The 65228-nt window shown below is 40.5% G+C and overlaps 1 protein-coding gene across 1 annotated transcript; it reads right to left on the bottom strand.

Moving 5' to 3' along the window:
• Positions 1-4766: 4766 nt before the first annotated feature.
• On the bottom strand, positions 4767-62727 carry LMNB1 (lamin B1). The gene is made up of 11 exons (XM_053566086.1): positions 62020-62727; positions 37524-37680; positions 36756-36881; positions 33613-33783; positions 32095-32220; positions 19426-19646; positions 18452-18677; positions 16684-16788; positions 13648-13767; positions 7943-8050; positions 4767-5562 (listed from the first exon to the last, which is right to left on the bottom strand). The coding sequence occupies exons 1-11, from the start codon at positions 62376-62378 to the stop codon at positions 5521-5523; spliced, it is 1761 nt and encodes a 586-aa protein (XP_053422061.1). The 5' UTR covers positions 62379-62727; the 3' UTR covers positions 4767-5520.
• Positions 62728-65228: the final 2501 nt, after the last annotated feature.

Below are 65228 nucleotides of genomic sequence, written 5' to 3'. Positions count from 1 at the left end.
TAGGAAGAGAAAAGCAAGTTGCCTGGGACTCCGTTCGGGAAACCAGATAAGAAACAAGTCATCTGGTGGCGCCCGTGGCTCGGTGAGTAGGGCGCCAGGCACATACTCCCAGGCTGGCAGGTTCGAGCCCAGCCCGGGCCTGCTAAAACAGTGATGACAACTGCAACAACAACAACAAAATAATAAGATAGCTGGGCATTGTGGCAGGTGCCTGTAGCCCCTGCTATTTGGGAGGGTGAAGCAGGAGAATCACTTGAGCCCAAGAGTTTGAGATTGCTGTGAGCTGTGACACCACAGCACTCTAACCAAGGTGACAGCTTGAGGCTCTGTCTCAAAAAAATGAAAAAGAAAGAAACAAGTCATCTGAAGATCTCGCCCAGCCACTGTGCCAGAAACCAAATTCTCTGCCAGGACGAAACAGACATTCGGGACCTTCTGGTCACAAGTGTACATTTCTTGCTAAACTTAAGTCACGGGACTCAGGGAGGGGATGTGGGACTACCTGGACGTTCTTAGCAGACACACCAGGCAGCCTGAGACTGATCAGACTGCGTCACCAAAACACTGAGGAAACAAAGACTTAGATTAGACAGGAAGGTCTGCCCCCGAAGACAGGTGCACAGAGGAATGCAGAGAACTAGCATATGCTCCAGTGGCAGAGGATGGGGGGCTCATGGTAAGCAAGCAGGTCACAAAATGAGGCATAAATAGCAAGTGAGAATCTATTTCAAGGAAAGGAAGTCAAGTACTTAAGAACACGGCAGACAAATGCAGAGAAATCTTAAAGTCCCAGACAGCAGCTCACTTGGAGTAGCACACAGCCAAGAAAGTAGTAAAACCACAAAATGGAACAGGAGCTGCATCTCTCTCAGAGCACACTTGGCTGGCATTTAAACCCAGAATCCCAATTCAGACTAGTGGAGGAAGTACGCACACAACAAATCTGGGAAATACGTGTTTTATTGTTATAAAGTAATTAAGCTACTGAACAGGCTGTCTCCTTAAATGGACAGGTGCATTTTGTCTCTGGAGAAATGTCAGCAGAGGACAGGATTTGCTGTGCTGTTAAAGATGGAAGAAAACACATCTTTCATGAAGTGAGGGGTAGGAGGTAGGAAGTGAGGTGACTCTACTCTGGGTCTGAGGCCCTGCTCCGGGGCAAACTGGCTCCTGGTCTACCTCTAGGACCCTCCAAACTAGCAAAGCAGCATCCACTCCCAGTAGTCTTCCCATTCACATGTTAATGTGGAGCTCCCCTCCCCAAAAACCTGAAACGTGCTGTGAGTTTTATTGTGTATTTTGACTGATTTTCTCATTCTCCACAATTTGGTTCCAAATGTCCCTTCAGTAAGGAGTAAACTCCTTTCTTTGAGTTTTTCTTTGGGCAGGCAGGAAAAGACGGTCATTCCCAATTTCAGAATTCTGGGGTTTGCCGTGCAATTATCGCAGATACCAAAACCTTGCTGCAGGGACTCAAAAGTTTGGGCCCTAGGGAACATTCCCCTTGGGCGGCACCTCCTAAAATTCAAATCCATGTTGCTACTTCATGCAATAGAACTTATAAGGAAAAAACCCTGCGTTTTAGGTAGAAGCCAGTGATCCAGAAGGTATGGATTATTTAAAGATTCTTTTCAATTTCTCTCACTTTAACATGTGTTTTGTTAAGGGGGGCATTCGAATAAATTGCTTTGTAATTTAAGATGCGATGAAAAGAATGGTGGGTGAGAGATTGAAACCAAATGGAGTATGTTTTAGGATAAACACATCTCTTAGCAACAAACACAGAGACACATACACGTATGACTATGGAATAAACTGGCCTGGACAACCCTCTCCATCACCACAATATTGATAAAAAAAACAACTAAATTTTGGTTTATAACCAAACTTAAATGAAAGAACAAGAAATGCCCAGGTGCCACAAAAAGAACTCAAAATCGGGAATGTACGCCTCAGGCGCTGGGAGCCAGGCCCAGGAAACATGGCTTTGGGTCCAGGCAAGAGAGACGACTTAGAACTGAGAATGGGGCACACAGAACACAGCCTGCAAGTGCTCCCTGCACCCGCACACTGCCAGGACACTGGCCAGCCAGGGCAAAGACAGCCTACTGCCAGAGCTCCAGGGCAGCAGGAGGAAGTTACCCGGGAAAAACTTGCAAGCACAGCACTAGATTTATACCACCCAAGGTGAGACCATGACCAGAATTGGTCCAAGTCTATATACGATCACTGCAACTCTGGCACACTGAACCCCCAAATTCCTATGTAGCAGCAATACAATCAAAACCCTGGTGCATGGGTTACTCACAAAATAAACAGCACTTGCTGAAGATGTGGCCATAATCCTAAAATCTCCATAAGGAAGCAAACTACCATTTGGGGAAGTCAACAGATGCAGCTAACAGAAATATTAGCATCCCCCCAAACCCAAGAAAATAGAATAGTAAATATGACTTAAATGATTTTTTTTAGAAATAGACATCATAATGAAAAATGAATATGAAAAAGGAAAAGGCAAATTTGGAAAAGACTCAAACACTTACTTTTCAGAAATGAAAAGTAAAGTCGATGAAATTAGAAACTCAGTGGCTGGGATAAACAACAGATTAGTGCTAAGAACGGAATTAGTGAGAGAAATACAAAGGATTTCTTAAGAATATAGCACAGAGGGGCGGCGCCTGTTGCTCAAGGAGTAGGGCCCCGGTCCCATATGCCAGAGGTGGCGGGTTCAAACCCAGCCCCGGCCAAAAATCACAAAAAAAAAAAAAAAAAAAAGAATATAGCACAGAGAAATCTGAAACATACAAAACAGTGTCGGTTCAATAGAAGTTTAAATGAAATCCCAGAGGGAAAAAACAGAATGGGAATGAGGTAATATTCAACAAAATAAGAACATCTAAGATTTCTTAGAACACAGTTGAGACCTCAACAAGAGGGATGAAAATAAACCTGTTATCTAAATATAGTGGGGAAATTAGAATTTCAAAGATAAAACAAGGTGAGAAAATGAACTCAGGCTTGTTATTATATATAATATAGTCAAATAATCCAAAAATTTATATATATATACACACACACACATATGTATATATATTTGCTGCGTGCATGAACCTCCACTGATGGAGAAAAATACTTAATAACAGCAGCATGTCCCAACTCTCCGGCTCCCCATATTCTGTGAGAATGGGCCTGGGTACAGCTCAGTTTCAAGTTTGTTAGTCTAAACAAACTCAACAATCATCACCACACACCCAGGGGCACCAAGCTTTATGTTAATTGAGTCCTATATTTTTAGTGAAATTTCATGCAAGTATATACTATTCTACTGTACAACTGTCAATTTTTCTTAATATTCAATTAATTAAAGTGATGATTGCCTAATTTATCCAGTAATGAAACACCTAGAGTGTATTTTGATGGCAAGAACCCCATCTTGTGGCAAAACATTTCACAACCAAGTCTGGCTATATAGTGTATTGCCGTTCTCACTCAGAAGATGAATCTGTGCTGAGAAGTTATCATTTTATCTGCTTCCCCAGACAGAATTCCTGACCCAGCATTTATCTTGTGTCTGCGATGGCACCAAAGCATACAGTAAATCTGTGAGCACAGTAATTCTGGGGCTTTGTGAGTTATTTTCATGTGAAAGCTGATAGGCTTTGCACAGCTTGCTGCAGGAGTATTTTAAGAGAAAAGCAAACACTAACTCTGGATTACCTTCTGAAATATTATCATCTGTTCATTTTAGGGAGAGTTCGGATGTTCTTTCTATTAAGATGAACTCATTTAGCTAAAGCAACCACAAGTCAAAAACAAGGACAACAGATGACACTCTAATTATCACCAAAATAAGAAAGCCGCTGCACGCAGCACACTTGTATATGTGCATCCTTCATATGTTACTCTCCTAAAAGGTGGCTTTTAATTAATTTCTCCTCCTTACTATTTTTATTTACTTACTTATTTGCTTCTTTAGAGACAGAGTCTCACTCTGTCACCCAGGCTAAGTGCTATATGGTCAGTGCTATGGTGAAATAGCTCAAAGCAACCTCAAATACCTGGGTTCAAGTGATCCTCCTACCTCAGCCTCCCAGTAGCTGGGATTACATGTGCCTAACACAATGCCCAGCTATTTTTCTAATTTTAGTAGAGACAGGGTCCCTTTGTTGTTCAGGCTGGTATTGAACTCCTGAGTTCCTAGAGCAATCCTCCCACCTCGGTCTTTTGGAGTGCTAGTGTTACAGGTATGAGTCACCACACCCAACTTCCCTCTTTTAAAAGGCAGTAAAACTAGATTCTAAAATATTCTCTCCATTTTTCCTTTAATAGCAACATCTTGTCACACTGTCTCTACCTGGTTTTCCTGAAGACACCTTGTTTTAATAAACTAAAAAGTGTAAAAAGCTCTGAGCATGATGTCTGGCTCAAAAACATTAGCTATTATTGTTGTTTTTATTATTGTTATTAGTGTTGTTAATGATAAGAATACTGAATGACCTCATAGTTTGTGTTTATCTCCCTCAACTGGTAAAGCCTTAAAAATAAATACAGTTCAAACAGGCAGATTATTTTTTATCAAAAATAAAACAGAAAGAATACTTTTCTCCTCAAAATCTGTTTTGTTTTTGTTTGGTTTGCAGTTTTTGGCCAGGGCTGGGTTTGAGCCCACCACCTCCCAGCATATGGGGCCGGCACCCTACTCCTTTGAGCCATAGGCGCTGCCCCTCAAACTCTGTTTTTGAAGCATTCAAAAGGACCAACACGTTAATATTAAAACAGCTTTTTATTTGTTAATGTCACATAAGAAATTTAAGCAAGTTACACTATCTTAAAAACTCAACTAATGCATTTTAATAGCGAACCCTTCCCCCCCACCTCCCTCCCATAACTGACCTCATGAATTAGAATCTAAAAGAAGTTACCATAAAACAAAGTTTTGCGGAATCCTTCATCCAGAGTGCTTACATGATGATTAGGTTAATATTGCCTTCTTTAAAAAGTTCTTGTCTATGTAAAAAAAATTTGTAACCTTGATTGCTTATTATAAAAACATTCAGTACAAAAGTTCAATATATTGAAAAATGCCCCCCCACAGCACCATTTTATATATAATGGAGAATAATCAAGAGCAGATTGCTAATCTAGATGCAGCAATCTTCCAATCACGCGAAGACACAGTGGTTTATTACCCTCCCCTCCCTTCTCATAAGAAATTAAAAAAAAAACAAAACAAAACTATACATACACAAAAAAAAGGTCAAGGAATTTGAGGAACCCTTTCTAAACAGTACACAGTTAATTCAGTGTCAATAATTCACATCTTGCAACAACCTGTATGGATGATTTCTTTTACAAAACTTTCAGTGTCAAAAAGGAAATTAAGGCCATCAGATTCGCAGCTTAAAAATTCACATAAAGGAAATATAAAAATATTCTGTGCTTCTGAGAAGGCTCTGCACTGTATATAGGTAAGGATTACCATACTTCTTTGTTTTGAGGAAGACAGTTGATTTGAGAAGTTTACATAATTGCACAACTTCTATTGGATGCTCTTGAGGCTCCCTAATAAGGAAAACAGAAGAACAAATTAGCACTAAAGAAATGGATCAGTGTTCTAAAATTAGACAAAATCTTTTAACTATAGGGATTCTGTAAATCCATACTAACTTCAAATGGACCCCTATCATTGCTCACTTATCCTTTTTAACCTTCTCTTATGAACTTCTTCCCTAGAATACTCCAACCAACTCCAGAACCATGATTTTTAACTCTGGCTGCACATTCAGATCCTGAGAAATTAAAAAACAAACAAACAAAAAACTGTGTTCTAGATCCCTAAACCAATTAGTGAGAATTCATTTAACTGGAGAAGGATGTTTATATATAATTTTTAAGTAATTTTAATATGTGGCTGAAGTTGATAACTTAGGAAAGGGAGGTCAGTGAACTCCATTTCGAACAACCACATCAAAGAATATGGCTTGCTAGATCCGGAATTTCCACATTCAGAGGCATTTGCCAAATGTGAAGTCAAAATGGCTCCCCTATCCATATCTTTAATTCCTTAAAACTTCACAATGTGAACTGTGACTCACCACTGCTTGAACTAAAACTAACTTCTTGGATGGAGGTCACCAAAAAAACTTTTAATCAATTCAAAAGGCCATTGAATTCATCCTCAAACATAAGTCAAAACAGCTGCTCTGCCCTTCCATCTTCCTCTGCTAAATCTCGACATCATTTTCTATGATCACATAAGCTAAAAACCTCACACATCTTTGATATCTTTTTTCTTCTCTCACCCTGATGTTAATCATTAAGCATTAATAGTTTTATATATTCCTTTAGTGTCTCTACTTCAACTTTACTCTCTGACATAAATCCTAGAAAAACAACTGGACGAACAGATACACTTGGTGCTTAAGTCTTGACACATCCTCTCTAGTGACTAAAGATCCCCATAAATGCTTTGCCACTCCTCCCATCAAGACTACCCTCACCTTGAATCTGGGTTGCGAATGTGCTAGCAAGGACACTGTGCCAGTTCTGGCCTGGCCTGTAAGAGACTTGGAACTCTCCACTTTGCCTGTTAGCCCACTGCCATGTTGTAACATAGCTAGGGCTAACCTACTCAATTATGACAAGCCGCATGGAAAGAGACCTGGACAAGATTCCACACGTAGCCAGATTCCTGGTTGAACACAACGGAGTTCAGTCTCCACCACGCAGAGCAAAAGAATGGCTGAGCTGAGCTCAGCCAAGCTCACTGTTTCAAGACACTGTTTTGGGGTAGTCTGTTAATGTAGCTCTGGCTAATTCAAGTACCCCCAGAACACCATCATTTTACTTCTCTCTAATACCCAAACAACTTCTCATCCTTCAGAATACTGGACACTTCCCAGAGGTCTCAACTATTCTCCAGTGGACCAGAGCACCTTCTTTAGTGTCTGAACTGTCATGCGCTGAGCTGCCTGTCTGGCACTTTTACATATCTCTTCTATTGTTATTTTACTTCTAGTCATTAATGATGGTACCCCACATGGAAACAGACCTGGAGGATATTATGATTGTCTCTCATTAAGGGCAGATTTGGATCTTGTGCTTGTTTCTTGTTAAAGCCAAGTGTAAAGTATCCGTTCTTAAACGTTCCTCCAAAATACATGAGAAACTATCCAGGTAAAAAATTCACTCTACCTCATATAACCCCTTCCAACCTTAGGAGCTAAACACATAAAAGAATGTTTATTAGAGGACAGGGATTAATGAAACAAAGCAAATTTAAGATTATAAATCTGGAAACATAGAAACAAAGTCTTATCAGGATAAGGGCAGGGATTTTGATTAATGATCAGATTCAAATAGCTTTAGAATATAAATTGATGACTCATTAATTATTAATAATTCCAATTTAATTATAATTAAAACCAAATTTGAAGTTTCTTTATTTCAAGGGCTCTCAGCAGCCCAAGCATCAGATAAAATCTATCCTGCAATTAGACAATTAGGAACTTAATATAGCAAGAATTTCATTTCATACTGAAGTTGAACACTACTTTGTGGGGGTTTTTTTTTGCTTGTTCTAATTAAGTGATGTCTTTTTAATCACAAAACTCTACAAAGTAAATAAATGTGGGGGTATGTAGTCTAATCCATATCTACCTATTTATTAGCATACATATGTTCTGCCATAATTCACTGCATGCATTAAGAAACAAAACGTAACAATGAAATTTGATAGAATGATTTAAAAAAGAAAGTAAAAGGGACAGACTAACCTATTTTTCTAGTACTGTAAGGTATTACCTTGAATTCACCTTTGGGAAGTACAAACCCTAGTTGGTACACAAATGCTCTGGTTCAAGTAACAGGGGGAAAAAGCAAACCACACTATTGGTTTTTCACATAATTCTGTTAAAACGAACATATTAAAATAAAGTAATACCTGCTGGTGGAAAAGTTCTTCCTCAGCAACCACTCCAACTGCTTCTTCCTCCTCCTCTTCCTCTTCAGGTATGGTTGTTTTAAAGACTGTACTTCTTTGAGCAACCTCCTAAAAAGCAATAGTAATTTGACTTTAAGTTAAAAGCCATACTTAAAAATCACAAACGGGGCCAGTGTGTAGCTCATACCAGTAATCTTAGCACTCTGGGAGACGGAAGGACAGCTTTAACTTGGGAGTTCCAGACAAGCCTGAGTGAGACCAGAGTGAGCAAAAGCAATAAATACCCCATGAAAATAGAAAAATTAGCCAGGTATAGTAGCACATGCCTATAGTCCCAGCACTCCTATTTATTATTATTTTTTTTTAAATCATTCCATCAGTAACTTTTGCTGCTGAACTGGAATTTCAGCATAATTAGTAGCAATTCTTAAACCTCCAACATTCCCTGTAGAGGAGGCTACAGGTGTCCAATTTGAAATACCTGCTAAGAAGCTTCCACTGCTTTTTTATACCTTTCTAAGGATTCTGTAAATGATTTAGCATACTAAATTATCTATAAAACTCAATATGAATTCAACTGAAAGACTGTAGCTCCAAGCAAAGAGAAGGTGCTAAATAAATGCTGAACAAAATGAAGCTGGAAGCCACTGTTGTGACCCCAGGGACTATGGTGACAAAAAGAACTACCTGGTAAGTGAGATGAAAAGACAAGCTCCTTTCATTCCTGCAACTGGTTCCTCTTGAATGAAATAGAATCAAGACAGATGAGCACCATGTACAAGTAACATATTAGTTCCAATGCATTCTGTACAGAAATAGGTCTATCATTCAGTACAGGAATGTAATGTTTTAAATCGCCTTGGTCTAGGAGATTGTAGCATTTAAAACAGAAAAAAAAAAAAAAAAAATCTCAAACAGCTTCCAGTGGGCCGGGCATGACAGCTCATGCCCATAATCCTAGCACTCTGGGAGGCAGAGGTGGGAGGATCCCTTGAGCTCAGGAGTTTGAAACCAGCCTTAGCAAAACAAGACCAATCTCAACTAAAAATAGAAGAACTAGCCAGATGTCACAGCGAGTGCCCAGCTATTGAGGAGGCTGCGGCAGGACGATCACTTGAGCCCACAAATTTGAGGCTGCTGTGATGATACTACCATGGCGTTCTACCCAGGACTACTGAATGAGGCTCTGTCTAAAAAAAAGCTTTGAGTGTACCCAGCTTTTCTCAGCTCATCTTAAAATGAGAAAAAAGGAGTCAAAGAAAATGAGAAGCTTCTCAGCTTCTTCCTATATTCCAGCTTCTAGCAGCTCATAGCAGTGCATGAATTACATACGCGGACACTGGCTCCTAAGGTCTATGATGTAACTTAAGACAATTATCCTTAATAAGAAGCTTAGAAAACAGCAACTCACCCAAATTCATTAATTATAAATTATTTCAACATAACTTCTAATAAAGGCCTGCTGTTAGGCACTTTTCATTTGAAAACATTTAAATAACCAATTAATCTCATGTAGAAAGCTTGTGTGGAAAATTAGAGAGCATTTAAATAATGTCTAAAACTCTAGGCAGGAAGTAATGAAACAAACAATTTAGAACCAAAAAGTTATTGGGAAGTTTAGACCCAGGACATTATTAATCAAGATAACAGATAAATGCTTTTACCACCCTATCCAAAAAGTCCTCTCAGCAAGGTCCCCAACCCTCATTAAGTATCCTGACAGGCACACACACACATTCTCAAAGGGCAGGTTTTACTCTCTCTCTAAAACACTCTCCTGTCTGCCCTGCTCAAAGCCTTGGGTACTCAAAGGTACACTCATTCATTCAGGATGCTGAAGCCGGCTGGCATCTGCTGACTGTGCTCACTCTGCACAACGCTGTGGGTCACCTCATGCTGAAAGCCTGAAATCAGCCATGGCTGGCCAGTAAGCAAAAGAAATTGCAAAGGCTACAAACCAGGGTGTCATTTTATGGAGGGGGAACCTACTGCTCATACGTAATATATTACATCTCTATACACATAAGTAATCATCAGCACTAACAAAAGTTATGTCTATGTTCTGGAAGGTTTGGAGAATTGCTTTATTTTATTTCCCTCCTAGAAAAGTATCTTATTTTCCATGGTAACATGGCACCTCTTTCCTCACATCTAGGTAAGAGCACACCTGTGTCATGAGCAGCCCTGTGTGATGTAGCTGTGAAGGGAAGGAAGAGGGCTCAGGCTCTAACTCAGTGGTTCCTCAACCTTCCTACTGCTGCGGCTCTTTAATACAGTTCCTGTGGGTTGCGACCCACAGGCTGAGAACCGCAGCTCTAACTCCACCTTCCTGATGCCAGGAACTGGTTTGAGGTGGGCACATGACCCAAGCTGGTACAGTAAGAACGAAGTCCAGGATGTGGACCTCAGAGGGGAAGATGCCCTTTCTCACAAACAGCAAACAGAAATGATGTGTCTCTGGGGGTAGCTGGCAGCTCTCCCACATTCTCAAGGGAGGCAAACTAGGGAGGAAAGACATCAGACTGAGCTTTCAGGACACTGTCTGGGCCACTGGGTAAAATTCTACTCTACTCGAAATTTTTGATCACATGAGCCCAAATAATCTGCATTTTTGCTAAGCCAGTTCAAGTGGGTTTTCCGACAATTCCAATGTTCCAGCAAGAAGAAAACTATATAAAAAATTAAACTGATGCTCAGCAGCCGAAGCACAGTGGTTACGGTGCCAGCCACATACACCAAAGCTGGCGGGTTCAAACCCAGCCCAGGCCAGCTAAACAACAATGACACTTGCAACAAAAAATAGTTGCGTGCTGTGGCAGGCGCCTGTAGTCCTAGCTTCTTGGGAGGCGGAGGCAAGAGAATCACTTAAGCCCAAGAGTTGGAGGTTGCTGTGAGCTGTAATACCCTGGCACTCTACCAAAGGCGACATAGTAAGACTCTGTCTCAAAAAAAAAAAAAAAAATTAAACCGACTTAAGCCAATTAATTACCTACAATCTTATTTAGAAGTGGCCTTTATGGTGGAGTTTATAGCTTGTTGCGAATATAGTCTGATACCTACCAATAAATATAAACAGTCTGATAGAGTTAAATTAATAAAAGCCAGAAGTATTTGTTTAATGGTCGCAGAAATAAGAATTATGTTCATAATACTTTCTCTCCTCATTTCTAACTTACATCACTTAAAACCCAGCCTAGCAAGCAGAAGGAAGTACAAGTTTGTTAAAAGAATGGACAAGCCAACCAACCGACCAAATAATCTATCAGTGTCTGAATCACGAGCACAGCTCAGCTGCAGTTAGCTTTACTGAAATGTCATCAGTGATACTGCCTCAAGACACCCCTTGGCCCGGTATCTGTTAATACTTTGTTTACATCACTGCATTTTATGGGTGTTAACTCTGCAGCTGCATTCCAAATGCCCTCCTGTCAGACTGTTTCTTACTTGCAAGACATTTTCACACAGGAAAAAATGGCGACTAGATTCCATGGCTCACAAAAGCCTCTTTAATCCTCCATATATTCCCTATGACAGTGCTCTTAATCTGAGCAGATCAACAATCTTAACAACGTTTTAAAAGAGAAATAAATTCTGCCAATTTCAGGCGGAGGGGAGGAGCTCCCAGCAGAGGAAGCGCAGTTCATTCCATCAGGCACAGGGGTGGCAGCACCCACGACAGACAGCTGGGTAGGATTCCAGAGATCTGAATCTCTGATCTGAAGCAGGGAGTGAGCAAGGGCTGCAGAGGAGGCAGTGCCAGCGCCTGGAAGTCTGTGAGCTGTGGTAGTAAACCACCTTCCACACTGAGAACTCAGTGGGTATCTGGAGGTGCATTTCCCACACGAACCCAAACCTCACACCATTGTCCTAAGGTGAAAACATCAGATACCACTTTATTTTCAACCTTGGTCTGAGACCAAGGGCACCGCTCAGGCAGCAGACAATGAATCTGTTATGGACAGCAATCTAAATACCGATGTTTACAGTGAGGGATGGATGGGAAGATGGCCAGAACCAGGACTTTCATGCAAACACTCAGACTCCCATAATAAATACTGTTATTACTTTATTTCTCTGAACTTAAGTGACGGTCTGATTAAAAAAAAAAAATTATCCAGCACATACTTATGACTGCATTTTCTGTGTCAGGCACAATACCACCATCATCCAGAACAGACCCTTGCCTCCATTGTGCTTCTTCCAGGACGCAAAGACAACTCACTGTCGAGCGCTGTGCGGGTTAAGCGTAGAGAAGGAACCTCCCGGGGATGCTGAGTTAACCTGCTGACCACTCCCCTCCCTCACAGACACTCCTCTCTTGGTTTTCCTGACACCATCCTCACCGTTTTCCTGCCACCTCACTGGCTGCACCTCCAACCTTCTTTGCTGTAACTTATTCTCTATGTCAACATCTTCCAGGGTTCGATTTTGAACTCCTCTTCTCTGACAAACTCTTTCTAGTCGGCCAATCCTGCCTGTAACTTTAAATACATCTATGCATCTCCTGAACATCTCTAGCCCAGGGTTCAAGCAAATCCCCCAACAGCCTTCTAGCCACCTTCATCTGGACACCTAACTCAAACTTAGTATGGCCAAAAGCGGCCTCGATTCCCTTCCCACCCTTCTTCCCAGCAAGCCTGTGGTTCTTCCTGCAGCTTCCTCAGTAACTGGCACCAGGACCATCAGCTTCCCAAGCTAACAAACCAAGGGCCACTGATTCCCATCTCTCTCTTCTCCCTCACATGGAACCCTCATCAGTACATCCTAACAAGTCTACTTCCAAAACACCTCTTCAGCCAGTGTACTGGCAGTGTACACCCCCTTCTCTGCTCTTAGCCGTCTCAGTCTAAGTTACCTTCTTCACTCGCTTTATCTCTGCCTGGTTCTGTTCCCTACGATCCACACAGCAACATAATTTTTCTTTACTTTGTTTATTCCCTGAGGAAGCTCCATTAACATATTTATGGCAATACCAACAAAGAAAGGACACTCAACTTCCACACAGAGCTTCAGTGATGCTTTGCTTGGCACTTGGGTACAAGTTGGTTAACTAAGGGAAGACAGATAAGGCTGTGCTTTACTAGTTTAAAAGGATGTCTTAGCTGCTTTATCAGGGGGTGGCATCTCTAAGACTAATATTGGTACAGGCTATGTTATGTCTTTACATGGAAGTGGGGGAGGTAAAGTTCTTAGACAAGAATTCTAAGACTGACATGTTGAAAATAAACACAAAAAACAGAAATACAATCCACAATCTCATAACTCAGTTTCATGAACACTTTGTGAGTTAGAAAGGTTAGTAAGATAAGCATTTACTAGATAAATGTACTATGCCAGCTACCGCTTCAAGTATTTCCCAAAGAATCTCATTTACATTGTCTCACTAATACCACTTTTAAATAAGAAAACTAAGAGAGGTGTGTAACTTGTCCAAAGTCACAAAGCCAGTCAGCGTGCAGTGGAAAAAGAAACTGGACACAGAAAAGCTGACTCCAGAGCCTGTGCTAATAATCAGTACTCTATCTATACTCCTGTTTATTCCTAAAATTTAGAGATAGCTTTAGTTCAATTTACTTAGCAGCTTTGGTCTGATTTAAGCAATCAAGTACTTTACATTTCAATTTGATTTTTGAAAAGAAATCATACTTGCGTGGTGAAATTTCAGGGGGAACTAGCATTGTATGGTACTGAATAAATGGCCGTACCTCGCCCTGAGAATTTCTTAAAATAACCTTCACATCTTCACCAGTGCCCCAAGAGTTCTGGTTCTTCCAGATGAGGTCAGTGGGAGGACTGGCTGTGACACCGGCATTTGCAGCCCAAATCTGGAAAAAAGAAAAGACATCAGTCCACCCAGAACCCAGCCCTCCCACACGCCAATGACAACAAGAAGATGGGACTTCAATGCTAGATTCTAAAAGTCTGAGCTTCAGGAGTCTCATGGGCCCACTTCCCCATCTGATAACAAAGATGACACACAGGGCCCGGAAGTGAAGCTGCCACATCACATCCCAGTTCCCCTACACACTAGCTGACCTTGAGCAAGCTACCTTATTTTCATTATCCATAAATAGGACAGAATTGGTACCTGCGAGACGTGGGTTGTTGTGAAGAGCAAGTGATTACCCACATACAGGGGCTGGCTCGCCCAACAAACGGCAAGCAGCCTTGGCTTTCTATTATTCCTCCCGTGTTAGAGAGCCCCAACTCCCCCGGTAGTGCTCCCTGATGCTTACGGCAGGAATTAAGGAAAACTTCTGTCGCAGACGGCTCATCTAGAATACTCTTATGGAAACTGCCTATGTCTCCAACTAGAGACAGAATATCTGCAAGTACACACTCTAAAGCAATAACAGAAATGGCTAAATCATCCACTGTTCTAACAGGGAAAATGTAACTGCTACTAAAATAGGCCAAAAGAAATAATTACATTTCCCTTTTCATCCTGGAAATTCTGCCTCATTTTTTATGTATCTGTCAGCAGAAAAGAATGGGTAAAGTGGCGTAAACTTAACAACCTGAAAATCTGGGTTTGAACCCTGAACAAATTGCTATACTCTCTGAGCATCAGTGTCCTCAGCTGCAGGGATACTCCTGTCATGATCTTTTACAAGGAACATATGAAAATAGATGTGGATAGAAAAGTTGGTAATCCATGAACTGTTACGCAATATAAAAGACTTCATGACTGCAAAAAGGAGGCTGGAGATGGCAAAGGCAGTACATCCGAAACGAAGACAGTAATTTAGGAAATTACTGATGTGGAGAGAGCCCTTACACTTTAGATGATGACTGAAGCTTCTGGATCTTCGATCAGCGTTACAAATAAAAAGGGGCATTTACTAGAATGAAACTGAAAAAAAGAATTGGGTCTGGGCCAGTTTTCAGGTCATGTGAAATGCTAGTGTTTTTCTAATTCTAAGCAACACGTCTCACTAGTCTATGCGAAATCATATTGTTGGTTTAGTGTTAATAATAACAAAATGTCTCTAACCTTGCTGGATCATTTAACCTAAAGTGAATATGCCCAATAGCCGTCTTGTTCAATACGGCAATGATATGTGGCTTTTGAGCACTTCAAATGTGGCTAGTCTGAATTGAAATGTATTGTAAGGATAAAATACACACTAGTTTCACAGACCCTATTTAGGAAAAAAGAATCTAAAACACCTAATATTTTTTATATTGATTGCATGTTAAATATGCATTCAGTAATTATATTTTGAATATAATGGGTTAAATAAAATACATTTCTAAAATTAATTTCAAATCTTCCTTTTTTACTTTCTTTTTATGTGGCTATGAGAAAATTTTAAATTACCCATGTGGTTCTCATACTTCTCTTCTAGAGGTTTAAATTGATCTTTGCTTCTGCCTCTGCAATTTTACAGAAAGATCACTTATCACTATTGCATTCTAAACAGCTTCTTATTGCATTTAATGCTAGCTACTGAAAAAATGCATTACATTATTTTATGATAATTCAGTTCTCCACTAGATCTATAGAATCTATCTATTAGTCCCTGAGGTGGTATTCCCCCATGGAAAAAGTAGATGGCTGGCATCATGGGTCCACATCTCTTTAGAGACAGAAAGCACACTCAAATCTGAATCTTCTGAATTAAAACATCAGGCTCTTTTACCACATTATGCCACTCCCAGAAGACATATAATAGGACTGAGCAATTTTCTCTGAGTATAATAATTACTAAAGAGAAGAAGGGATAGTGTAGTTAAGACAGTTGATCCCATTTTTACCCATTATTACAGAAATAACATCTGGTATTTTTTCACAAAGTGGTGTCAAGCTCTCCAAATACATTTTTTTAAGGGAAGTACTAACTCACAGTTTGAGCCATTGATCGTAAATATTAAGTAAGGTTTGTATCAATCCTAAAATTATAAAAATATTTGAAACATGCTTGGTATTTTTTAAAAGAATCCAGAAAAGGAAGGAGACAGTTACCTGTACGTTCTTTAGGGATGAAAATAATGACTTCTACAAAATCTATATCAAAATTTATATATTTTATTCTATGTTCAATCTACTTACTAAGCAATAGCAAAGGACTCTTTCGTTTGTTCAATGGAGCATATACTTCTCTAAAATGAGCTAGTCAGATTTTAGTAACATTGAAGACGTAGTATCTCAGAAAATAACAATACAAGGTCATTTAGAAATCAAGATAGACTCAGAATGCCACTTAATTTACCCTTTCCTGAGCTAGAACCTTAGATACTATGCAAAAGCACACAGTACTCTTCCTCAATTACGATGTTTCAAGCAGTGATTCTTTATAAGGATGACTATCATCTAAAGACTTTAGTTCAAAATACAGGCCTGTACCCCAAACCCAAGGATAGCTGAGATAAGTGAGGTGGGTCTTGATATCAAATCAAACACTACCCAGATGATTATGAAGTTTACCCAAGGCTGGAGATTACTGTTGAAGGCATATGCCAGTGTTAACTTAACTATTCTTTGTGTCAAACAATATCTTTTAAATGACACAGGGCTACAAGTATCACTCAAAAGATAGCTATTTTGTATCTACTGGAATAAATAAGATAAAAAGGATTCAAAATCAATTTTTTCACCACTTTTAAGAGGACAGAATTTTAAAGCAATTATAATGCCCTAACAATGTAAAAATTGCTTTAATCCCCATTTCTAAAATGTTCTCTTTCAGTCAGAAAGTTAGACAATGAAGTTAAGTTAAATGAGGACTAATTTCACTTACTGTAACAGTCTGGCCTGCCTTCAGCACATATCTGGAGGTATATTTGTAACTGACTGATGTGTCTCCTATTTTTCTGATCATCTCCCATCCTCCCATTGGTTGATCCTGTTCATAGAGCAAAATAAAAAAAGTTACTTCAATTATAAAGGAAGTCGTAGAATAATCTAGTAACTGAATCCAGGCTGATGAACAAGACCACTTCCTGGTCATCATCTCATGTTTCATATTTTCCTGCTATAAAAAGAAAACATGATTTAATGAGTAAGATACTTAATTTTAAAGATGACAAAACTAGAAAAATGGGTATGAACCAAATTAAAGGTCATATTCACTGCTAGATCAGGTGGGTCTTTCAAATTTGTTAACATATCCAACTGTCATTATCGCAATTATAAACATGTAGCATATGATTACTCTAAGCTTTTGAAATATAAACACATAAACTTAGAAACAGAAGGAAGAAAATCTGTCCTGTTCCTTGTCCATCTGTCTCATTTCTGGCCACATTGAGCTGTTACACCTTAAGGCATACAGGGCTCAAAAAAATGGGTTAATGTTACAATGAGCCAGTCCTAGGGAGAGTTATCAACTTTAGCCCCCAACCTCCCTGAATTCTAAGAAAATGTGCAGGATATTACAGCAATTAGCTATACTAATTTATATCTATCTTGAACTCAAAGACAAGAATAAACCAGGCATTGAGTCAGCTACAGAATCACTTCATACTTGGCTACTACGCCTTTTAAAAACAAAGGAGCAATAAAGAATACTCTGTTCATTAGCTTTTAAAGGGTTGTGACCTACAGACCTTATAGCCTGTTCTCTGCAGTATCAAAATTGCTAGTGCTCCTTTGCTCATTCAAATTATGTATTCATTCACAAGCAAGATACTTTGTTTTGTTTTCTTTTTGGTGAAACAGGGTCTCAGGATGTTGCCCAGGCTGGCCTTTAGCTTCTGGGCTCTAGGGATCTTCCCAACTCAGCCTCCCACATAGCTGGGACTATATGCTTGTACCACCACGCCCAGCTACATGCAAGATAGTTTTAATAACTTTGGTAAGAAAAGGAGAGACTATCACAACAACTTTTGGTAGACCCTGAAAATGTGCTTTGGGAAGTGACATCCACCCCCCGACCATGCCTTCCTCACACCCTTTCACAGCCCCAGTTCCATAATGCCCAGCCAGGGAGGACCATCCCTGCTGAGCTCCTGAAAGGCCCAGCCCCAAACTTTAGAAATCTCCGCTATGAATATTTTATGTTTTCTTTTCTTTCAGATTATTTCAAGACAGGGCTTGATATCATTCTTGATACAAGTTAAATCATTAACATTCATTCATTCATTTATTTGCAGAGAAAAATATTCCCTTAATATATCTGAGTCTGGGCTTGTATTTTTTTTCCTAAAGGATTTATAAAGTCAACAGCTATAAAAGAACATCCACCATTTTCATCCAATCACACTAACTTTTCACTAATCTGGCTAGGGCAGGAAGTAGTAGTAATTTATTCTTGGAAAGACCAGTGTGACAAAATGAACAAGCATCAAAAACAGCTTTGGAACTGGGAAGAAGAGTGAATGAAGAAAATCTTTAAACCACAAAAACACTACCTCTTCCTCCTCCTCCTTTTTTTACTTATTTCATAAATTGAAATAAACAAGAGAGTGAAAATCTTTACCCCACAAAAACTTAATGAATCCAAACAAAAACTATTACAAGGGCAAGACAGCCCAGCAATCTGTAAAAATTAGTGTTTATTTTTTCACCTGCTCAGAAGTGTTCTTCAAGCGGATGAATTTCCCATCGACATCTATCTCCTCGATGCAAACGTTCCCAGTGGCGGAGGCGGAGTGAGAGATGCTCACGCTACTACTGGCTTCTGATTCCTCTACATCCACTCTCTTCCGCTTTCCTCTGGTTGTCCGCACACTGCGACTTGAGGATGCTCGGGATACTGTCACACGGGAAGAAGGGCTCGGAGAGAGCTTCAACCTACACAGGAAAAACAAAACATGCCATTTATGAAACACATATGCCCTTAACTTAAAAAAAAAAAAAAGATCATAATATCCTACACCTGCATATGCATTTCTAAAGCAAAACACGACTTACAATTTGTTAGATAAAGCCAATGTACTTCTTAACTAGAATAAACTTCTTTGTACTGGGGTGCCCACCATCAATTTTCTTCTTAAAAAAAGTAATAATGTGAATATCTTACTACCTTAAGAGAGAGCTAATACAACAATAACGCAAGAGGTTGGGAAACAGATCCCATCTACCAGCATCTGACCACACCACTATAATTTCTAGTGTACTTTTCTCTTTTCGTACATGTATTTTCTCATGATCACAATGTATGTAATATTAAAATTGATTGGCTTTTTATCCTAATCAGCCAGTTTCTCTTTGGAACTTTTTTCTGAGGTGCCCAATTATCTGCTAACCATATTTGAAATATAAATATAAAATTCCTTTCAGCAAATTTGGCATTTTGCGACATATGAAATTACCAAAACATTGAAAAATATCAAAGGAAAGATTTCATCCCCACGCAAAGGCACCACTTAATAATGACAATAATAGTAAACTAAGACTGCTTGAGCACCGTTTTCTATTCTGAAATAGAAACCACCTCTACACTAGGTATTAAAAGAAATGCCAGAGAAAATATTTAAAGTTGCCTTAATGGTTTAAAAAAGGGGGCAAAAAGCAGGCCATAAGGTAGGGTGACCCTTACCTCTCTTCTTCACCTTCTAAGAGCTTCCTATAAGCGCTGATTTCCATGTCCAGGGCCAACTTCACATCAAGAAGTTGTTCATAGTCATTCAGCTGTTGCTGCATCTGATCCCTGATTTCTGCCATCTCTCTCTCTTTGTCAGACAGCAGGCGACGAGAGTTGTCTCTTTCTTTAGCAAGCAGGTCCTCTAACTCTTGAATCCTTTCCAAGCATGCTCTAGACTGAAGATTTAAGGAAACACATTTTCTTTCTAAGAACATTCTAACATTATCACAAGGCAGCTATTTTAAGCCATTTCTTGAACTGGAAAACAAATAAAGCCCTATGGAATCTCTAACTCATCAGAATTCAAGTGATTTTAAGATAATAAAACCCTGGGCAGCTCCTGTGGCTCAAAAGAATAGGGCGCCGAACCCATATGCCAGAAGTAGTGGGTTCAAACCCAGCCCCGGCCAAAAACTGCAAAAAAAAAACAAAAAACAGAAATTAAAACTCTAAAGTCTTCAAATACAAAATACAGACCTTGAGAAAGTATTGACTAACAAAAGATTAAAAAAAGAAATATTACTCAAATATAAGTTGTACAAATCTACATTTTTCTGCATTTGTCCAAATAAATGTAAGCTGTGGTTTTGGTAAAAGTCTGGCTCCCCTACAAAGCCTTTACTTCAAACAGTATAAATTAACTAAAGTAAAGAACTTAAAGAGATACAAAAACTCATTGACAAAAGAAACCTTTCAAAGAGTAGATGAAAGTACGTTTGGGAGCAGCGCTGAGGGACCCAAAGCAAAGGGACTCTGGTGACTGGGGTAAGTGCCGCAGTGTCTACGACTGCTGTGCTGTCTCCTGCTCGATTAGCACGCACAGCACATACAACATAGGGCAACTCGTAAAATATTACTGTAGATACAGAAACTTTACCTTTGGTATAAAAAATGTAAAAATCATACATCCTACATCAGAAAGTTCATCTTGGAAACCTTGTAGCTCACGGGGTAATTATTCTTCCCTGGTTCTCCAGGACAGAATTCATCTCAGTAGCCTCAGGAAATGACAAAGGTAATCAACTCGGGAAGACTGATGCATGGCTTAGGCCCTCAGAATCACAAGTGGCTGCACCAGAGCAGGAGAGAAACAGCACCTAATGTGCAAAAAAGATTACAGATCTGGAAGGCTAGAGGTGAGCAGGAACCACACACTGTCACACAGTACAGCTTGGTGGTAAATTTCTCACAAGAGCACCGCTTCACTATTTTGAGACTTCTTCAGACGTACACTAGTGCTGAAGAAATAAGCAGATGGATGGTAGAAACCAGGTTTCTTACCCTCAGAGAGGAAAGTTACAGATAGGCCAGAAAGGAGACCAAAAACGAATCCTGGGGTACCAGATCTGAGTCAGAGACGTCTGTGTAATCTCATGTGTAGCTTAACATAGAGACCTATGTGGATAGAACAAGTGTAAATGTGTGTATAAATGTGCTGACACACACACACATCTGAGAGGACCCAGAAGTAGTGCCACCCCAAAACCAAGGGGCACTCAGTGCCCAGGTCTAAATTTCTGTATGCCATTCTCCAATAAAAAGAACCAGGGCTCCTCGGAGAAATGAGGATTCTTGGGCTGAGGCAGGGAAAACACAAGACGAAGCCAGAAAGCTATGAAGTCCTTAAAAAACAAAAGGACACAATAGCCAACCTCAAAGAACTCCCAATGGCCAAAGGTGAACCTGAGCCAATGAAATAAATAATGCAGCATTAGATTATAACCCAAAGCATAAAGTGTGCCTGAGTCCACACTGCTATAAACAAATAAACAAGTAAATGAGGAAGAAAACGCAAATCTTTACAGAATGCCAATTACTAAGTGTAAATCCTCTTCTAGGATGTAGAGCTTAATTCCTGCCCTTCACTCTTGAGTGAGCTGAACTTAGTGACTTGCTTCCCAAGAACAGAATACGGAAAGGGAAAAACAGTACCTGTGTTGACGTTAAAGAAACCTGGCAAACACTACCTCTACCAAACATCACCATTGAGGTCATGCAGGCATCCTGTACATGCAACTCCTGATATGATGTGACAAGATGGACACTTAAAACCCACAACCCAAGTCCAATCGTGTGAAAAGCACCACACAAATCTAGATTGAGGACAGTCTAAAGGACACCCAAGGAAGCCTACTTAAGACTCAAGGTCATAAAAAACAAGGAAAGGCTGAGAAACTGCCACAGACCAGAGAGGCATGTGGTACCTTTAAACATAAGGAAAATGTGCTCCAAAGGTTGGCTTACATAGGAAAAATTAACAAACTCATATTACATTTTATATTATACAACAGAACCTTGATAGTTGGTCACCTCCCTACACTGACCATCTCCTTCAGGTGACCTAATTTTCTTTTTTTCTTTCTTTTTTTGTATTTTTTAATTTCAGCTTCGTTGTCTATTCTTCTTCGTTTGAAATACTCTTTTTTTTTTTTTTATTTTTGGCTGGGGCTGGGTTTGAACCCGCCACCGCCGGCATATGGGACTGGGTCCCTACTCCTTGAGCCACAGGCGCCACCCTGAAATACTCTTTTTTGTTGTTCATTTTCTTCTTCCTCTAGCGATGCTTTTTCCGTTGCCTCCCCAGTAGCTGGGATTACGTATGCCCACCACAATATCCAGCTATTTTTGATGTTAGTAGAGACGGGGGTCTTACTCTGGCTCACTGATGCTTATACTGGTCTCGAACCTCTGAGCTCAGGCAATCCACCTGCCTCGGCCTCCCACAGCGCTGGGACTACAGGCATGAGCCACCACACCCAGTGGCTAATTAGGCTAAGTTGACCTAATTTTCATAGAGTGGACAGGCATCCCAGGCACATATCAAATTCCTGGGCTCAAGCTATTCACTTGCCTCAGGCTCAAGAGTAGCTGGGACTACAGGCACCCTCCACAATGCCTGGCTATTTTTTTCTTAAAGAGACGGGGGTCTCACTCTGGCTCAGACTGGTCTCGAACCTCTGAGCTCAAGCAATTCACCCACTTCAGCCTCCCAGAGTGCTAGGATTATAAGCGTGAGCCACTATGCCCGGCATGTATTTTATATTTATATCTCAACACACAGAAATATTTTGTAAAATTCTATAATGAATATTTTGTAAATAAGTGTACACGTAGCTACAATTTCCAATTTCCCTTATATCATGACCTTTGGGACACCCTGTAGAAAAACTGGTGAAATCCAAATAGTCTAGCCTCTACTTCATAGTAATATGCCAATGTCAATTTCTTGTTCTGACAAATGGAGCATGGTAACATACAATGCTAACAATGGGGGGAAACTGAGAAAGAGATCAATGAGAATTATCTGTGCTACATTGCCATCTTTTCCATAAACCAAATCATGTAAACACAAAAAGGTTATTTTTAAAATACTACATTGCCATCTTTTCCATAAACCAAATCATGTAAACATAAAAAGGTTATTTTTAAAATAATCAATCAGGAGTCATTTTGAACTTACTCTAGTCTGGGGGGAGCTGAATTCACAAAGGAAAAAAAATTTTTTTAAAGAAAAAAATAAGTTATCTATCAATTAATTCCATTCCAGAGTAGTATATAATAGTCTAAATTACAAACAGGCCATTTCTCTTAAGAGGAATAATGTAAAGGTAGTTTCTTCACTTTAGATAACTTGTATTTAACTGCATTTGCAAAATATATGCTATGAATGGGGAAATCCTTTTTTCTCCCCATGCTTTTTCTCCAGAAGAAAAAAAGTAATGTAAGTTCCAAATGCCTCTTCAATCTCTTTACTTTATTTCATATGCCAGAGGCAGAAGATAGAATGGGCAACAAGGTAGAATCTAAAGAGTGGAGGAAAGACATAAATTATCCACGACCCAGAGATAATCCATGAGCCCCAGAACTATAAACCCAACAATGTGTTATAGATTTTTTGAGGGAAAATGAAAATCTAGGTAAAAGTTTTAAAGTTAGTCTGAATCACTTTATATGAAATAGAAATATTTAAATTTCTACTTTAAATAGCCACATTTGTGTAGTGAAATATAAGGAACACAATATGAGAAGTTAGACCTACATCTTTCTGATTTTGTCATTTACTACCACATATGAGACTCTTGGCAAGCTGGAACTAACCTAAACCAGTTTCCACATTTGAAAAATGATGAGATCTAATAGTGTTATCTCCAAGATGCTGCCTCTAACTCTGAAATTACTACTTCTAATGGTCTCAGTTTTTAATGCTACTGTTTATAGTATATAATGTAATTGTATTGTATTGGTCTATCATGATTTAGCTGCAGTAAAAGTTTCCAGAGTTTGGATGTTAAAGATGGTCTTGAAGTACTACACTATACAGACTCTTCTCTAAGGCAAGCAGACCCTGACCAACCAGTTGACCTGGCCAAAGCAGAAAGTTAGAAATGCTATAAGCAGAAAGAAGTGTGGGGAAGATGGCTGACTGAAGCCAGCTTTCCACAGAGGCTCCAGTCCAGAAGGAGAGTTAAAGGACAGAAATTTAGCAAGTAACCTGGTGGATTAGAGCTGCACCAAGAGAGAAAGTTGAAGAACACACATCAACCCCGCTGAGGCGAGCTGCGACCCCAAGGATACAAACAAAAGGTACAAAAATCCATCATGAAGCGGACGGGAGTCCCCTCCCTCATGAGAATGGCTCAGAGTGCCCCACAAACAAGAGCAGAGTTCAAAGGTCCTCCCACTACACTCCACGGGAGAGACCCTCTAAAAACTGGACCTACCACCCCTACTAGGGTGCCACAGCGTTCCCCTGCCAGGCATAAAACTGTACAAAACTGTATATATTCTCTACCTGCAACTCTGAGTTCCCAGCAGTCCCCTCCACTCTCACTCTGAGGTCTGGAGACCTGTTCCCCAGGAGTCCAGATTCTTGGGTGATTTCTCGAGAGGTGTGGACAGGGCCTAAACTGCAGCTCTTCAGTGCTGATTCTGGGGTATGGGAGTGAGGAGAAGACAGTCGGCTGAGAGGGAACCACACTGGAACAGCAATGCCTCAAGGCACAGAGCAACAGCTGTCTTTTGGCAACAATAGGGCTCACTCCCGGATATTCTGAAGCCACACCCCCTGTCTCCCTGGGCAACCAGAGAGGCCAGGCATCTACTCAGGTGGCAACCACCACAGAACAGATCTGGGACACGAAAATGCAGGCCCCGGGAGTAAAGGGTTTGGCTGAGGCAGTACGGGCCTGGGTAGAGCGCGGGGGACTAGAAACACACACTCAGAGCTGGGAAGTTCCCAGGGCGGGGCTGACCAAGAGGACCGCTTTACTGAGCCTAAAACCCTAAAATGTACCCAGCCCTAGGGGATCATCAGCATATAGACAAAGGAAGACAGGAGGCTAGAACTGACAGGTAATCGAATACAAACCTGCAGGAACAAAGACAGGGCCTGAGATGCAGCCTCTGGGAACTCAAAACAACTTCTCTTCTGCAGGGGAATTTAGCAGGGACAGAAACAAATTCCCGCAAAGTTGTTCTGTTCTGTTCTATCAGTAACATCAATCAGGGGCGGGGCTGGAACTGAATGAACAGCCCCTAGCCTCCATCAAGCGCCCGAGGTTGGCAGGCCTCACCTCCCCCTGCTAGATAGAGGCAGAGTGCAACCTCCCCCTGCTAGATAGAGGCAGAGTGCAGCGACCTGGCTGAGCAGAAAATAATTTCCTTGTGATTCAGGCAGGTGCAAACCCCTGGAGTAGCTGCTCACTACAGGCAACTGGGTCAAAGCCCTGCAGGACTATCAGTGATTGGGTGTGACAGAGGTGCAAGGTGAGGAAGGAGGCATCAACCTTTCCAGACTGATCTATTTGCTGTATGGCTCCTCCTGACTCCACATAGCACTGGAGGAAGCCATATCTGAGCAGTCACCAGACCCTGTAATCCAGGTGCCAGAGACCATTTAAACTCTCCCACCTGAGACAGGTGCTGACTGAGACAATTAATTTGGACCTTTTGAACTGAGCCAGTCGCCCAAGGACTTTTCAATTCAGGTAGTGTCCTGGGTGTGTGGTTGTAGGAAGGTTTGATTTTCCTTTTCTAATTGTTGCCTGTGGGGGGGGGCGGGGTGACTTAATTGCTGGTATTTCTCCACAACTGAGACTTCAACCCAGAGTAAACTGTTTCACTAGGGTCGAACAGAGACCAGCTGAAAACAAGACAGAATCACTTAGCCCCACCACACCAAACAGGTCCCCAGTTTCTCAGGCCATAGCACTGTACAGGTCCTCGACAAAGCTCCAGGGGAAAAATCAAACGGTGTAAAACAATCAAGGGGCAGAATCAGTGAAAAAACTCTGGTAACATGAATAATCAGAATAGATCAACCCCCCACCAAGGAAAGATATGGCAGATGTAACTGAAGATCCCATTCATAAACAGCTGGCCGAGATGTCAGAAATCGAATCCATAATTTGGATTGCAAACATGATTAATAAAATGGAGGAAAATTTGGAATTAGAAATTCGAGGAGCAATTCAAAAGTCGAAATTAGAAATTCGAGGAGCAATTCAAAAGTTGTCTCAAGAATTTAACGAATTTAAAGACAACACCATCAAAGATTTTGACGCACTGAAGCAAGAATTTGCAGCCCTCAAAGATCTGAAAAATACAGTAGAATCCGTCAGTAACAGAGTGTAGCAAGCAGAAGAAAGGATTTCTGACACTGAAGACAAAGCTTGTGAACACTCCCAAACTCTCAAAGAGGAAGAGAAATGGAGAGCAATATCGGATCATTCTCTCAGAGAGCTCTGGGATAATTCGAAGAAGAGTAATATCCGCCTCATTGGAATCCCTGAAAGTGATGAAGTGGCCTCCCAAGGCACAGAGGCCCTTCTCCATGAAATTATGAAAGAGAATTTTCCAGACATGCCAAGAGATTCTGAAATTCAGATAGCAGATAGTTTCAGAACCCCAGCATGACTCAATCCCAATAAGACATCCCCCGGGCATATCATAATTAACTTCACTAAAGTTAATATGAACGAGAAAATTCTGAAAGCAGCCAGACGTAAGAAATCCATTACCTACAAAGGGAAGAATATTAGAATGACTGCAGATCTCTCTGCTGAAACTTTTCAAGCCAGAAGAGGGTGGTCATCAACTTTTAATCTCCTAAAGCAAAATAACTTTCAACCCCGGATCCTGTATCCAGCTAAACTGAGTTTCATTTATGATGGAGAAATTAAATACTTTAATGACATTCAGATGTTGAAGAAATTTGCCATAACCAAACCAGCTTTTCAGGATATTCTCAGACCTATCCTCCATAATGACCAGCCCAATCCTCTACCACAAAAGTAAACTCACTCAGAAACTTCTGATCAAACTCCAACTTCCACAGTGGTGAAAGGATTAAAAATGTCCACTGGACTTTCGAAAAACTCGATACCCAAAATTTTACCAGACTTACCAATATTCTCCATTAATGTGAATGGCTTAAACTGTCCTGTAAAGAGGCACAGGTTAGCTGACTGGATACAAAAACTCAGGCCAGGTATTTGCTGCATAGAAGAGTCACATCTTACCTTAAAAGACAAATACAGACTCAGGGTGAAAGGATGGTCATCCATATTTCAGGCAAATGGTAATCAGAAAAAAGCAAGTGTTGCAATTCTATTTGCAGACACAGCAGGCTTTAAACCAACAAAAGTAAGGAAGGATAAGAATGGTCACTTCATAGTTGTCAAGGGTAATACTCAATATGAAGAAAAGGCAATCAAGGGTATCCATATAGGGTCAGAAGAGATCAAACTTTCGCTCTTCGCAGATGATATGATTGTATATCTGGAAAACACCAGGGATTCTACTACAAAACTCTTAGAAGTGATCAAGGAATAGAGCAGCGTCTCAGGTTACAAAATCAACATTCATAAATCGGTAGCCTTTATATATATACCAACAATAGTCAAGCTGAAAAAACAGTTAAGGACTCTATTCCATTCACAGTAGTGCCAAAGAAGATGAAATGTTTGGGAGTTTATCTAACAAAGGATATGAAAGATCTCTATAAAGAGAACTATGAAACTCTAAGAAAAGAAATAGCTGAACATGTTAACAAATGGAAAAACATACCATGCTCATTGCTGGGAAGAATCAACATTGTTAAAATGTCCATACTACCCAAAGCAATATACAATTTCAATGCAATCCCTATTAAATCTCCACTGTCATACTTTAAAAATCTTAAACAAATAATACTTCGTTTTATATGAAATCAGAAAAAAACTCAAATAGCCAACACATTACTCAGAAATAAAAACAAAGCAGGAGGAATCATGATACCAGACCTCAGATTATACTATAAATCGATAGTGATCAAAACAGCGTGGTACTGGCACAAAAAACAGAGAAGTAGATGTCTGGAACAGAATAGAGAACCAAGAGATGAATCCAGCTACTTACCGTTATTTAATCTTTGACAAGCCAATTAAAAACATTCAGTGGGGAAAAGATTCCCTATTTCAGAAATGGTGCTTGGTGAACTGGCTGGCAACCTGTAGAAGGCTGAAACTGGACCCACACCTTTCACCATTAACTAAGATAGACTTTCACTGGATTAAAGATTTAAACTTAAGACACAAAACTATAAAAATACTAGAGGAGAGTGCAGGGAAAACTCTTGAAGAAATTAGTCTGGGCGAGTATTTTATGAGGAGGACCCACCCGGGCAATTGAAGCAGCTTCAAAAACACACTACTGGGACCTGATCAAACTAAAAAGCTTCTGCACAGCCAAGGACACAGTAAGTAAAGCAAGCAGACGGCCCTCAGAATGGGAGTAGATATTTGCAGGTTATGTCTCTGCAAAGGTTTAATAACCAGAATCCACAGAGTACTCAAACATATAAGCAAGAAAAGAACCAGTGATCCCATCGCAGGCTGGGCAAGGGACTTGAAGAGAAACTTCTCTGAAGAAGACAGGCGTACGGCCTACAGACATATGAAAAAATGCTCATCATCTTTAATCGTCAGAGAAATGCAAATCAAAACTACTTTGAGATATCATCTAACTCCAATAAGACTAGCCTATATCATAAAATCCCAAGACCAGAGATGTTGGCGTGGATGCGGAGAAAAGGGAACACCTCTACACTGCTGGTGGGAATGCAAATTAATACATTCCTTTTGGAAAGATGTTTGGAGAACACTCAGAGATCTAAAAACAGATCTGCCATTCAATCCTATAATTCCTCTACTAGGCATATACCTAGAAGACCAAAAATCACATCATAACAAAGATATTTGTACCAGAATGTTTATTGCAGCCCAATTCATAATAGCTAAGTCATGGAAAAAGCCCAAGTGCCCATCGATCCACGAATGGATTAATAAATTGTGGTATATGCACACCATGGAATATCATGCAGCCTTAAAGAAAGATGGAGACTTTACCTCTTTCATGTTTACATGGATGGAGCTGGAACATATTCTTCTTAGTAAAGTATCTCAAGAAGGGAAGAAAAAGTATCCAATGTACTCAGCGCTACTATGAAACTCATTTATGGCTTTCACATGAAAGCTATAACCTAAGTTATAACCTAAGAATATGGGGAAGGGGGAGAGGAAGGGGGGGGGAGGCGGGCAGAGGGAGGGTGATTGGTGGGATTACACCTGTAGTGCATCTTACAAGGGTATATGTGAAACTCAGTAAATGTAGAATATAAATGTCTTAACACAATAACTAAGAAAATGCCAGGAATGGGCGGCGCCTGTGGCTCAAGGAGTAGGGCGCCGGTCCCATATGCCGTAGGTGGCGGGTTCAAACCCAGCCCTGGCTAAAAAAAACACACACACACAAAAAGAAAATGCCAGGAAGGGTATATTAACCAGTGTGATGAAAATGTGTCAAACGGTCTATAAAACCAGTGTATGGTGCCCCGTGATCGCATTAATATACACAGCTATGATTTAATAATAATAAAAGAAATGTTATAAGCAATGTATAAAATTCCTAACTCCAGAACATAATACTGCTACCATCTATATATTATTTAAATGTATCTTCTAAAATCAGTATTTTAACAGGCTATGTCAATTTCAAATAAATTTAAGCACTTCACTAACATGAGTCATATATACAACCAAAAGGAAATTCTAATGGCCCAACAGGCAGCATGATGAAACTGATATGACTCAACAACAAACACTATTAAGACACACATAGGAGGATACTAAAAGATAACATTTTAAAATGGTTTTTTTAAAGCTCACATTTATCAACTGATAAAAATATTCTTTATCATAAAATCTATTATTAATAATGAATAGAGGAAAGGACTCTTCCCCTGCAGACAGAGAAATTAAAAACTGTTTTGGTTGAAGGGTACTTCCTTCCCATTTGCCAAGCAGTTTGCTCCTGGAAATCCCCAGCATCCGGCCTTACTAATATCATTTAAAAATCACTAACCTGAGGTTAACAAGAAAAAACTTGCAAAAATGGGAATACAATTAACAGGCAATCCAGGAAAAGGCCCTGACCTAGAGTCAGAAGATCACGTCTGTTATATGGCTACCAAGGTTCAGGGCCCACTGCTCTTTAACCACAGACAAGTCTCAGTCTCTTCAGCTGTAAAAGTAAGATCAACCTCAAGAGAACTGTACCAAGTGTAATCAAGGAGATTAAGTAGCAGCCAAATATAAAAAGACAGGAAAAAGTTAAATTAAGGGCAAAACGGTAACTAGAATACAACTCAGTAAATGGAGAAAAGCAGTAAATGTCAATTCAGCATAATAACAGAAAGACATATTTCTGGAAAGTACCTGTTAAGATAGCGACACAGTCTGAGTTTTGATGCCCCCTAGGAATCTTATCCCTCAAAACAATAATACAGAGAGGTCGGCCTTTGAGGTAGTGATTAGATCATGGGGGTGGAGCCTCTGTGATTGGGACTGGTGACCTTATAAAATGAGATCATTCAACTATATGAGGACAAAGCAAAAAGACGCCATCTATAAATCAGGAAGTGGATGGACCTCACCAGGCAGATACCCAATGTGCCAGGACCTTGACCTTGGACTTCCCAACCTCCAGAAATGCAGGCAAAAAATTGCTGAAATTTCTGTTGTTTATAAGCTACCAAGTCTATAGCATCGGTTATAGTAGTGCAAAAGGACTAAGATAAATGGCACTATGAAAAAAAGATTATCTGTTAAATTCCTGAAAGAAAATCTTTGAAGAGAGTAAGGTATAAAGGGAAAAACTGAGAACTGAGCACCATTAATCAGTCTGCACCCTCTGGGCCAGTCATTAAACTTACCTACACCTGTGCTTACTCTGAATAAACTCAAAGGTCCTTCCAGCTCTACTGTTAAATGATAACTTCAAAATACAATCAGAACAAAACAGGTCTAAAATAATTTAAAAATGAATACTGTAAAAAATGATTCGCATGACATGCAACATAAAAGCTTCTGTGTTAACTACATTTTTTAATATCCTATTTTGTAAGACTCATTTTCTGCTTTATTTCCTAAACTCCTATAATAAATATGCTCGGCTTTACAGTTAGAAAAATATTTTACCAAAAATGATAAAAAGGAAGAAAAACCTAATCAAGAGTAAACTAAAGGTTTTTCTTATGTGGGAAATTCAGAATAATATTTTCTCCCTCAAGGAAAACAGAAGCTGAAGTTACTTCCCAAGTAATTAAGGTGAGTAGTAAAATATTAAATCATGCTGAATGCATATCTGGCTGTGTCCATACACTGTATCCATCAACACCACCCTACGTTGAAACTGATCGGAAGCAGTGTCTACCTGGCTAAGGACACACCTAGAGCAAGCCATCATGTCCCAGTAGGCAGCCAGTCAACATAGCCAGCAACAAAGCCATCTGCACTGAGGTGTGCTAATGAATGAATTGATCACTAATTTTTTTTTTTTTTGAGACAGAGCATCACTATGTTGCCCTGGGTAGAGTGAGTGCCATGGCATCACCGCTCTGAGCAACTTCAAATTCGTGGGCTTAAGAGTTTTTCTTGCCTCAGCCTCCCAAGTAACTGGGACTACAGTAGCTGGTGACTACAGCCACTACCAACACCTGGCTATTTTTTTGTTGCAGCTATCGTTCAAACCCGCCAGCCTAGGTGTATGTGGCTGGCACCACTGAGCTACAGATGCTGAGCCAGTCATTAAATTCTTATTGAATATGCAAATTAATGCTACTTCCCAAGATCCCAGTTATTAAGTGGTGTAAGCACCAAGAGAATATGTCCAGAAACACAAAGCATTCACCACCCACAAAGAATTTTTACATGTTTTCCTTCACTTTGGTTTCCAGATGTTATAAAAAAGGAATGTGTTGGGAATAACACTTTGTAGACAAGAGGCTGTTAGGTCATACAACTTAGGTTCCAGGGTTAATAAATCCAGTGAATATTAGCAGCCTGCTTCCTCAAGGTCAAGTCTCTTATCTCTGTGTAATCTATTAATTGAACATCCTTTGAGTATCTGCCCAAAGGACGTTCATCCGATGCAAAATGAAAAAAATCTGGAAAAGCACCGTGAAAACCAAAGAGCATAATACCCTTATCTGTCATGAACAGAACAGTGACATTAGGAAGAACAGAGCAGGGAGACTCTCATGGTTGTGGGACCTTCAAGTTCACCTCTTTGGACAAAGATGCTTACCTCTTTCTGTAGATTAGAAAGCTGAGATGAAAGGCTCTCAATTCTCATACGACTTTCCATCAGTTCTTCCCTGGCGCTATTGACAGTAGAAGTATTCATCTCTGAGGACAGTCTGGCATTCTCAAGCTAAAAGAAGCAGCAAATCATAGTCTCATCTAGTGATCTAGCAAATTAGAACTAACAAATAAGGAAGCATGATTCAACTGCAAGTATTTGAAACCTAAGCCCTGCTGGTAAGTGGTTGATGCAACACAGGAAAAGCATCATGAAGTATGTAGACATGGTCCAAATGACCTCAAGTCTACTTGACTTTAAGACTTACTTCCTAAAACGAGTTGTAATAATGCTAATATACCTGGGTCTTTTATCCAAAGCTTATTACTTTAACATTTTACCCATTAATACTTCAATAGCTAAGATAACACTTCTATTAAGACTGGGCAACAAAACAAACAGCAACTTGACTATGATGATGTTTGTAGAAATATGAACGTCCCATATCCCTAACCCCAAAAATCCAATAAAGGATATAAAGCAATAAAAGCAGAAAATACAAACTTATAGATTATTTCAACCAGATAGAAACACTTCCTTTAAGAAGCAAAAACAGCTCCTCAGGTAAAAACAATGCGCTTTTCCTTCAAATGCCCCTATTGTGTTTGTGGAACACATGTCTGCGTCCCCTCCCTGGTCCCCTCTGGGGCCTGTGTGTGACTGATCCTAACTTGAGCTCCTTCACTCTCTAGCTCAATGCTTCGCACTGAATGCGTGTTAGATAACTGGGGTATTGTGTGTAAGCTCTCTCACTTTCACTAGCAATTACTGCTTCATAAAATGGACAAAAAGTAACATAAGTAGTTTAAGGCCATGCAATAACATGACCCTAATCTCCTAGGTCTGCACTAGTAACTTTTCAATCAAATCGTATAACATTTAACACATGGATGGGGTAAAAAATCATTTACTACGCAAGCCTATACTAATTGATGATTTTATGTATTTCTGCATGGTCTGCTAATATAAGTGAAAAGTTTCTACAACATTTTTTAAAATAAGTAATAGTTAACAGAGGAAGAAATACAGAGATTTTCCATTTGGCCTTGCTGTGGTGATCACAATCTATGTACAATGATGACATGAGGTCAAAACTAGACGCAGTCTGACATTCAATTTGCTGCTCGCTGGATGTGGAAAACAGCATCACCATATCTGTTACTGGAAGGACAGCATTTGCATGCTTGGGTTTGAGCACTATGACATGACATGAATGATCAAGGGGACAGAAAAATAAGTGCTTACCTCTAATTAAAATTGTAATAAACATACTTTCTTCTAATAATTTTTGAAATATCTAGTTTATAAAAAGCTCTACTTCCAAGACAAATCTATTTTCCACATATTCATGAAGGCAAGGGCAATTATTTAAGAAAATGAGAAGGCAAACATCAAGTAATGCTCTTCACGGTGACTGTGAAGCACTTATTTTGAGTGACCAAGTCCTGTGAAGAGAGTGCTCACTTTGGCATGGTAGGTCTGCTCGAGCTCTTCCTTGTACAGTCTCACTTGGGCATCATGTTGCTCCCTCATCTCATGAAGAGCCTGAGCCAGCTTGTACTCGTACTCAATCTGACGCCCAGAATCCACCTCGACCAAGCGCGTTTCATGCTTCCTTCTGGTCTCATTAATCTCCTGGGGGGAAAAAAAAAGGCAAGACATAAAGTCAAGTCACTTCCAAGGCTGCGCCAGTACAAGTCTGAGTGACACTGGGGACACCTGACATTTTATACCTGAATTCATGTTTGTTCTAGGGCAGGCATGTGAACAGATACTTTTGCCTCTTAGTTTTCATTTGATACAATTTTTCAGATGGAAATAATGAGAAAAATGGTAGCATCTCAAGCCCTAGGAATTTTATATCTTCTCAGAAACGTAGCTCTTTATTTCTTTGAAAGCAAGGAGTGGCCTAGATGATTTATTAAAGTACTGTAAAATTATAGATAAGTAAACAGGTAAGTATACTAAACACTAAACTAGTTATTTTTCTGAATTGTTTCACTGATAATCTTAAGGACACCTCTGAAGAAAAACACACATGGGAAGTTAAACTTAACAGGACAAATTCAAGTGAAGATTTACATATAATAAAACTATTTTCTAAGACATATGAATAGGCAGGGCAAGCTAATTTACATGACTTCTTTTAAAAACTGGTATTAAGTATCAATATCAAGTGACACAGGATCTTATCACCAATACTACTTGACTAACACAAGTACACAAGACAAATTCACTATAAAAGAATAGAAACAGTAGTCAAGATCTTCCACTCTGTTTTAAGGAACTGTCTAAAACCGGAATGGAAAATACAGGTAAGAACAAACTTAGCTTTGAAAATACAACAGATCTGTCTTTGATGACAGTAACTGAAGAAGCCACAAGGGGGAGATATAACTCGCTGAGGTTGCTGTTTGGGTATTTTAGTACACGAATTTTTCTGTGCATGTCCTCATCTCAACTATTGCACAAGTTGTACCAGACAGAATCAGAAAACCAGGGTTCAAATTCCAGTACTGCTACCAACATCCTAGTGCTCACACCTATTTCAGGAGGCAAACAACTAAAACCACAAAAATACAGAAGGTTTAATTCAACAAAGACTGAGCTCCTACTATTAGTTTGCCCTTTCTCTACCCATCTTTCTCTGCTTTTTTTCTCCTTCCTTTTTCTCTCCTCCTTCACCATTCCTAATAAGGCAGTTAGATATAGGGAGGGTGCCAAAAGCATGTATACACATTCTAAAGAAAAGAAAAATTAAAATTTTAATATTCAAGTCTGGTTAACTTCTGCAATTACAAGAGGTGCTCAACGTGACTTACACCGATAACAGAAGATGAATACAAGCCACAATGAGCAAGCACCTCCTGCAATTACAGAAGTCAAATATGACTTGAATATTATTTCTTTAATTAGTTTTTCATTTCTTTAAAACGTGCATATATATTTTTGGCATCCTCTGTATTTATTGAGAGTATATCCTCAATGTATTTAAAAACAAAACAAAAAAAAAACAACCTTAAGGAAAATATTTTAAAATCCACTCTCAAGAGGTAAAACTCAAAACTCAAAGATGCTGCTCACACGCTCTAAAAATATTAAGTTACTTTTTACTGATGCCATTTCTCATTTATTATTTTACACGGAACCAGTGACCTTACAAAGAAAAAAAATACCACACACCTGGTTGTCTACACACAAAACTAAAATTAAGTACTAATAGATCAGGAAGAATTTTAACAAAACAAAAATAGCAGTCAGCTTCGTATAACAATATCTGCTTTATAAAGCGATACTTAATAACAATTTCGTAAGATAATACTTTAGTAGTATACAGAGTATACAAAGAGTTTTCATACATATTCTACTTTGATCCTCACCATTGCTTGAAGGAACATAAGCAGTGTATTTTATTTTAAATAAGAAAGTGACTGAAGCGACTGAAGAGCTGTCTGAGGTCTGACTGCTTACCCAAGGCACGAAGCACAACTGTGTCAAAGCACTGCTATAAAAGTGATCAGATTTCTGTTAAATTATTTTTCCTCCGATTATAAAGTATCTTACTTGAAATAATGAATTCCTATTTTAAAACCATTGTCAGTTACTGTTTTCAAAATGACCCTACTTATGAAAGCATTAACCATGACATTACAGCTTAATTACAGGTTAATTCCAACCCTCTTCAATTTTCACAATATATCCATGCTGCTTTCTTCAAAAATTTATGACTTCAGTCTGGCAACAGTTGTGCCACTGCCCCTTGACTACAGTAGTTAAGGCTTATAAATATGCTATTTAAAAATTTACACATACACCTGTAAGTGCTGAGTAGCCAGACTTCCAGATGGTCCTAAATGGTTGCTGCCCTCTGCCCTCTAATTCACTCCCACAGTTCATCAGTTTGCTCTGTATGACCCATGGGAGAAAGCAGAAGTGATGGCATACGCTTATAACCTCCATGATAGGGCTATAAAAAATAATGTGACTACTGTCTCTGTTATTCTCTCTCTGCACTTGCTCTTGGGGGGGAAACCGTATCATAAGCAACCCTATGAAGAAGACCGTGGGGTGAGGAAATGACACTTCCTGCCAAAAGTTCCCTGAATGAGCTCAGAAGCTGCTCCTTCAGCCAGGTTAAAAGCTTGACTGCAACTTCCTGAGACCTGGAAGCAGAACCACACTGCTAAGCAGCTCTCAGGTTCCTGACCTTCAGAAGCTGGGGACAATAAAGGTCTGTGATATTAGGTGGCTAAATTTTGGAGTAATGTATACACAAATACACACCAATAGATAAGTAATACAAATGCTCAAGCATGTTGACAGTAATTAGCTGCTGTGGCCACGCCTTATAAGTCAGGTGAAATTATCTGATCATATCTGTTTATAATTAAATAAAGCTTGAATTCTTAGATGCAGCTTTTTAGCATCAAGCAATACCTTGAATAATCTACCTATAAAATGTCTCCCCATTCCCAAACCATATATTGTCTCTGTATCTGATACATTTTTATGGGAAAGAAATCACAAGTAAAATATTATAGCTCTCATAAAGCCTTTTCTAGAACCACTCGTTCATTCCTTTAGAAAGTAAAATTATACGTAGTTACCTCTTCATACATGTTTTTACGAAATTCTAAGTCCTCAGTAAGGCTCTGACAACGGTTCTCCAAATCCACTTTAAGTAAAGTTTCATCTGCTAACTGTTTTTTGGCAGCAGCTAAGGAGGCTTCCAACTATTACAAGGAAAAAAATGTGACAACAATTACATGACAATTAATTAGTAATAAATTTCAAATATCTATGACTCAAATAAAATCAAGCATTACAATCCTATACATTTATCAAGGTCTGATTACTTGGTTTTAATGTTTATCACAGAACCAAATAACCTGTCAAATTGGTAATGGGTGGCAGGAAAGAGAATAGACCTATTTATAGCTCACATTTCAAAAATCAAACCAGTTCTTTTAGGTGGCCACTTCTGTCTTCTCCTGAGTGCAGAGCAGCATTATAGCATCGCTTTCCCTACCTATTTCCTATTTCGGTGCACTAATGAAATAGACTTTGAGAAGAAAAGACAAAATGAGCAAGGAAGAAAGGCAGTACCTGGGTCTGCATGATCCAACTAGAACAACGGAGGGGGTGATGCTTTGTACGTTAGATAACCCTCAAAAAGGAAAGAATTAAAAAAAAATTTCCCTCAATGAATCCCCAACAATAAAAAATGATAATAATAACAAAAAGCACAAAAAAATTTAAAAAAATAAAATAAAATTTCAAAAGTACGAAATAATTTTAAAATAATCAAACTGTGGCTTAAAACAGATGTGGCAATTAACCTACCAAGTATGGCTCAAGGACAGAGTTGATCTTACCTGGGCAATTTGATCCTTCAGATCCTCCAAATCCCCCTCCAAACTTTTTTTGTCACCAAGTGCTGTAGCAAGAGCTGCATCTTTAGAATTCAGTGCTGCTTCATATTCTCGAAGCTTGATCTGGGCTCCATTAAGATCAGATTCTTTCTTAGCGTAGCTGTAATACATTTGAAAAAGCACAAGGCATCAAAGTATACCCTGGACTTGAGGGTTTCTCTCTCCCTGTTTAGGGGAGAAACAAAACAAGCAGTTTAAATAAGAGCTGCCATCAGGCACTAAATTAGAGTAACAATTTAGGAATGTTAGAGTTTCAGGCAGGTAACAACATTCTTTGTCAATGTCACACTAATAACTCCAGCTAAGAAAAGATACTTTGGAAGAAATTAAAATTTATTATTCTTAAATATTATGCATATTATAAACCAAAATACACAGGAGAGTTAAAGTATGAAATGAGATTAAGAATGAAAATATTTTAATGACTTTATAACTTAGTAATGTATCATATTGAAATGTTTTTGATATTAAGGACAAATTGACCCCAATCATACAAATACTTTCACTTTCTATGTGGCATGATTTTTAGATTTTCCCCACAACAAATAAGGGCCTCCTGAATATTCTACAGAAAAATTAATTATTTCAGTTTATACAATTAAATACGAAAACTCCTGAGTTTCAATTTGAGGTTTTTGTCTAAATATCACTTTTATTAAATAGACTTCTAAAATTAAAGGATATATTTTGTACAGTAATTAAAGGACAGTGTTTTTCTAGTCAAAATACTTCTGTTACCATCAGTTATACAAGAAAAGCCTTAATAATATGAAAATTCTCAAGATTTTTCCTTAATTAAAACAGCTACTGCAGACAAGTATTTCTACTGATGTTGGAAAATGGCTTAAAAAAGAACTGTTAGTAAAAATGGTGAAATAATCTTATGAAATTAAAATAAAATGATAAAGTAAACTGGCCAAATAATAAGCAATTACAAAGAGAAGATTGAACAGTATGCACTTTTTCACTCCTCTTGGTATCATAATCAACTATATACATAAAAGCGCAGCAGTCCTATTACACTAATTTTTCTTAAATCCTATTTTTCTTAAAACCACAAGATGGCAGGCTTTAACTAAAGATTAGTTTAGGAGGAGAGGAAAAAAATCAAATTAACTGCTTAAGAAAAAAAACAAAACACATATAGTCAAAATTTACAGCCAAAACACCTAGTTCATATAAGTGAATCTCCAGAGAAACAGAACTGATGCTTGTGAAGAAGCCACTATTTCATCCCACTATAAAAAAAACAGAGTTGGACTAGGATACATTATGATTTTAAAGTATTAAACAATACTTAGAAAAGCTACTGACTCAAAATTAATTACTTAAAATCACAAAAAACTCCACTGTAACACTAAGTTTTAAATCTCAAATCATAATGTAGCACTTTCCAATGTGACGTCTCATGACAGAAGAATGAACCTGTGCCTTCCAGGGACCAAAATGGCCAACCAAGAATGACATTGCATAAAATACGCCCATTTTACAAGCAATTGAATGCCTTAGCTTGTGAAACTGGCATACTGTATACACTACCGTCCTCATGTGTTTGACTTTATTGACTGATTTGTACAAAGCTCAAAACTCGGAATGTTGTACCACATACACCAATTGAAAGATACTGTATGTCTTACAGAGTGTAGAAAATACAAGAAGTCAAAAATTAATCTCAGGCCACACACTTAAATGACTAGAATATGAGCCATTTTTCCCACAAAATTTAAGACCAAACAAGCTAAGGAATGGTGAACTTAAATATACTACTTTTTTGTGGTACCTTGAGCCATCCAATGGTACAGGCTGGTACTGTCTCTTTTGAGTCGAGTTCTTAAGTCATGTAAAATGCTGTTATTCTGTGAAAACCTCAATTGTTCTCTTATAAATTCTTAAAGCTGTAACTTTCACCTTACTGAACAAATCAGAAGTTCTAAATGTGCCCAAAATTATAAAGAAAAGCTAGCCTTTGTATCCAGGCTCAAAAGAAAGGCAATGGCAAATTCTTATTTACCTACTTTTAAACATTTACTTGGTTTTTCCCTCTCTATTAGAGAAGCATGTAAAAAAGGCCATTAATTTCATTTCCCAGAAAGTCATTATTGACAAGCTTTAAAAACACGTACATGGTTACAAAGTTCTAATAAACCAGGAAAATAAAATGACAAGTTAAAGATTCTCTCTCCAAAAGAAATTAACGAAGGTAATTGTCCCTTAAACTTCCATCTGGGGGGGGGGGGAATCTCACACACACACACACACACACACACACACACACACACGCAAGGATCCTTTTTGAAGAATACCCAAGGGCAAGAGTGGTTCCTGCCAAAAACTTTGACCACCAGCCTAATGTCTATCTGTCATAAGGAACTACTCTCAACCACAACTCCTGAAAGAGATCTGCTTATACACTGGATCCAGAATGACAGGAGGTGAATATCTGACTCAGTGGAAGCCAATCGTTTGTCTGACCAGCAACCAATCAGACTTCTTTTCATTCAAAATCGCAGCTATACAGATCACCTTTCATCAGATGATAGTGGAGACTAGAACTAGTAAATTGTGAGAAGGTAGGACATGGTAAGTAAAAACCAAACCAAGCAGATAACCTAATGAAAGACCACATGACCCCAAAAGAACTGCTGGCTTAAGATTTTATTACTTAAAAAAGTATAACTCTAATAAAACCTTCAATAGCTTCGTATAGCAAATATAGTTCTTTTTAAAAGCATGTGTTCTGTTTTGTGTTTATGTGTGGAGCTGCTGAGATTGAAGAGAGCCTGGGTCTTGTGTCTCATCAATCCTCATCCCAACAGTCCCAGTTTTCTGCATAACGGTTTGAAAATTTCTGATCCCTGAGGATGATGCAAGATCCTTGGCATGCATGGCCACCTGGAAAGCCCGTCAGGTCTAGGCCTTGAAAAAGCTTCTGGGCCTTGGATCTCACTCCCCACCCCCCCACCCCCCCCACTCCATGCTATCTATTCTAATTCATAACTCCACCTAACTCCTAATTCATGCTCTCATTTACAACTAAACCAAATGGCATCTCCCCACCCAACCCCCTGTAAAATGTTCCTGCTTCACTGTTCCTAGCACAAAAAGTCATTTCCCTTTGGTTTCCATTAGCACTTTGTACATAATTCTCCTACAGTGCGTGAGGGTATCTTCTTTTCAGAAATTAAGATTCTATGTTTCCTACACTGGACTGTGAGCAAAATGACTTTACCTTCATATTCCCAGTAGCTGGCAATACCTGATACAGAATAGATGCTCAATAAAACTTTTGGGTTTAAAAAATGAGAGGGCAGCACCTGTGGCTCAGTGAGTAAGGCGCCAGCCCCATATACTGAGGGTGGCGGGTTTGGACCCGGCCCTGGCCAAACTGCAAACAAAACATAGCCAGGCATTGTGGCGGGTGCCTATAGTCCCAGCAACTCAGGAGGCTAAGGCAAGAGAATCGCCGAAGTCCAAGAGCTGGAGGTTGCTGTGAGCTGTGATGTCACAGCACTCTACCATGGGCGATAAAGTGAGACTGTCTCTACAACAAATAAAATAAAAAATGTGAGAAGGATACCACAGCAGACAAGCTAAATACTAAGTTTAGAGCAGTATTTTAAAATTTCACTTTTGCCTAAAATCCACCAGCATATGAGGGAAGTAGTGGGCCTCTGGTCATAAAGGACCAAGCTTTTTCCAAGGCCCAAGTCGTCAGTCCAGATCTGCCCTACAGTGCCTATGCAAGCCACCTCAGCCCACAGGCAGGACAGCAGGCACTGCAGCAGCCAACATCCTTGGTGCAGAGTAATTCAGAGTCTCTTCTGGTCAGAGGTTGGGAACACACTTCGGCTTTTTCTATCTCAAACAATGTATAGTTAATATTTACACCCACATTTACACACAAGTACAATGGGAAGTCTGGAGACTAGAGAAGGATCAGTGTAGATCCTTAGCTCTGAGACCTATTTACTTAATCCCGTCCACACTACTGAGTACTGTGTGCCACCAGAGACAGAAAGATAAATAAGACAGGGTTCTAGGCAGGGAGCATTAGCAGAGATGTTTCTTCCTTTTTCTGGACCCTCAGTGCTTCCACTGCTTATGTCACCACACTTTTGCGTGGCTTATCTTGCAGATGCTGAAGTAAAATGATGCTAAGGGGCTGAGGGTAGGGGAAGGGTACCAGCAATGGAGCTCAGGGCAGACAGCTCTTGCCGCTGTCCTTACATCCCAGGCCCTCCAGCTCCACAAATAAAATGTTCTGTGTTCACACATTTCCGGTCTTCTTCCTTTAGCCCCAGCATTAATGGAAAAAAAAGCCAATACTTCATAAGTTAACTAATAAAAGGAAGAGAATTGAATACTACCTCTGCCCCTTGCACATAAGCACCTACATTACACTGATCACAAACATCCCTGCATTGGGGGATACACTCAGCTACTCAAGAGACAGACCACTCTGAGGGCAAGGCTTGTGACTTACTGCTGTGTCTTGTGCACAGAAAACCTAAAGATAATGACTATTTTGGTAAATGCTAAAAGAAATCCCCACACACCTCCCTCAAAAAAAAGTCTCTAGTTTTTTATCCTCTGTAAAATACCTTATCTTTACTAGGAAGAAAAAAATAACTGTGACACTTCTACTAATATAATGTCTAAAATTCACATTCCTAGATATGCCCCCTATCTCCCTGCCAATTTCCCAGGCTGAATGAATCATTAAAAAAAATTCACAAGATGATGCCCAGGTCTTCAGTTAAGAGCCATAAATCAATGCCACATGAGTGGCCAAAGGCACATGGTGACCATGCAGAGTTAATATCCTGAACAAAATCTTGTTATAATTTCCTAACCATATTATTGTGTTTCATTCATTAACATGATACCTGAAGTCCAAGTGTAATTATCAGCACATAGTCATAGCACAGAAATCTGCAGAACTGACCTCCTAAAGCACACACATGAATTTGCTGCAGCTATCTCCCAAGCACAGACTGACTTGTGACAATGCCCTAGAACAGAGCAACTAATATACAAATACCAAGTTATCAGGAAGCTGTGACTAGGTGTTAGTACACCTTTTACTGTGACCACATTTCCTGGCTGGATGGACCTGCCTGATTAAACTATTTCTACCTCCAGACAAAGAGATATTACTATGTTTTCATTTAAATCCAACACATGAATCTATGCTAGAAATATGCACACTCCTGAAAATGAATTATAAAACATATCCATTTCTTCCCCACCTCCCCAGTGGTAAGATAGGATTTATTAGACAGAAAGGAATACAGAAGGAGTAAAAAGTACCAGAGCTTTTGGCAAAGGGGAAGACCTAAGTCGGACATCTCCCCCATACCCACTTATTTAAATGTTTTACAGAAAAACCAAACTCCCACTGCAGCCAAAAAAAAAAAAAAAAAGTTTTTAATAAATGTAATTGGCACTCTATCCTAACTAAAAACTTCCTGCACTAATAAACAAAGTTCACTTTCATTTCAAGTGAGCTTGAATTTCACCAGTCATATCAAGTAACCAGGTCTAATTGAGTATCTTACCATTGAAAAAAATCAGCTAGAAAGGATACATTTATATTCCTGTTAACACTCTACAGCAGTTACTCAAGACTAACAGACACAGCTTTAGTGATAAAACTATGGTTGGACTTCCCCAACAAAGCCTAGTAGTGTCTAGGACACTTACCTACCACCCTCTCCTGAGGCCTATAGGACTAACCTAAATGCAACTGGTTAACACTTTCTGAACCACTCCTGATCACACCTTCCACCACCAGCAATACCATGTACTTCACTGTTTTAACCACCTTGGTTTCTTACCTACCACCAGTTTGACCTTGACTTAATGATTTTAATTATTTCAACCCTGGCTTTGGCACTGAACTACTTGGCTCTGGAACTGTCTGAACTTCGCTTGGCCTCTGTACTACTCTTTGTTAGGATGACCCAGTCTCCCACCCCTTGGATTCCTTCTTATGGCTAGCTGTACTCTACTCCAGCTGTACTCTCTCCTGTCAACAAGAAATGCACCCAATGACAGAATTGCTGGAAAAATGAATGCTCAATGGACCTCTTAGGGAGATGCATCATTACTACCTAATAACTGTACAGTATAGTTTTCTAAAAGTCAAATCACATTCATCACATGCAGAAAATCATTCTGGGCCTAGTAAGGATACAATAACAGTAACTACTTGGAAGTGAATTAGTAAGCATATTACAACCATAAGCACTTGGTAAATAAGAAAAATAAAAATAAGACTGACCTCTTAAACAGAGAACAAAGATTGAGTGTGAAATCAATAAGTAAACTTACAGGAACAAATACTTAGAATGTAATCTGCAGTTTATTACAGAACTGTGTTAGTTAGGTAATGGTCCTTCTATTAATATTTTCTTGGTCAGTTTGTGTCAGCACCAATCACATTTCACTTCACAACCACTCTTATTTAGAAAACAAATAAATTATAGGGATGAGGAGAAAACCACATAGCTTTTCACCTGCAGTCAGGTAGCAAAATAGAAATCATTCTACATAAAACTGTTACTTCTAATCATATCCACAAAACAAGGATTTTCAAATCCTTCAAAACAGAGCCACTCAACAGAGAGAGCCAGGCCAATCAGGCCCAAATGTTTAAGATCTGTTCATATTTTATATGCCATAAGGTTCTTCCAAACAGCTGGCCGGTGGCAGCCAAACACCACTCAACACTAATGCAGTTATTCAAAGGACTAACAAATAAATAGCTTCTAGAGATCTCTTCACACCCAGAGCTCAGAATCAATGTGCCCTTTATTATCTAGCCATGGTCTAGATTTTCAGAGAACAAAGAAACTTTATTTGGAATTTCAAGTAAAAGTTATTAATACGCCCACATAAAAACCTTCTCCTAAAGCTAGATAATCTTGTTTCATAATAATAAGCTAAAACTGCACATTAAACATGAATTTTCTCCAACATTCATTCATCTTCAATACTGTCCTCAAATTATATTCCTTTTCAAAGGGAAAAGGAATGTGATCCACAATATCACTCCTGAGGAAATTAATGAACTTCCCTGAAATTAAAATAAATATAATTTAAGATACAAAACTCCAGTTTTATTATTACAATTTCTATTAACAAGGGTCTTCTCTGACATATGAAAAAAGACTAAGATGCTTTTGCACAAACTCCAAAGCTGCACAGGTTCGTTTCTAGTGACAATAAAAGTCGGCTCCTCATTGAATAAACTGATCTGTCAACAAATTAACAACCACCTAATCAGACTCAGTCAAACCCTAACTGAAATCAGAGTAAAATTAAGAAAAAATTTGGTTCTGGACCACAGAACCATTTATTTGAACAAAAGAAGGTCAACGTGATTATAAGTAGACACTACAGTGTAGAAAGACTTTTACAGATTTACGTCCTAAAAAAAGGAGCAAGTTATGTTTATTAAAAAAGCCAACAACCACTCCTTCATCACTTACCTATTACGTGCCAGGCACTGATCTGGGGGATTGAAAACCAGCGGTGAACAATACCAAGTCCCTGCCCTTATGAAGGTACCTTTTAGTGGGGAAGTCACACAATAAACAAACACATGTATGTCAGGGGGTAATTGGTACTTTGAAGAAAAATAAATCATAATAAGGAGTACAGAAGAAGAAGGGAGAAATGATAATTTTATGTAGTATGGTCAAATAGAGACTAATTTTATGCCTGTAATTACCACCAACAGCCGCTTGTTCACAAAAGAAAAACTATTTTCCAAACCTACATTTTATTCAGCAATACAAATACTAGTATCATTTGTCATTTCACTGCTCCTGTATAAATTATGTGTAACCCAACCTTATGGGAAAAGAGCCTCCTACAAAAACGATAACTAAGTCAATAATGATCTTGAGGAAGCCTCAGAGTAACAGGAAACGTGTGCTGCACGAGGAAGCAAAATCAGGCACTAGCTAGCCCTGTCCACAATGAGATTCCACTCTCATAAGGGCATCAAGCAATCATACAAAATTGTCTCCACAAATCAAACTTGTCAGAAACCTTCCCGACAAGTTCTGAGAAAGAGAAGAAAGTACACAGTGCTTCAAGAACACATGATGTGACTGCTAGAAAAATGACACATCCAACACATGCCTCCACTATTACATCCCCCCTCTCAGAAACCAACTAAAAATAGCAAAGGCACAAATTCACATTGAAAAACACTGAAGAGGAAGTGACAAAATTTTGGAAGCTGGAAAGCAGATGGTGACAACTAACTTAGCCAATCTAAGAGTGCTGAGTCCTAAGCCAGACACAGGGATACCTGAAAAGCAACCTAATTTATACTGACTGCAGCCACCACTGGCAGCAGAGATAGTGCTGGCAGCAGAGTGGGAGCACTCTGGAAGTAGAAGAACTAGCTAAAAATATCATATTTAAGAAGCAAAGCAGACCTCTACTCTACTCCACCTTTTTGGCCCAAAGGCCCCTCATCCACCAGAGCAGAAGACAAAAGGTTTTCTCTGAGGACCTAAGTAATTACCCAGCACAACCAAAGGCACCAGTTCCATACTTTAAAAAATAGAGGAATTCATTGAACTCTGACAGAATGCTGAAATTCCCAGCCCTCTAAACACACAGTAAACACAGGCCTATCTCCCCTGGGACAAGTGTCAAAGCCTAAGAGAGAAGACCCGAAGACACAGACATTGAGTGTCCCCAATGACAAAGCCATTTCACCTACAATGAAGCTTGGTCAAAAAGCTCCACTCATCAGCAGCGCCCATAGCTCAGTGGGTAGGGTGCCAGCCACATTCACCAGCTTCAAACCCAGCCTGGGCCTGCTAAATCAACAATGACAACTGCAACAAATAAATAGCCAGGCATTCTGGCGGGCACTTGTAGTCCCAGCTACTTGGGAGGCTGAGGTATGAGAATCGCTTGAGCGCAAGAGTTTGAGGTTGCTGTGAGCTGTGACATTACAGCACTCTACCCAGGGGGGCAGCTTGAGACTCTGTCTCAAATAAAAAAAGAAGCTGCACTCATGTACAAAGCTTGCGAAGATTTTCAGAACCCAACTTAATAAGAATTTAAGTGTTAGAGACCGTCTTGTCTATTCTTGGCTATTCTGGTTCCCATGCATTTCTATATGAATTTTAGGGTCAGCTTATCAATTTCTTCAAAAAGGGCTGCCCTAATTTCGATGAAGATTGTGTTGAATTCGTAGGTAAATTTGGGAAGAACTTTCATCCTAACATTAAGTCTTCTAATCCATGAACACAGGATGCCTTTGCATTTACATGGGTCTCTTTAATCTCTTTCAACAATGTTCTACAGTTTCTAGTGCACAAATCTTATACTTCATCTGTAAAATGTATTCATAAGTAATTTCTTCTTCTTAATCCTACCATACGTGAAATTGTCTTAATTTCATTTTTTAATTGTTCAATTTTGGATTCATTTTTTTGTATCGCTCTTACATCATGAAAGCTTGCTGAACATGGTTATCAGCTGTGAGATTTTCTATATTTAAGATCAAGTCATCAGCAAAGGCAGAATTTGGCTTCTTCCTTTCCAATCTAAATGCCTTTTTTTTCCTTGCCCAATCACTAAAACTTCCAGTACATTACTGAATTAAAGTGGTAAGAGTGGACATCTTTTTCTCGTACCAAATCTTAGAAGGAAAATCTTTTTTTCTTTACCACTTAAGTATGATATAAACTTAAGTTTTTCATAGATATTCTCTAGCAGAAATTCCCTTTTATCCTAGTTGCAAATTCCCTTTTATCCTTATTTTTATCATGAAATGAAAGTATATTTGGTCAAATGTTTTACTGCATCTACTGAGATGGTCATATGGTTCCTACCCTTCATTTTCATTTTATTTTCTTTTAGAGACAGGTTCTCACTCTGTCACCCAGGCTAAGTACAGTGGCATGATCCCAATTCACTGCAATCTCAAACTCCTGGGCTCAAGTAATCCTCATGCCTCCCCCTCTCCAGTAGCTAGGACTATAGGAGCATGCTACTATGCCCAGCTAATATTTTTTATTTTTCATAGAGACTGGATCTCGCTATGTTGCCCAGGTTGGTCTCGAACTCTTGGCCACAAGTGACCCTCCTGCCTCAGATTCTCAAGTCCTCTGATTAAAAGGATGGGCCACCCCACAAGGCCCCTTTCATTTTATTATCATGTATTACACTGATTGACTTTCACAAACTGAGCCAACTTTGCATTCATGACATGATGGTGTATAAACTTTTTAATGTTTGTAGATGTGATATGGTAGCATTTTGTTGGAAATTTGGGGGCCTGTATTTATATAGGATATTAATCTGTGAAATTTTTCAGAAACAGCATTCCAATATCCATCTCCAGCTTGCTGGCTGTTATGAGGCACTTAGGTCTAAAGCAACAGCAGTGGTGCCTTCCTGGTCCTAAATGAAACTTTTTTTTTTTTTGAGATAGTCTCATTATGTCGCCCTCGGTAGAGTGCCATGGTGTGGTGTCACAGCTCATAGCAACCTCAAAGTCCTGGGCTTAAGTGATTCTCTTGCCTCAGCTTCCCTAGTAGCTGGGACTACAGACACCTGCCACAACGCTGGGCTATTTTTTTGTTTATTTGTTTGTTTAACTAAGTGGAGGCTCAGCACCTGTAGCATAGTGGTTGCGGCCCGGGCCAGCTAAACAGTGACAACTGCAACAAGCTCAGGCCGGGTTCAAACCCACCGGCCCTGGTGCAGCAGGTGGCCGGTGCCCTAACTGTTAGCGCTACAGGCACTGAGCCCTAAATTAAACTATTAATATATGTTTTAAATTTTGTGGTTCCAGGCTTGGCGCCCATAGCACAGTGGTTATGGCACCAGCCACATACACCGAGGCTGGCAGGTTCAAGCCCAGCCCAGGCCAGCAACTGCAACAAAAAATAACCAGGCACTGTGGCGGGCACCTGTAGCCCCAGCCTCAGGAGGCTGAGGCAAGAGAATCACTTAAGCCCAAGAGTTTGAGGTTGCTGTGAGATGTGACGCCACGACACTCTACCCAGGGTGACACAGTGAGACTCTGTCTCAAAAATAAAAAAGGCTCGGCACCTGTAGCTCAAGCAGCTAAGGTGCCAGCCACATACAACAGAGCTGGTGGGTTTGAATCCAGCCCGGGCCTACCAAACAGCAATGACAACTACAACCAAAGAATAACCGGGCGTTGTGCTGTAGTCCCAGCTACTTGGGAGGCCGAGGCAAGAGAATCGCTTAAGCCCAGGAGTTGGAGGTTGCTGTGAGCTGTGATGCCACAGCACTCTACCCAAGGCAACAGCTTGAGGCTCTGTCTCAAAAAAATAAAAAAATAAAAAAGTTTAGTGGTTCTAGCAGTGTCCTCATACACAAAAGGTCCCAACGTTCTAGGCATCATTCCTGCTTCCCTAGCCCATCTAATGTTTTCTTCTAACCTCTTACACGCTATACTGTTTCCTTTAAAATGTCTAGGTTTCTGTTCCCTGACAAAGATCTAAACAGAAAAAAAGAGAAATTAACTTAAGACAAAGAGGGGCTCTAAAAGAAATGACTTCTGAAAAGGGAAAGTACAGCATTCGTGAAATTTAAACAAGAACAAAACACTATAAAGAAATATTAAGAGAATAAAAAGCTATTAAAAATGTAAAATATGATCACAAAAACTGGAAGGTAAAATTAAGAACATCTTTCAGTAGAGAAAAAATATTAAAAAAGGTTAAGAAAACCAGAGGATCAATGTAAAAGGTCTAGCATTTAAATAATAGGAGTCTCAGAAAGTAATAAAAAAGGAGAAAATCATCAATAAAATAATTCAAGAACATTTCCAAGAACTAGAGGACATAAATTTCTAGACCAAAAAAAAAAAAAAAAGTTCAAAAAAATGACTGAGACAATGGATGAAAAGAGATCCCACACCAAGAAGCATTCTTGCGAAACTTCAGAACTGAAACAAAAGAAGATCTCTCAAGCTTTTAAATTTTTCATTTATTAGTACTTCTACAGTATCAATGAAAGAAAACTATAGGACTACCTGCCGTCAAACTCCCAAGAAAGTATCTTTTACAACCAGAATTCTATACCCAAACTCTCAACGCTTACAGTGCCACTGGACTAGGAAAGAGCACCAGGCTCCAAAGTTCTTTAATAAAATAAAACTAATAGAAAGTCTAATGATTTTAAATAACTTTATATTTTAACAATTGGCATAGAGTCCTTCCATATAATTATACAAAACTAAGTGGGGGGCTCAGCACCTGTAGCACAGTGGTTGCGGCACCAGCCACACACACAGAGGCTGGCGGGTTCAAGCCTGACCCGGGACAGCTAAACAACAATGCCAATTGCAACAACAACAACAAAAAACAAGGGTGCGTGTAGTCCCAGCTACTTGAGAGGCTGAGGCCAGAGAATTGCTTAAGCCCAAGAGTTTGAGGTTTCTGTGAGCTGTGATGCCCAGCACTCTACCAAGGGCGATATAATGAGACTGTCTCAAAAAAAAAAAAGAAAAGTAAACTAAGTGGGGGAAAATACCGCTTTTACAGATGATCAAAAGGCAGGATAAGGAAGAAAAACTAGTCACAGAATACTATTGAGTTCTGGTTCATATGGTTTATATTACATTAAGTTTAAACTGTATTTTCACGTCATATTAGTAAGTTTCTGCTACAACATAATACAAATGTTTCTGAAAACTCTTGCATTCTGCACATTTTAAAAACAACAGAGCAAAAGTAAAAAATAATTTCAGAATAGACGCTCAAAACCTACACAGCTCTGAAACCAGAGCACCAGCAATAACATAAACAACAATTAGTAACAAGAGATACCTGGACAGGGCAGGCAGTTTGTTGTGGACAGAAGTGCCCCAAGAGATGCTTTCAGCTGCATAAAACAGCAGAAACAGAGTTTCAGGAATTGAGACAAGAGAGATAGGAACAGAGGTCTGACACCAGAGTAAGACTGGCTACAGGAACAAGGCTAGACATGCATCTCGCTGGGGGAGAGAACCCGGGCACAGGCATTTAATTTTCTTAAAATAAAATTGAAAGCAGAGCAGACGGCTTTCTTTCTTCCTTCAGATTACTGTACTCTTGCTACCCTGACTTCTCTTTACTAGGAAAACGTACATGCATCAATGCAACTTCCAATTATATATATATGTGTGTTTTGTTTTGTTTTTTTAGTTTTTGGCCAGGGCTGGGTTTGAACCCACCACCTCCGGCATATGAGGCCGGCACCCTACCTCCGTTGAGCTACAGGCACCGCCAATTAGACTCCTTAGATTCCTACTTACTTCCCAATACATGGCTCAGATATCACCCTCCTGATTCCCCTGGGAAGTCTTTCAAAATTTCACTTTTGAAAAGATCCGTTTCTCCATATTACTAAACACATACTGTCATAGCAGTTAATATGTTTTATGAGTGTATTACTACATTTACAGCATTACAATTCTATAGTGTTGCTTTGCCTTCCCCACTAGACTGCAAGCAACTTCACAATGAGGACTGAGTATCTCCTCTCTATTCCCAGCACCTGGTTCAAGACCATGGTTACCTGTTCCATAAAACAGTTCAGAAAAAATACGAAAGAGCATTTCTGTCATGAATAGTCAAGATTTGTTTAGAGGTTTTAGTTTCTTTTAAGTTATTAAGGCATGGAATAAGTTGGGAAAGGAGGTTTATAAAAAGGAACAAAAGATAAAAGGTCTCTTTAATTCATTTTCACATTTTCATTAGCAAATGAAGCCCTCAGTATTTCAAACAGCTCTTTCTTTCTTTCTTTTTTTTTTTTTTTTTGCAGTTTTTGGCTGGGGCTGGGTTTGAACCTGCCCTGCTACCTCCGGCATATGGGGCCAGCGCCCTACTCCTTTGAGCCATAGGCACTGCCCCTCAAAAAACTGTTTCAATTACACACACACCTCCAACCAATCCCAAATTACCTCCCTGGAGGCTATGAAATAGTGTGAAAAACATACATCTAGTACCATTTCCAAAAGTAGCACCCAAAGGGACCTGAAAATCAACTCCCCTTTGTAAGCCTTCAGGTCCCCAGCAGAGAGGACAGTGAGCTGAGAGCCTGCCCTGGCTCCACAAATCAGAATAATACCTGTATAACAACTGTTCAAAATTAGCTGGTTAGATCAGATGATCCAGGAAAGGTGCTATAATTCTATAACTATCAATAAATCCAAATGAAGCGAAGGCAAAAAAGTAAATTTAAAAAGGATCAAGTAAGTAGATTAGCTAAGGAAAGCCTCATTTACCACCTAGGTCTATCCCAAACTATCAGCAGAAAACTAAAATTATCTATGACCAGAGTGGAATCTATTCACTCCTTTACAACTAATGAGCATAACAATAAAAATGAAGTAGAACTAAGTTATTAAGTATGAACTATCCAATTTCCTTAAGGGCTCCATTTGACAGTTGACATCTCTTGACATTTCACTCTGGCAATTCTTGCTTTATTTTTACTGTGAAGATACAGCCTCATTCTTTCAAATGCATGTTTTAGCTTGTGATTATGTTTTGAAATTTTTTTAGAGCAATTTTTGTGGTATCCTGGGTAAGTTAAAACCTCATGTCATTTTTGAATGTGAGTTCCACCGTGGAACTAATGCAACACAGACCGATGGAAGTATCAATGAAGGGTGGAAGGATGTGCCTGAAGAATGCATAGTACACCTCACTGGTTTGAGAAGTTCTGTTCTGGTGATTTTAAATTGAAAATGAGCCACACGAGTGACCTGAGACCAAGGTGGATGATGATGAGCGGGAAGCTGTAGTGGAAGAGAATCCATCTCGATCTACATGTGAATTAGCAGTAAGGCTGGATGTTACTGTTACTATTCCGACAACACTGGACTATTTAAAACTAATCAGCAAGGAAAAGAAGCTGGATGGGCAGGATCTGCATGAACCAGCCTCATAAGAGACATCGACTTGAAGCTTGCCTTTCTTTGTTGTCATGACACAAAGGGGAACCATTTCTATAACATGTTGTTGCATGAGATGAGAAATGGACTTTCTCTGATAAATGCAAGCATTTGACCCAATGGTTACATAAAGAGCCAAAACACAGCTCAAAACCAAATATTCATCAAAAAAGGGGTGATGGTGCTGTTTGGTGGCCCAGGGCTGGTATTATCCACTTCATGAAACCTGGTCAACCAATTATAGTGGACACCTACTGCAACTGGTCAACCAATTATAGCAGATACCTACTGCAACCAACCGGATGACATGATGAGGATGCTTGCCACTAAGGAGCTCAGCCTGGACCACAGAAACAGGACAATCCTCTTACAAGACAACACTCTACCACAAAAAAAATGCTGCTCCAACTCCAGAAGCTGAACTTGGAAATTTTCTGTCATCCACCGTATTCACCAGACCTTGTACTAACTGACTTCTTCTTCCAGGCTTTGGACCTCTTCTTACAAGGGAAAGTATTCAGTTCTCAACAAGCTGTGGGAAAGAAAATGCCTTTTGCATCACCATTTGCTCTCCAAGCTTCTTTGCTGCTGGCATACGCAAGCTACCACTGAGATGGCAAAACTGTGTCAACAGTTCAGGTGCATACTTTAACTGTACTGCTTGCTTCCTGTTTAAGATATAGTAAATTAAACTTTTTATTCTAAATTAGACATTTAATATTTTACAACCTAATAGAAATTATTATATTCCTCCAAAGAGGAAATGGATACCCATCCACTGCTGGTGGTATCATTTTAAAATTGCACATGAACTTTATGGACATCCTGTATTTAATCAGTAATTGAGGTGACATTTAACCAAAGGAAAAAACCTGATCTTGTCAGCAAGAGAAAAGGCTACTGGACAATAACAGCCTTCCATAGCCTCTAACAAATTGGTTAGTCAGTCACTGCAAAGCCTATTTCCTCGGTCAAAGCAAACTAAATGGCCAACAAAGGCTATCTTGACAGATCTTTAAAATGTGCTAAATGATGTTATAATACACATTTAATGACATATAAAGATGTTCAAAAACAGGGTTGCATGAGAAAAAGTTACCTTTACCAATAACGTGGCTATGAATCTCCAGAGTCTTTATTTTTAAGAGAACTAAGAGCAATTTTAATTTTCTTCTCGGTGTTTATCTGTGTTTTCTCATTTCAATAATGAACATTTCCTGTGTAACAAAAATTTAATTTTTAAAACTTCTCCAAATCACAGCCAGAGCATAATCTCCTTACCACAAAGATACAATGAAAAAAAGAGGGCTAAAACTCTAATTAGGAGGCTCAGTGCCCATAGCTCAGTGGTTAGGGCACCAGCCATACACAGGGGCTGGTGGGTTCGAGCCCAGCCCATGCCTGCTAAACAACAGTGACAACAACAACAAAAAAATAATTGGGCATTGTGGCGGGAGCCTGTAGTCCCAGCTAACTGGGAGGCAGAGGCAAGAGAATCGCTTAAGCACAAGCAAGAGTTTGAGGTTGCTGTGAGAGGTAGCAGCACTCTACAGAGGGCGACATAGTGAGACTCTATCTAAAAAAAAAACAAACTTTAATTAGGAACCTTCCTTGGATCCTAGAAACAGTTGTACCAATTGACATGTGGGGCCCATTCTCACCATATGGGCACAAAACAGATCTATACCGATGATCTAAAAGTCTAAAGATCCCTAATTCAGGTATATCAGAGGTGTTGTCACCTGCACAAGTGACAGAACAAACATAACCAGCAACTATGAGAGGAAAAAGAAAGACTCAACATATTCTACTTGATTTTTTTTTTTTGCAGTTTCTGGCTGGGGCTGGGTTTGAACCCACCACCTCCAGCATATGGGGCCGGCACCCTACCCCTTTGAGCCACAGGCGCTGCCCAACATATTCTAAAAGTGCCTTCCTGGCATTTTCTTAGTTATTGTGTTAAGACATTTATATTCTACATTTACTAAGTTGTAAGATGAACCGCAGGTGTGATCCCACCAATCACCCTCCCTCCGCCCTCCTCCCACAGTCTGAGTCTCTTAACTCTTCCTAAGATTCAGGTAGCTACTACTCACTCTTTATCCCAATTAGACAGATAAGGAAACAAAGACTCAAAGACTTAAAAAGTACCTGCTCAGTCGCAAGAAGGAAGTTGCAACTCCTCAAGAAGTGCTTTGCTTAATGCCACCCTATCTCGGGCTTCTGTTCTCTACACTGTCCCATTTCATATTTGTTAGCAGCATTATCAGTGTCTTTGTGCAGGTATTTTTTTTTAATAGAAGGAGTCTCACTATGTTGCCTAGTCTACTCTAAAACTCTCAAGCAACACCTCTGGCCTTGGCCTCCCAAAATACTGAGATTGCAGATGTGAGCCACGGTGCTGGCCTATACAGTTTATGAAAACACACAAATTCAAATTTCCCATTAGAAATTTTCGTACTAGGCTGCACATAGTTGCTCACCCTTCAGGTTAAGAGTTAGGGACCAACTTAGGCAAAAAAGTAAAACACCATCTCTAAAAAAAAAAAATTTTGTTTTTAATTAGCTGGGCATAGTGGTATGCACCCATAGTCCCAGCTATTCAGGAGGCTGAGGCAAGAGAGATCATTTGAGCCCAGGAGTCTGAGGTTACAGTGAGCTATGATGCCACCATTGCATTCCAGGCTAAGCAAGAGAGCAGAATCAGAAGTTTCCTGACTGAAAGCTATAACCCAGTTACAACCTAAGAATAGGGGGAAGGGGGAAAGGGAGGGGAGGAAGGGGGGAGGTGGGCAGAGGGAGGGAGATTGGTGGGATTACACCTGCGGTGCATCTTACAAGGGTATATGTGAAACTTAGTAAATGTCTTAGCACAATAACTAAGAAAATGCCAGGAAGGCTATGTTAACCAGTGTGATAAAAATGTGTCAAACGGTCTATGAAACCAGCTTATGGTGCCCCATAATCGCATTAATGTACACAGCTATGATTTAATAAAAAAAAAAAAAAAGAAGTTTCCTTACTAACGCATTGGTAAATCAAAATCAAAGGAACACTGGAACACTGCTTTCTCTCAAAGGAATATACTATGGAGGCTTAATCCCTTAACCTCAAATCCATTCTCCTCAAAGCTGCAATGCTTGGAGATGGAAGTACTAAGTCTACATAGTAGACTTACTTTCATATGTACCATGAAAAAGCACAATTGACATTAAACTTTAATATTCTATTTGGAGAAAAGAAGCCTTTTATTTTTCATAAAGTATTTCCGAGTTGAGCACAATGGCTCATACCTATAATGCTAGTACATTGGGAGGACTAGAAGGAAGACTGTTTAAGGCCAGGAGTTCAAGACCGACCCAAATAAGAATGAGAACCCTATCTGTACAAAAATTAGAAAAATTAGCTGAGTATGGTGGTGCCTGCATAAAGTCCAGCAACAGGGGGAGACTGAGGCAGGTGGCTTGCTTAAGCCCAGGAGTTTGAAGTTATAATGAGCTAAGATCATGCCGCTGTACTCTAGCCCAGACCCTGTCTTAAAAAAAAAAAAAAAAAAAAACAGAAAGAGGGTTATTTTAAAAAGCACTGTTTTTAAAAAGTAAGCTTTTTACTAAATAAAAACTTTTATGTGCTATTGTTGTGCCCAGATCTTGAAATCCCCCACAAAGACCACCAGGGAGCCGAGTCTGATGCCAAAGCAAAAGGGCCGTTTATTGCAAGTTCGAACTTGGGCTCCCGGGGTCTCCGCTACAACGGATCCGGGTCAGGAGCCCCAAGCTAGGAGCCCCAAGCTCTGGAACAGGGGGGTTTTATGGTCCTGAGCAGCGGATGGGCGTGCACAGCTTGAAACAAAGGGAGCACTTCTGGATTGGTCAGGTGGGGGGGGGGGGTCCCTGATTAGTGGGCAGTTGTCTCATAATTTCGGGGAATTGCCTGGGCTTGCCTGGAAAGTTAAACTTACTGAATGAAATGGTGGGGGGGAGCGAAACTTAACTCCTAAGATGGCGCTGGTCTGGTTCTTTCACTATCTCAAAAATTAATTTGAAAACACTTGCGTTGAGACCTAGTATCTATTATGTATTAGTGTTTCGTAGGGTATCCTTTTAAAATTTCTTTTTAATAAGGGGACAATAAATTCACTTGTTGAGTATATCAAATTCTACAGTATCGGGTGGCACCTATGGCTCAGTGAGTAGGGCGCCAGCCTCATATACCAAGGGTGGCAGGTTCAAACCCAGCGCCGGCCGAACTGCAACAAAAAAATAGCCAGGTGTTGCAAGACATGATTGCAAGAGGGACTTTACCTAACAATTGCAATCAGTGTAACTGGCTTATTGTACCCTCAATGAATCCCCAACAATAAAAAAAAAAAATAGCCAGGTGTTGTAACGGGCACCTGTAGTCCCAACTACTCGGGAGGTTGAAGCAAGAGAATCCTAAACTGAAGAGCTGGAGGTTGCTGTGAGCTGTGACACCACAGTGCTTTACCAAGGACGACAAAGTGAGACTGTCTCTTAAAAAAACAAAAATTCTACAGTATCTGTTAGCTATATATTAGTATAATCCTATCACCATTTTCCTAATTAACTCATAGTTCTCACAAAGAGAACTTCTCCAGTTTTAATATCTATCATAAACCAAATAAGGAATAAAAGACAACTTGTAGAATCTGAGATGTCAATTTAAAAGTATAAACTCACACTCTTTTTTATGCAGTTCCCGAGTTCTAAAACCTCCAATGTTTATCAACTCATTTGGTGGCAGAAACTGACCCGAATGGACATGAGGCTGTCAGTGTGTCTTCCTCCACTTCACTATGACTATAAATACCTTACCCTGCAGAAATGTTTCCTGATGGAAAGCTACTCTAGACCCAACTGCGGGTTATCATATACAGTATGTGATTCATATTACCTTCTTAAATTTGCAATTGCTTTTACTTCCAAAGCACATTTAGCTACCAGGGTTTTACAGAAAAGACTGTGAACCTATCTCGCTGAAGGGGCAAAAAATGTACAAATCTACAAATCTATTGAAGATTGATGAACATATTTAATTTTCTGTTTTCCCACAGTTAATAGTCAAAATCCGAAATAAGTCATTTTTTCTTTACTTTTTGTTTACAGTGTTAACTGATGGTACTCATCACCAGTTTTGGAAACTGTTCCCCCAAAAAACCTTCCAGTAAAACATAATTAAGCTTGCGTTGACTCAGAGTAACTGTATGTTAGATCTGAGATCTCTTTCCCTGTGGATCCTGCATGGAAGCTATTGCCAAATTCTCTCCAGCAGAACTAAGGGTCTCTATGAATTCTTCTATCTTTCAAGTATATCTAGTGTGCTAAAAAAACAAAAAGAAACTAAGTAATTTTAGAATCTGTAATTCTCTCAAGACTGATTTCTTGGGCGGCACCTGTGGCTCAGTCGGTAAGGCGCAGGCCCCATATACTGAGGGTGGCGAGTTCAAACCCGGCCCCGGCCAAACTGCAACCAATAGCCGGGCGTTGTGGTAGGCGCCTGTAGTCCCAGCTACTCGGGAGGCTGAGGCAAGAGAATCGCTTACGCCCAGGAGTTGGAGGTTGCTGTGAGCTGTGTGAGGCCACGGCACTCTACCAAGGGCCATAAAGTGAGACTCTGTCTCTACAAAAAAAAAAAAGACTGATTTCTTAATCTAGAACTACCTGTATGATGATTATATTTAATTAAAAACACTCAGGCCTCAAATAAAAAATTGAAAACATAAAATTATTTTTAAAACAAATACAAAAGTTAAATGGACCCAAACAGATAAGAAAACATTTCTTCCTTTTAATCTGCAAAATTATACTCCAATTATTGCTAAAAAAATAACTAATTTCCAAAATGATGGGTTACTAAGCACACAGGCCTTAGCCTCCCCACCAGACTCTGATAAAAAGGCAGTGAAATAACTAACATAGAATAAACCCACACCACCAAAGTCAACAGAAAAGGAAATGTTAACAGATATTTCAACACATTTCTAGAAGATTAGTTTAGATAAAAGTACACAAAACAAGCACCCAGGAGGTTGCAGGGGAAAGTGAGGCAAGCCTAATGTAGAGGAATTAACTGATAGAACAGCTTGGCACTTGGCCCTCTGCATAGCTTAACTACAAAGTTCACCAACAAGTTGGTAATAGCACATTCCACTGAAAAACAAACAGGCAATAATACTCAAGTACTACCTAGTCCTTCCTTTGCAAATGAAGGCAAACTCTACATGGCAAAAACCAGCATTAAGGAAAAGAACACGTAGGCTCGTAGCTCATTCAGTAGGGCGCCACAGCCGTATACACAGAGGCTGGCAGGTTGGAGCCTGGCCTGGGCCTGCTAAACAACAATAACAACTGCAACCAAAAAATAGCAGGAGGTTGTGGTGGGCACCTGTAGTCCCAGCTACTTGGTAGGCTGAAGCAAGAGAATCGCTTAAGCCCAAGAGCTGGAGTTTGCTGTGAGCTGCACTGTCACAGCACTCTACCTAAGGTGACATAGTGAGACTGTCAAGAAAGAAGAGGAGAGGAGAGGAGGGGAGGGGAGGGGAGGGGAGGGGAGGGGAGGGGAGGGGAGGGAGAGGAGAGGAGAGGAGAGGAGAGGAGAGGAGAGGAGAGGAGAGGAGAGGAGAGGAGAGGAGAGGAGAGGAGAGGAGAGGAGAGGAGAACAGGTAGAGACTAACAGAAGTTTAAAGAGAACACTAAAAGCCTTCAGGGAGGGAGAAAATCACCAACAAAAGAAAATAACTGGCATTACTAAAACAAACAGGGTTAAAAACCCTGGATGCCAGGAAATACTGGAGCAAAACACTTTACAGGTTCTGAAAAAAATGTTAAACTAGTATTCTATACCTAGCCTGACTTTTAATCAAATATGATTAAAAATAAACAAAGTTATTTTCAGACTCACAGAACTGAGAAAGTTTATCTTCTGCCACCCTTTCTGAATAAGCTACTTAAGGATATTCTCCAATAAAATGAAGGAGGAAATCAAGGAAAGAGAAAATATCTGATCAAAGATAAAACAGTCTGTAGACCAAATAAATTTCAGGATGTCAGGGCAAAGACTATCTAAAGAGCAGAGAACTCCAAAGAAGAAAGTAATAGACATTATGATTAGATACCTTCAAAAAGTTTACAGATTTGCTGAAGTTAAATTTTTCTTACAAGAAAAATAAAAGGCCATTTAGAAACAAATTATACATGGAAAGTCACAATTCAAATGCAAAGCAAACTAAAATGTTATGAGGAATTGATGGTATGTTAGAAAAGAGAATACATCTAACCCCAATAATAGGAATACACATACAAGTAGCACAAAACCTAAGAAAAATATAATCCCAGAACACTACTTAATACATCAGAATATTTTCAAATGTCGACTCTTCAGACATGCCTTCTTTAATCACACTATCCCCTTCACCCAAGCATCTGCTACTACTTAAATTATATCACATACTTTATTTCACTGATTCTATTTCACACACATTCTCACTTTTTAACCCTCCTAACACCAGCACACATTTTACAATCCATACACTTACAAGTATTGTCAGCCAGGTGGCAGCCTTGTTACTGTGTGAAAAACCTTCATGGCTAACTCCTAGAAAGATTAAATTAATAAAAGCACCAGTACCAAAACGCTTCAGACCACACAAACCATTTATTTGCTTGTTGGAATGTATCTCAGCATCACAGAACAGACATTTATTTTTTATTTTTGTATCCTCTACACACAGAACAGTAACTTGTACATACCAGATACTTGATCTGTGTTACATTTTAACATCTCCGAAATCAGGATGGGTCCAGCAGGATGGGCCCTCATGTTGCTAATAATAGCAACTCTTACAAGCAAATGTCATCTAAGATTTGAAGAAATTCAGCAGTAAAAAATTGGAGGGAGATGAAGTGTGAGTGATTGACCCCTCCTTCATTTCAAAGTGGATCCCAAGAATTAGTAAATCCAGGAAACAGAAACATAAGCTCAATATTATTTGAGTTATAGAATTAAATATTCCAGGAAATAAAAATAAGAAGGGATAATTATGATTGTCTCCAGGAAAAGAGCAGTACACTTTTCATTTTTCACTAAAAGCCATGTTTACCACATGCACGTAAAACCGTTTTTAAAATATTTGATAAGGAAGGGTAAGTGGAAAAACACACACACACACACACCAAATCACATAGGTACTGGGACAGAGACATTCACACAGATACAGACAGAAAAACGCCCAGGGGAAATCAGAGTCAAAGCCAGAATAAGGCCCCTCTAGAACTTTCAACTCGCAGTGACAACGGACACCATGAATGCAGTATCGAAACATTAGCAAATCTCTAAAGCATGACTTCAATACTTGCTGCCTAAGATGACAATTACGCCATTTCTGCTTATCAGAAAGTCTAGGAAAGGTCAGCAAAGATGTGCGAGTTTATCCTGTTGCCCTGGACTGAAAACTCACACCCCCTTAGGTGAAATGATAATCACAAGCTCTCCCTCGATGAAATACTCAACATTTGCTTACTGTCAGCAAAAGGACAGGCGTGGGGACTAAGCACCCTCTACCCGACCGACTCTATTCCCGGGAGGTAAATGCTGGGAGGGGGATTGCTGCCCGAGGGGTGATTCGTGACTCGAAGATCGGTGGTCAAGACGTGCACAAACCCAGCTTTCAGAATTCCATGCACAGAAGCACCCAAAGGCCGCGCGCCTGTCCTGGCAAAGAAGACAGGGCACCTTTCCCGAGAGCAACAAAAATATCTGAAAAACCTATCTCGTCTAGGGCAGGCAGGAGGAGCGCACTTCAAGCTCCTCCTCTCCCTCCCTGCCCAAGGCAGGCGCAGAACCGTCGCCAAGTGTCACAGGGCCGAAACTGAGCGCGCCAAAGCGGGACAGCCCTCCCTCCTCCCCACCACCTCCGGGACGCGGACGCTCGGAGCCGGTCCCTCCCCTTCCTCCCTCCGCCTGCTCAGAGCTCATTCATTCTTGAGGCGGGCAAACCGTCTTCCCATGCAGGCCATCCCGGCACCGCAAATCCGCCAGACGCTTTGTCTCGGGACGGCCGGAAACCAGGGCGCGCACTCCAGCGCGCGCTCGGGCTCCAGCACCACGCACCTGGGGCCTGCGGGGCCACCGCGCCACCTCTCCGCACGCGAAAGCCCTTCTGGATCCCCGGAGCCGGGGTCCGAAGCCAGCGCCCCTTCTTGGCTGCCCCAGGCGCGCAATTCCCGTGGGCCTGCTGGGTGTCCAGAACCTAGACGTGGGCATCACGGCTCCCCACTGCCACAACTCGAGCCGCCTCCGCCACCCCCGCCCAGCTATGAACCCTAGATTCTTTCCCCTTTCTGGAGATGGAGACCCTGTTCTTTCCCAAACACTCGGGCGTCCAGGCCCCAGCTCTCCCTCCCCGGGGTGCCTGTACTCTGCCCCTGCCCCTCCCGGCAGGCGCTAACGCGGCCGCCACCGACCACTCACTTGAGAAGCAGCTGGTCGTGCTCGGCCTTGAACTTGCCCAGCTCGATCTGCAGCTTGGCGCGCTCGCGGGCCGTGTCGTCCAGCGCGCGTCGCGCGTCGGCCAGCTCGGTCTCGTAGAGCGCCTTGAGGCCGGTGAGCTCGCGGCCGCGCACCTCCTCTCGCTCTGTCACCTGCAGCTGCAACGCGCTGTTCTCCGTCTCCAGGCTGCGCACCTTGTCGATGTACACCGCCAGCCGGTCGTTGAGCTCGCGCAGCTCCTCCTTCTCCTGCAGCCGCGACAGCCGCGTGGGGCTCAGCGGCGTGGAGGGGCCGCCAGTGCGGCTGCCGGTCCGCGGCGGAACGGGGGTCGCGGTCGCCATGGCGGGCGGCGGGGAGTGGGGCGGCGAGGCCGCGGGCAGCCCTAGGACGAAACGGGGACCGAAGGCACAAACCGGCGACCTGCGCTCGCACGCAGAGGCCGGCAACGGGAGGAGCGGAGAAGCACCTGGGATGGCGGGAACGGGGCTACAGCACAAAGGGCAAAGCAGGAGGACTGCGAATCAATCAACCGATCGTAAAATGTCCTTTGTAAGAGAACACACACACAGACACACGCGCGCGGGAAGATGCGAGGCGAGGGTGACCGAGAAGGGTGCGCGCCGCCGCCGCGGAGTCTCCGGTCCTCAGCACTTTGTTTCCTCTCAGGCTGCGCCGAGCCGCGGGCTGTGGAGAGGAGGGCCGCGAGGGGCGGGCTGGAGTCGGGCCGCGGGGGGCGGAGGTGGAGCGGGCTGCCGCGCCGCACACCCCAACATGGCGGGCGCGCGCACGTGACCGCCACCGGCCAATGAGGAGCGGCCTGCGCGCTCCTGCAGCTGAGGGGCCGGGCCTGTGAATTTAAAATCAAGCCCTGAGGCAACCGTCAGAGCAGCGCGCGGGGCTGGGCGTGGCCCGGTCGGAACCCAGGGCAAGTAGGGAGGGGCGCCCGGGACCGCTGTCATGCTGCCGGAGCCCAGAGCCCTTCGGGCCCTCCTGCGGCCCCGTGGGGACCCCCTAGAGGGGCCCGGCCTGCGAGTGGCGGGAAGGAGCCCGGAGGTTTCCGGGGCGGGTCCACGCCGCGGTCCACACCCGGCGGTTCAGGGAAATTCAAAAGTAAACGTCCCGAACAGCCAGTGGCGAAACTTGCCGTGGCCTGGAGGACCGCGGTGTTGTAACCTGATCCCTCGCCTCGCGGGATGGCTCGGGGAACTGGCCTCCTGGCCCTGGGCCCCGGCCCCCGTGGAGTTACGTAATGGGCCCGGAGTCTGAAGTTCAAAGCTCGCCGCTTGCTAGTTCCCAGCGCAAGTCTGTACGTTTGTCTAGGGTGGAAAACGGTGTTATTAAAACGCCCCCCTCAATGAGATGGAGAGAATGTGTTTTGAAGCCGGCAGAGAACTTATAACAGAAAAAACAGCAGCTCTGATTTTAAATCAGGGTGATGGGCTGTCCCAATCTGTTTCTTAACAATTTAAGAGTTCGTAAAATCAAAAACGGCTCACAAATGGTATGAAGAAGATATGACTGTGTAAGTAAATAGCATAAACTGTGGTCATACTTCATTAAAATCACATGCATAAAAATATGAATTTGTGAAAACTGAAATAGAAATTAACTTGTGCTTTTAAAATGGGCCCCTAAGATGTCACTTGGCAGCTAATTTTAATAAGTTTATTAATTCCCTTGAAATGCTTTTAATTTTTAGGCTAGCATTTATTGGGACTTAGTATGTACCCTGCTCTTTTGGATTTTCATGGATTATCCATCATCTCGACAACTGCCCAGTGGTGTGGGCACTGGATTGCTTTTTTTTGAGACAGAGCCTCAAGCTGTTGCCCTGGGTAGAGTACTATGGCATCACAGCTCACAGCAACTTCCAGCTCCTGGGCTCAAGCGATTGTCCCGCCTCTGCCTCCCAAGTAGCTGGGACTACAGGCGCCGGCCACAATGCCTGGCTATGTTTTTTGCTTGCAGCCGTCCTTGTTTGGCGGCCCCGGGCTGGATTCGAACCTGCCAGCTCAGGTGTATGTGGTTGGCGCCTTAGCCGTTTGAGCCACAGGCGCCGAGCCGATTATCTCTGAAAATGGATCCATTTTATAGGTGAACGTCCTGGAGGCCACCTTGCAGGCAACAGGACTACCTTTGAACCCAGCGTTCTAATTGACTAGAGAGTCTGGCCCTCAACTATTACCTTAACTGGATGGCCACCTCACCACCTATTAGGAATGTATCACTAATTAAAGGTTAGTTACCTTAATAATGGCAGGAATGGAGACCAGGATGTTCTTTAGCTATTAATCCAGTCATATATGGTGAGAATCAGTGAAGAGCCCTCTCCGTGAATTTCTTGCGTTCTGAATGATGATACGCTCCTTCTATTAGTGGTTCCATTTCCTGTCCTGTTTTTTAGAATACTTTCTTCCTTAACCTTCTTGGGAATGAAAGAGTTGGAAAGCTCTGATTTTAATTTAAATATTCAGATAATCTTACTAACTTTGAAAAATCTTAAAAATCCATCTTTCTGGCATTCACAGTGGCATAGTCCCAGCCGCTAGGGAGGCTGAGGCAGGAGGATTCCTCCAGCCCAGGAGTTGGAGGCCAGCCTGGGCAATATAGCAAGACCCCCATCTCTAAAAAAGGAAAAAATTACTGAGGAGGAAATTAGACCTAAAGAAGGTGAGGGCTGGGTCCAAGGCTGTGGAATCAGGATTGGAATGTAAATCTGTATGGTCTCACTCACTGGGGCCTTCCACTATGATGGATTATACAGTCAATCCACTGCCCTTAAGGTTTTCATACCTTACTCCCCTTTCCTTCAATCTTAAAAAAAAAAAAAAAATGGAGATTTAAAAAAAAATTATTATTAATTTTTATTATTCCGTGCCCTTATTAAAAGTTTCAAGACTGTGTGGGACATAATTTCAGCAATGATTTCTACTGTTGTCAACCCCATGAAGCTTTCTCCTGATAAGACTCACGCAATCTTCAGATTCTTTGAGGAGATTCACATGGCATCCTCTTATCTGAAACAACAAATACATTGGTAGTCAACAGTTGAGGATTTGCTATTCATAGCTACATAACTTTAAAGAAGTTATTCCTTGAGAAAGCTATCCTCTTGAGAAAGTGGGAATTATTCCTACCTTGCAGGAAGTTTGTAAAGATTTATATAAAATAGGCTCGGTGCCAGTAGCTCA

The sequence above is a fragment of the Nycticebus coucang genome, chromosome 17 (assembly GCF_027406575.1).
Source record: "Nycticebus coucang isolate mNycCou1 chromosome 17, mNycCou1.pri, whole genome shotgun sequence".
NCBI lineage: Eukaryota > Metazoa > Chordata > Mammalia > Primates > Lorisidae > Nycticebus > Nycticebus coucang.
This window is presented reverse-complemented; position numbering and strand designations above follow the sequence as displayed.

Coding starts and splice junctions, on each gene's coding strand:
- LMNB1 (XM_053566086.1), bottom strand. CDS start 62,378: ATGGCGACCGCGACCCCCGTTCCGCCGCGGACCGGCAGCCGCACTGGC. Junction 37,681..62,019: donor CACGACCAGCTGCTTCTCAA/GTGAGTGGTCGG, acceptor AATGTATTACAG/CTACGCTAAGAAAGAATCTG. Junction 18,678..19,425: donor TTAGAAGGTGAAGAAGAGAG/GTAAGGGTCACC, acceptor TTTCCTGTGTAG/GTTGAAGCTCTCTCCGAGCC.